The 72,089-nt window shown below is 33.6% G+C and overlaps 5 protein-coding genes and 3 long non-coding RNA genes across 8 annotated transcripts; 6 read left to right on the plus strand and 2 right to left on the minus strand.

Moving 5' to 3' along the window:
- The first annotated feature begins 1,692 nt into the window (after positions 1–1,692).
- Positions 1,693–2,416, plus strand: LOC115228513 (guanine nucleotide-binding protein G(s) subunit alpha-like). The gene is given in 5 exon segments (XM_029799086.1): positions 1,693–1,811; positions 1,842–2,013; positions 2,015–2,165; positions 2,206–2,246; positions 2,294–2,416. Coding segments are annotated over 5 exon segments (606 nt in total).
- A 14,633-nt stretch (positions 2,417–17,049) lies between these two features.
- LOC115228515 lies at positions 17,050–17,281 on the minus strand. Its single transcript, XR_003883221.1, has 3 exons — positions 17,208–17,281; positions 17,161–17,176; positions 17,050–17,127 (listed from the first exon to the last, which is right to left on the minus strand). It is a non-coding gene; the product is annotated as an uncharacterized LOC115228515 (long non-coding RNA).
- An 8,571-nt stretch (positions 17,282–25,852) lies between these two features.
- Positions 25,853–26,534, plus strand: LOC115228516. Its single transcript, XR_004997222.1, has 3 exons — positions 25,853–25,984; positions 26,121–26,225; positions 26,295–26,534. It is a non-coding gene; the product is annotated as an uncharacterized LOC115228516 (long non-coding RNA).
- Positions 26,535–29,929: 3,395 nt separating this feature from the next.
- LOC115228517 lies at positions 29,930–32,089 on the plus strand. Its single transcript, XM_029799088.1, has 2 exons — positions 29,930–30,325; positions 31,997–32,089. The coding sequence occupies exons 1-2, from the start codon at positions 29,930–29,932 to the stop codon at positions 32,087–32,089; spliced, it is 489 nt and encodes a 162-aa protein (XP_029654948.1).
- Positions 32,090–35,927: 3,838 nt separating this feature from the next.
- LOC115228518 (FERM domain-containing protein 5-like) lies at positions 35,928–36,668 on the plus strand. Its single transcript, XM_029799089.1, has 5 exons — positions 35,928–35,953; positions 35,985–36,075; positions 36,220–36,324; positions 36,391–36,512; positions 36,656–36,668. Exons 2-5 carry the CDS (start codon positions 35,995–35,997, stop codon positions 36,666–36,668), a joined length of 321 nt encoding a protein of 106 aa, XP_029654949.1. The 5' UTR covers positions 35,928–35,953; positions 35,985–35,994.
- A 6,200-nt stretch (positions 36,669–42,868) lies between these two features.
- On the plus strand, positions 42,869–43,917 carry LOC115228519 (tubulin delta chain-like). Its single transcript, XM_036498956.1, has 4 exons — positions 42,869–43,007; positions 43,042–43,320; positions 43,362–43,522; positions 43,555–43,917. The coding sequence occupies exons 1-4, from the start codon at positions 42,869–42,871 to the stop codon at positions 43,915–43,917; spliced, it is 942 nt and encodes a 313-aa protein (XP_036354849.1).
- Positions 43,918–50,844: 6,927 nt separating this feature from the next.
- LOC115228523 lies at positions 50,845–51,724 on the minus strand. Its single transcript, XR_003883222.2, has 3 exons — positions 51,655–51,724; positions 51,523–51,603; positions 50,845–51,455 (listed from the first exon to the last, which is right to left on the minus strand). It is a non-coding gene; the product is annotated as an uncharacterized LOC115228523 (long non-coding RNA).
- An 18,384-nt stretch (positions 51,725–70,108) lies between these two features.
- On the plus strand, positions 70,109–71,179 carry LOC115228520 (patanin-like phospholipase domain-containing protein atgl-1). Its single transcript, XM_029799092.1, has one exon. It carries the CDS (start codon positions 70,109–70,111, stop codon positions 71,177–71,179), a length of 1,071 nt encoding a protein of 356 aa, XP_029654952.1.
- Positions 71,180–72,089: the final 910 nt, after the last annotated feature.

Genomic DNA, 72,089 nt, shown 5'->3' on the forward strand with positions numbered 1-72,089 from the left:
CCAAAGAAACCATTCGAGTTCACATGAACGCTTCTTGTTATTTTTTGAAAGACATCAGATATGAACCAGAAAAAGGCAATAGTCAATTATATAAAGAAACAAATTTATTATTCCATTATTGGAATATCAATCGGAGGAAAATCCGATATTATTTATGAATGAAACAAATCTCAACATGCACATATCCCGTAAAGAGTCGTTTAGAAAAAGGAACAAGGTCTAATGTTATTTCAACAAATTTGCAAGGTGTCAATGTACATTTCATTGGTTGTATCGGGTCTTTTGAACTGTTAAATTATAATTTTAAACGTAGATCCTTTAAAACAGAATCTCCTCATGAATGGTTGAGAATTTGTCTACGAAAAGCCATGGAAGCTTACAATTTCCCAATAGTGCTAGTAGTAGACAATGCTCCATGCTATTCAGGAATTGAAGAATTTGTCAAAGAAAAGGAATTTATCGGAAATAAATTTCAAGATTGGGTCCTTATAGCCCTATGGTCAACCCAATTGTGAAAATTTGACACATTGCAACAGACACGAAAAATATTTTGAATTATGTGGGACAAGAAGCTTTGTCAACTACTGATTTTTGACTTCGAAAGTTAAAAGAGACTATGATTAACTCTGTATGTATAATCACTTCGTCTTTATGCATCACGGTATTTACTAAAATTCAGAGGTTGGTTCTATCGGTGTTAAATAAATAATTTTATTGTTCAATTTTGCTTTCGGTAAGACCCACTTTAAACCTGAAATGGTAGTTATTTTCTTTTTTCTTATGAATTGAGCTTATTTTAATAAAAAATACAATTATAATTGATATTGATGTTATAAATTTATAATATTTTTAGCCTTAAATGTTTTATTTTTACAAAGTATATTGATTTTAATAATATTTGTATCGTCACAAACTGACAATCAATTTATTGACGTACAAAATACATTAAATAGCTAATTTTCTGCATATAATTAGAAAAGTAACTTTTATGAATTTTCGTTGCAGCTGTTTCTCAAAATCCGAAGATGAATTTATTATGAGAAAGCAAAGTAAAAGCATAGACAAATTGATATACAAAGAGAAAAACCTAAACAGACAAACTCATAAACTTCTTTTATTAGGCAGATATTTTTGTGACGAATTAGAATTTGTAGGAACGGGAGAATCTGGCAAAAGCACTTTTATTAAACAAATTCGCATTATTCACATCAATGGATTTAAATATACGTATTATTTTTATGAATATTTATTAATCTATCTCAATTTTTATTGACGTATTAGAGAACGAATGAACTATTCTACTATTATTCGTTTAAATTTATTTGACTCCATAAAAGTAAGAGGAATCTATAAGCATCAATAGATTCTTTCCCGCCAATTTTCGTTTTTTGATCCTCCCATAAAAATCGACTACTTGGATTATATCAATCAGTTTGATCGTCGAAATATTAAAAATTGGTCAGAAAATACACCACAAGACATGATTGTAATTTTAACACATATATGCGTAGTTTTATTAGATTATGTATAAAAATGCAATCAGTTCTATTTGGAATGATAAAGTGATTAACGAAAATTACAGGAGGCTCGACAAATTTATAAATTTGAAATGGGCAGAATAGTTTAATTTTATTGGTTAATTCAATTAAAATAGTTTTATACGAGAATCTGAGAGAATATGTCAATTCGATTATGTGCCAACCGATCAGGTACTTTACTTATAGAATAGACTCAAAGGACATTCTTCGCTGCAGATTTTTGACAAGTGGGATAACTGAAACACAATTCGCAGTAGATGGAATCAATTTCCAGTAAATAATATTATAATAAATAAAAATCAGCATATTTGACGTTGGCGGGCAACAGAGTGAAAGGAAAAGATGGATTCAATGCTTTAGTGACGTAACATCTATCATATTCGTCTCTGCCTGCAGCGACTATTGCAGATACACAGAAGATTCAACAAAAAACCGACTGGTAGAGTCGGTGGAGTTATTTGAAAATATATGGAATAATCGGTTGTGCACAGACTTGAGTAGATAATAGATGGCTTGTGAATGTTTCTTTTATTTTATTTCTCAATAAGCAAGATTTGTTTGAAGAAAGAATACAATCGGGTTTTTATCCACTCGGATCTTATTTTCCAGAATACAACGATTATACTAGTTAGTTTATATTTTAAACTTATAGACTCTGGTGCAACAGAAATTGAGAAAGCAAGACATTTCATTAGAGATATGTTTATGGTAAAACAGGCTTAATAATTGCAAAGAAAATCGCTGTAGATACGAAGGGAAACAGATACTGCTATCCTCACTATACGTGCACAATTGACACCAATAAGACAAAACAAGTATTTCAAGACTGCAGGGAAATTATTCGCAACATTAACATTAGACTATATGATCTTATTTAGATATAACACTTATTTCTTGTGAAAATAAAATAACATGGCTAGATTAAAAACAGTAAAGCAATGAAACACCAACTCATATTGATTTGGTAGTTTATCGTTTGTCCCTGGATCTTCTTTCTTTTGTTCGAAATCATTTTTCAATAGAATTTAAAAGTTTTAAAAAGCAAGCAGGTATTAAAGGTAATCCGATAATATATTTTTACGAGGTAATTTGATATGAATAAAAAGAATGTATCTGGAATACTGATAAATCACTGAGACCGACAAATAATAAAAAGATTATATTTATTGAGATAGCAATTAAAAAGATGATTAATACCAGTTGTACATAAGAGTGTACGAATACTTTTTCGCCTGGTTAGAGGTTTTGAGAAGAAGCAATTTTTAAAAATATTGTATAAAAGAAGAATAGAATAGTTTGACAATCGGAGATTATTCAGAGAGGATCTTGTTTCTGATGCATTTGTAGAACCTGTTCTGAAATGGCTAGAATTGACCATTCTTCAAAAAATCTTTTTATATTTCTGTTATTACCAGATCACATTCCAACAGAATCAGTATAAACAAAGATTCTAAAATAAGAAATATTACAATTACTTCAGTGACAAGTAACGATGAACAGGCTTATGAGATGTAAAATTATCAACCAACAGTCATTTATGCAAGTCGGTTTCTTTTATAGTATATAAAAACTTAGCGTAAGAGTACCTAGAATAAAATTGTATATACATTACATTTTTAGAAATGAACATTTGATGCAAGTTAGTTCGACTATTTTTAATCAATTGGTTAAATATTAATTGATACGATAACAAAAATCAAACATTAAAACAAAAATTAAACATTTATAGGAAAAATTATATCATTTATTTCTATGTTGTATTGATCTCCTTATTGCAGTATTAAGCCCACCGCAAGCACTAGTAGATTTTTGAATTCCCTAAAAATAAAAAGCAACTATCCACCTCTTTCAACAGCAAAGGGGCAATATTTCCACTAGACATAATCGTTACAATCTTCTTAAACCCAACCATGCAGGCAATTGTCAGAGATCCTGTTATCTAAAATATAAATATTGTTACTCAACATCCATTAAATCATTCGTAGTGGGATCCACAATAATTTGTTTACCTTTAAAGGCCTAAAAATAATCAAATACGAGCATACCAGTGAAACAGCAGAAACCATATCGTACATCTCAACACCAGCGTCAATTAAAGCTGCAGAAATGCAGCAAATAGAAGGACCCAAACCTTTTAAATATATTTGTTTAAATTACAGTTTCCATCAAGTTGGAGAACAGACACATTAATGTCGATGACAGATTTGGGGTAGATTGAGGTTTTAATGACACTGTTAAAGGTAGACCGTACAATTGAAGATGACTCACGCTCGAGTGTCTCAATGTCTTCACGTTTAGTATATGTAGCAAAAGGAGATATATTGAAATTGCAGTTTAATTTGAATTCCGAACGATAGTCTCGAACATGAAGGAAATCATGGGGACCATAGCTATGTTATTGGTGTGGGTTAGAGTTACAAACATTGAACAGATCACCTTGCACCTTCCTTGTTCAAAATATGCAGAGCCCTGGGACTCGCTAACTATACCTAATTTTAGGCCTATTGGACGACACGTGCTACCACATTGTGCAAAAGCCATTGGAATGTAATTAAATGATATTAAAATAACTTTTCTTACAAATAAACTATTAATATTTAATTTTTCTGAACATTCCCCAACTGGAAGTTTCTACCATAATGGATACAAATACATGATGGTTCAGGAGCTTAAGTGTCTATTTTTTATTTCCTTTTTTACAATCGGTTCATTTTTGGCTTAACCTATCATGATCTCTGTGTATGAAATATCACTTCTGTACATTCTGTATTTCATATAATTTTCTTCTTTTTAGTTTCCATATCATTTATAATGATCTTATTATCTTTTTAAATAATAATTGCAATGAACCTATTAATCTACCTAAAGGATCACGCTGACAATTTGCAAAAAATCGCAGAGAATTTGTTAAAATGGCGGTAAATTTTTTGTCAATTCGAAAAATAAAGAAAAATTTTTTTACTAAAATTTTGTTTGAAACTCGCAAATAAAGTTAAATTTTTATTTTGGGTAATATTAATTTATTAATTATCTATTGTTGTTAAAGAATTAAGTTTGATTGCCATCCGTGTCAATTTTTCAAAGTTTTTTTGATTTAATTCGACTTGATTTTTTAGCTCTTTTGTAGATCCTTTGAATGACAATTTTTCAAGCAATGTATCATATTCATTTGTCGTTGATTGAATTTTATAAGAAATTGTGTTATATTGCAGGATATTTTCTTTAGTGCAATATTTTCTTTCAAAATTTTCATATTTTTCTCTGATTTCAAGACAACCAATATTTCCATTCTTGCAACCAAATACTACACATCCATCTTTAGTCACGTTCACAAATTCTATTTCCATATTCAATTTGATTTCTCCTGTTATTGTCAAGTCTGGAATAGAGACAGCGATAATTCGATCGGAGCAGCAGAAAATTGCTATTTGTCCGGTTTTTGAAAACCCGACAAATTTTTCAAACCCGCAAAAAAGAATGCTTCCATCAGAATAAAGAATATTTGAATTAATATCAACAAAAAGTGGATTTTCTGGTCGAATTAAACTTTGGCTGAAATTAATTTGACGTATATCATCAAATTTTGATACAACTGATTGATTGAGAATATTATAAAATATAATTTTTCCAGATATACTACCAACAAAATAAATTATAATGCAATCAGAAATTTCTTTAGATTCGCAAAATTCATAAAATACACTTGAAAAATTAATCTTGAGACTACGCAATTTTAAAGATGACCAATTTTCATTCTTAATATCAAGAAAGTTAAATAAAACGTCATTTTCTTTTAGATGATGTGGGATTATTAAATATTTATCGTCATGAGAAATTATAGGACATGAATATATCTCGTATATTTGAGTGTTGATTTCTGTACTTTTGATTTGATCAAAAGAATAATCATATGCTGAAATGGAATAAAAATCACTTGTAGATTTGCGATTAATAAAAAGAATCGAATTGCTCTTAGTCATCGAAATCGGAAATCCAGAAAGTCCTTCCAATTTTAACAAAACACGATCAATAGTCAGATTCCAAAGATATGATTGATTAGATTCTGTCATAACAAATAATAAATTTTCTTCCTTAGACAGTGCGTAATTTACTATAACTTTCGGATGGCTTACTATATTAGTATACTTTCCTGTCTCTTTAAAGAAAACTCCCAAAACTTGTTGATTATTCCAAATAGAAATTCCTCTAGTCTTATGTGTCTAAACTTAATATAAGAATCATACAGTTATGCTTCGGACGGGTTCATAAAGTTGTGGAATTATTTTTAAAGATTTTCCAAATGAGTTTAAATCAAAAAGAATTACGTATTTCTGGTTCTTCAGTGTGACTGCAATTTTACAATCATTAATTTTATAAATATTCGTTATTTGATTTAGGGGACATCTGAGATTGTGGAGAATCCGTCCAGAGTCAGTATGAACAACAAAAACATAGCAAAAATACGAGAAAGCAAATAATTCAGAGTTTGACAATAGAGTCAGATTATTCATGACGAGTGATACTTCATCGTTATTCGGAAAAGTAAATCTTTGTGGTAAATTATTTGGAACATCAATTTGATAAAAAATGTTTCCCTTTTTCGGACAAATGACATACACTTTTTTTGGAGTTGTCAACACCAAGTACTTATTTTCAACAGTTATAAATATTTCTGAAATGTACGACAACGTTTTTAGATTGATTCGGTTAATGAAAGTCAAAGAAAAGCCTGTCAATGAGACCAAATCAACAAATGATTCGTCTGATGATAGAATCACTAAAACAGTCCCATCTTCTGAAATGGATGAATATTTAATCATGTAATCTGTTTTTAGATAAACTGTATCAAAATTATTAAGCGAAATCTTGAGCAAATTGTTTTCTGAACACCCACAAATAAGCTTTTCGTCTATCAGAAAACATGAATTTAATTTTAAGGAAATGGGAATAATTCTCAGAAAATCACAGTTCTTTAAACTTGCAATAGCCAAATAATTATCTTTTCCAATGACTTGAATAACAACCAAATCAAAACCAACGCACATCTGTTAATAATAAAAATTTTAAGATACGATTTCCAAAAAATGCTTCTTCAAAGGTGGCTTAATATAGTCTGAGGGTATTAAAAAACCAAGGAAATTGCCATTTCTATTGAAAAGACTTATTGTATTGCCATTTTTCTTATCACAAATAAGTATAACTTGTCCATCTTTGTTTGAATAGAAATTTCCACAGATCGTCTTGATTTTATCGAATTTTCCGGACCCAATTTCGTGGAAATAAATATCCGATCTCTCCACATTTTTGAGAATTAAACTATAAATAATGCATTTAATTTCTACTTTGACGACGTGACTGACATTTTTTGAGGAAATATTTGTGTATTGATTATTTCATCTAAATAATTTTCATTTTCATGAGAATGGCTGAAAAGTGGGACAAGTCCACTATTTTTTTCTTTAGAGTCCATAAAATCGACCATTTTTCTAATTCGATTGGAGTCGAGATACAGTGGTAATAATTTGTTTGTTAAATCATTTCGGAAATACTTAAAATTGTTGTTACTCTCTTTGTGGCTTTTTAGTACTGCGCTACAAATCAATTCACATTCAACAAGCCCACAAAGTCTGATGTCATAAAGTAAATGTGAAGAAGGGGATGTCCGCAATTTACTTGTGAACCAATCAAAATTGAATGATATCATTTTTTCAATGTCGGTATATCTATTTGCCATTTTTAATGCATTGGGAAGTTCTTCATTTCTTCTCCAATTGATAAAAATTTTATCAGATAACTCAAAATTTTGCTGCATTATCAGACGCCCATGTTTTTTCGAGTTTTTTTTCTGATAGTCTTTTCCATCATAAGAATATAATCCAGAAAAATAGTCGCTGAGGCTGTTATACACTGACATAACTAATTTTTCACAACCTAAATATCTACAAAAATCAACAAAATAGTTCATACCTCTGTTTACAAATCAGATATATTATTTCATGTTTTATTCGATTGACTGTTATATTTAAACTATTTATTGATATTATGAGCTTATCAAGCGATAGTCGAATTGCACTCCATAAAATTGGCGGGAATCGGTTAACTGGAATATTAGACTTGCCATAAAGTTCTTCAAGGACCTAATTTATTAATAATACACAAAATGAAGAACCTCGTCAGTTAAAGATAGCAAATCTTCCATTTCGGCATTACTCACTCCGATAGTCACTGATGTCAAATATAAGATTATTGCTGATATTGTTGTCTCTCCGAAACGATTTTCCAACTTATCGAGATAATAGTTCACAATGTCTTCCAAAGACTTCGGTAGCACAATATCATCTTCATCCGATTTAATTGTCATTAAATATTCCCGAGCTATAAAACTAAATCATAGTTAAAAAGATTTCGTACTTTAACAAAAGAGGAGATCGGTATGTACAGGCTAGCTGATTTTCCACGGTCCTAAATTGATGCGATGACAAAGTCTTCCCAGAATTTTTCAGAATTTCAAAAATGAAATTGAAGGAATCAGTGATAGAAAAATTAGTCACATGCAGACCGTTCATTTTCTCAATTCCCATTATTTGTGTTAATTTAGAGATCCTTGATTCGTTAATTGAAATAATTGTTTTTATGTTTGAAGCAAGTTTAGCTTGAAACCACTTTTTATGTTATAAAATGAATTAAAACTTTTTTTTCGAGGAGTCTTTTATTTTCAAATATAAAATCAATTCCATCGAGAAATATTACATATTTCTTAGTCATTAAAACATTATCCTCAGGACAATCTCCAAAAAAGTTACAAATCATTTTATCTTTATTTTCAATTATTTCGATTTGTTGATTTATTCTGTTCAATAAAATTTCGGGATCCAATCCACTGCGAGTAACTCCGCAAAAAATTGGGATGATTATAAAGTTTTCAGTTTGGACAAGTTCAGCACACGCGGCTGCCAAAAGTGATGTTTTCCCACTACAATGGTTTCCATACACTATCAAAGGACTTTGCTCTTCACCATATATGTATTGAGTTAATATCGGCAGCTGTTGATTATAATCTACAAATATTTCGTGCTTATTAAAGCAGAAATTGAGTGTTTCTATAATATCGTTGATCAATATTTGGCGAGGGAATATTTCAGGAGGACTGTTAGAATCAATAATTTTATGCAATTTTTCAAAAAGTGCTTCCTTAAAATCTGATAAATAAGAGGAGTGCATCTGTTTAATTTAGATTTGCACATTACTTTAGTGTTTGGATCAATTCCTTCTGTTCCTCTCCATAAAGTTTCCAATTCAATTTTATTCTCATTGGATATATTGGATCCAATCCATTTTTCGTTAATTTGTTCAAGTAATTCCTCTCTTTCACTGTTGATGACAAATTTGTTGTTTTTTGTTTTACAGATCAAAAGATTATAATATTGTAATTACTTCAATGTGCTGTTTTGCTGATGGTTTGTTCACGTGATAAGAATAATCTTTTAATTTTCTGTAAAAAATTAAAATTTCCCCTTCTCGGCTTCGATTTCCTTTAGTGCTTGCGTAAACAGAAGCACAAATTTCTTTTCCAAATCCTAAAATTTGATATTTATTAAAGATGCCGGATAATATATTTTTCAATTTAAAATCATCGTTAATTTCAGTTTCATCCAGATGTTGTAATATTCGGTATAAAATATTCCACACCAAACTGATAGCATCTTCTTGGGCACAATCAGAAATATATACTGGCTCCTATTCATTTAATAAAAATGAATACTTTTTTTAATATTTCATCAAGCAAGTTCAGCTGATCTTCGCACAGCTGGTAACACAAAGGCAATGAAGTTGTAGTGAAAGCATAAACTGATTCAAGTAGAGGAAGCCATTTTGATGCAAAAATTGGCATTTTATTAATTCCGGTTCGAATTATTTCGAATTCTTCTTCGGAGAACGACGAAGGTAACGAAAATCGTCCATATCTATGACCAACCATGATCTATAAACTTTTATCTAGATAATATACCAAGACTTTAGGAATCGATTTAGAAGAAAGACATTGAGCCAATTCAAAGAGCCGTATTTTTTCAATTTCAGAAATTGATAGCATATTCTTATCAACAAACTCAGTCATAAGATGAAAATCCAAAATCTGAAATAATAACAAATGAGATCACTCGGAATTCTGTTCCAAATGTGTTCATACAAAAATTTCTCATTTTTGGAATAATATCATTGTGCAAAACCTCTGTTTCATGTGAAAATTCTATTAAAAAATATAAATATAAATAATACCATCAAAATTGTTGCATAAAAAAACATGCATGCATTTATTCTGATTTGATTTTATGCAGCCAGGATGGAGCCCTGAACATAACAGTATTTGATCTTCTAGTTCTTCCATACAAGGATTGAAAATTTATACTCAAACACTTTATAAAAAAATTTCTATGGATACTAAATTTTTTGTCAATCTATTTTCTGTAAAAGAAAAATGGAAACTTATAAAATTCATCCTAGTCTAAAAATTGCTTGAAAAACAATTTTTTAGAAATTAATGATTTTGGTAAATTTTTAGTAAAACCAACGATCATAATATGAACCATATCTTTAAATGAGAAGCACTCCAAATAAATTAATTGATTTCTAGCATACTTTGATGTGAATCAGTTAAACCCACTCAGACGAAGTCACTGTGAAACCAAAGCCTACCACTTCAGTTTGGACAAAAACCTCCAAATGGCTCTCCCCAGACCGATTCAACTCCTGTTACAGAAAGTCCAGTGATTCGTGTCAGGTCTCTAACTTAACATTGGGACACGTTTAAGACCCAAATATTAATAGTAAAAAATCTCAATCCTTGCCTCTTAGAATTGACAATAATTTTGAAAATATTGAATCTCAAGTAGACTTTTTCGCAGCTCTCAGAAAACTGGATGTTATTTTCACAAAGTTGCAGAATATCCTTTCAAAAGGAAACATCCCTTAAGTTAAATGGCGTCAACAATTGAATTAGAGAATATACCAATTCTTTAACTTACTAGGCTACCGATTCTTAAATATAAAATGGGACAATAAATACTTTTCTTGAACAGATAAATCTGCAACCTCGGATCTTAGAACAAGAAACATGTGAATTTACATTTTTGGAGGTAAAAGTAAGTTGGCTAAAAGTGAGATGGATGAATTAAAAAAATTTTCTTCATACAGAAAGTTACTGGAAGACTTTTCCAATTTTTCTCACTGCCTTAAAGACCTTAATTCGAAAAACATATAGTATGGCTGAGATCGACAAATAAAGACAGACAAAGTCTCCAAAACCTTGTGAGAAAATCGGCGTATCTGTTCATACGTTAGAGACCCCTAAGATCACTCTCCTTGTGACTAGAACAATCTTACCCACTCTTAAACTAGTAAACGGTCGTGGTATCACTGGAAAAGATTTCCAAGTTATTTGCCAATTATTTGCCCAGCAGGTAGGAATCCAATTCTGATTGCTCACTATGTCTCCATCGCCAATTCACTATCGGAAAATAACCAATATTCAATAAGGATCCCCATCAGTCTTGCCTTTATTCAGAAAGTCTTAGACTAAGTCACGTTCCGGACACTTGAAAGATCTCTAAAGTTAAAATAATCATAAAACCCTCAAAACCTATTAATCCACCCAGCAGCTTGTTGCCCATAATTTTGAGACTTATAGAAAAAATTATGACGAAACGTGTTGAATCGTTCATTAAGTGAGAAAAGGTGCACCAACAGTAAAGCTTTCGCGCAGGCCGAAGCCGCGATGACTGATTCCTTAACCCACATTCAGAAATCCAAAACTCTATCACTCGTATGCCTAGTAAGCATTCGCAATATTCAAACCAGGTAACAATGTCTTGAATTGATTAAAATACTACTGATTTAAATTAAAATAATAAATAATTTGAGTGTTTCTGGTTTGTGAGTACATATGGGTGTTCCTAAGTTATTTTGGTTTGTTCGTAACCGGTACAAAAATATAATGAAGGATGCAAGGAAACACGATGTATTTGCATGAATAATTATTTTACAAGTTCGGTCCTGTCGACAACTGCTACGTCGATATGAATTCGATAATACACAACTGTATTCCAAAAGTGGCCAAAGGAAATATTTATACATCAAAAACAGATCTTATCTGTTTGAGAGTGATCGCATATTTGGATGTTAGTCCTCTCTATATTTCATCATAAAGCATCTCGTTGAACTTGTCCAACCCCGCAGAGTTCTGTTCATTGCCATTGACGGAGTTGCTCCTCGTGCCAAAATGAGTCAGCAACGTAGTCGTAGACATTTGTTTTATTTTTTATTTACTTGATTAGACAACCACACGACGAAAACGAGCCTTTTAATTCAAATTGTATATCGCCCGGTAAAATGTTGCCGATCATCTATTTTTCAGGAACTGAGTTCATGTCAGAATTAGAGACGTATTTAAACGAATCCGTGGCACGGAAAATGGAGTCTGATCCACGTTGGAGCCATCTTAAAGTCTACATTTCTGGAAATTTAACTCCCGACGAAGGAGAACATAAAATAATGTCTTTTATTCGTCAGTCTCAACTCAGTGCGGACTACAATCCATCTTGGAGACATTGCATTTGTGGTCTCGATAGTGATTTGGTTATTCTTTGATATTAATTGAGTAGCTCTACCTTATGCTAACTTCCCACGAATTGAATTTCGTTTGGTTGAGAGAAGATGGAAGAATTATGTTTGTATATGTAATATCACGTTATAGAAACTGCGATGCTTCAAAAAATGAATTTAAAATCATTTATCTTTCCTTGTTTGTAGAATTTGTCGAGAATGAGTTCAAAGAGGCGATTGTAAGTATTATTTGATTATTGGCAGACTAAAATGACGTTTTCCTACGTCAAGAGTCGATTTCTTGATGATTTTGTGTTGCTGTCGTTTTTTGTGGGAAATGACTTTATTCCACATCTTCCATTTTTCAATATGGATCGAGAGTCGCTCTCTGAATATATATGGGAGGCATATAAACGAATACTTCCCGATTTAGACGGTGATTTCAGTTGTATTTATTTTATAGACTATATTGTGGCCATTGACGGTAAAATTAATCCAACACGACTTGAATCGTTGATTACGGTTCTTCGTCAGATGGATTTTGAACTCTATCTCAAAAGAGAAATGCCATATGTTCTCCCCAGAGACCCCGAGTTGTCACTGGAGCAAACCATGAGGGATCTTCAAATTGAAAATTTCGACTTTGATCCAAAAGAATTTGAGGAGTCTGACCTAGAATCTGAAAAAGTATGTAAAATGTCATCAATTCAACCAACACACGAGAGAACACACGAGAGAAAGGATTTTGATATAAATCAGAGTAAACATCATTCCTTTTTGATTAAAGTGAGTGAAGAGCAAATAAAGAAGTCTAAACAATTGTTTAAAAAAGAAAGAGTTGGTCACTACCTGCAAAAAATAGATCCTTCATTCGACGAGTTTGCAAAATTTTTTTTTATTATAGAAAAGACTGTGCTAATTTTTCAAAGATGTATTTGATCACTATTCAGTGGATAATGTATTATTATAGAAGTGGTTGTCCTTCCTATACTTGGTAGGGTTATACTTTTTAATATTTAAAGGGCCTATTTCTGTAATTATGCTCCATATGTAAGTGATATCGAACAACTTCCTGCTGTAATTGAATTTGATAATTATGTTCCTCCATTTTCCCCGTTTGAGCAGTTAGTAGGGATCGTCCCACTTAGTTGTCGTGATCTTGTTCCCAAACCATTTCAGGTTTAATTATAAAGTTTATTTTAGTGTCTGATATCGATGACTGATTCCCCACTTTCACAATATTTTGTGACGGAGTTTAAAACAGATTTGTTTCAAAAGATTTCTGAATGGGAGAAGATTGCACTTATTCCTTTTATTGACATGGTTTGTATTTCTGATTTATGTTTCTATTTTTAGAATGACGTCAAAGCTGCTATTGAGCCACTACGTCATCTTCTCTCTCCAGAAGAAGCAGAGCGAGATTGTATTAAGCCGTTTATTATTTATGTGAATAACGAGTTGACTGATTTTTGTCAATTTATTTAGGAAATATTATCTGGAGTGGGAACCCTTCTCAAAATCGAGATCTGATTATGTTATGTCAGAAAGACACCATCTCCGTAATTTTTCAATTCCTTTGCTACAAAGAGTCGATGTTACTGTTTATATATATTTCTCAATTACCATCAGATTAGCATTCAGTACTCTTCTTATTCTTCGTATATGATGGTGGAAGTGAGCGAGTCTTCTCACTCTATTGTGCATTTTGATTTTCTCTTATTTTCAGAATCCTAAATATTTGAAGAACAGGAATCTGTGTTACAACTGGCCACATTTGAAGGAAGGGAGAGTGGTGGAAGTGCATTCTCCTGAACTAAATATTGGCTGTATGTCCAAAGAGCAATTTGAAGTTGTCAGTCGAGATTTATTGTCGAGGTGAATTGAAATATCGTTATAAAAAAGATACGCCTTCGAACAAAACATTTTCCTCAATTCTGTTTCTGTGATACTGGATATTTGTCCATTTGTTGGATTTGGTTTTTGTTATTGCAAAAAATTAAAATTCTCAAAACGCTATGATATGAACAATATTACCCAACATCCTTCTCAGACAACATATATGGTATTACTTTAAACTAGTATGTTCTCAGAAATGTTTTGAGCATGTCCCTACGCTTAAGCTAAGTGAATTGTTTCCTCGGAATTCTACTGTTTATATACTTCGCGATGATTTTATTGGCTGCAGAGGAGTAATAAAGAATGCTCCCTCCAATGAATTTGTTTCTGTCAACATTCGTCAGGAATATTGCGAAGAATTGTCTTGTTTGGAAAATGAGAAAGATGTTTATTATCATATTTATTTTTGTAGTTTCTAGACAATGGGTATATTTCTCAGTCAAGAATGGCAGAATTGTTTGGTATCTCTGCGTCTTTTTTGGAGAAAGTGCTTGGGTACCAAAAATTAAAAATTGGGCCAAGAGTATTTATTAACATTGGTTTGGAAATAAAGAACACTGCAGAGAACTCTGTTAGTTTCACAAAGTATTTTTAGATTATTGGATATTCTCTGTTTTTGGATTCTGTATGGCATTTCTCTCCAAAGTCATTTGAACTCGTCAAAGAATATTGTATCAGGTTTGTGATTGTCCATATTTTTGTAGATTTCCCAACTTGTTTAGTAATTGGTCAAAACTTTTGAGTTATTGCATTTCCTCGAAAGATATTCTCAATGGCTGCCGGTTCTTTTCATGCTACTAATTTTTTCAGGGCTGAAGAAACACTGGAAAGTGTCTCAGACTTTCTCTATCAAGTCAAATCACAATTTGTGATCTGTAAGAATACATTGGATTACGTGGATCCTGAGCTTTATCCCCGAATTCAAGAAACAGTGAAGAAAACATACTTCAAAGAAGTTACTGGAAAATTTAACATTGAAGAACTCTTGCCAGTATGCTTGTGTAGTAATGCAGCTAGACATGTGAAAATCTGGATTATGTTATCTTTCCTAGCTACTACAAATTCCCATCTGTTTCATATCAATGCTTGCAAAGAGTTTTTTACATAAAGAAATCCTTGAATATTCCTTTTGGCTCTCGTGGGACAGTAGTTTGGATATTAATGGATGCAGATGGAACTATAGGAGTATTATTTGATCATTTGTCAGATAATCTAAATTGCATGAACCAGTAAACACTCGTATGATTTGGTTAGAGTTGTGCAAGTCAAATCGGCTGATGTTCTACCTCTGAAAGTAGTTTCAAAAACTGAGAAAGTATTTGTAAAATCAACAAAACCTTTTGAAAAATCAAAATCTGGTCCGAATAAGAAATTGAAAACGAAAGATTTATTAATGAAGATAGCAAAAGGTATTTCTTGTATTTCAATTTTGCTACTAGTTAATAATAATTTGAATGCTGCAAGTTCTCAGGTTATTGTTATAATAGTAACATTAGAAAGCGAGCTGGCCTTCTTCTCAAGATTTTAGGAGCGATGTTCGTGGTTGTGCCCAAAGTGATAGAAGTTGCACTGAAGCAACCCAAAAGATTTCTGATACTGAAACACTGTATGATCAAAGTCGACAAAAATTGGATACTATTACAAAATCATCACATATTGCTACAGATAATCCACAGTCTGGTCTTGGGTCATCAGATCCTTCTGATATACAGGATACTGAGTTAAGGAAACAGTCTCTTCAAATTAGTGATGCTGGGGCAGGGGTCCAAATTAATGATTGGAAAGAAGAATTGACGACTAAAAATGTTATTAATGATCCGGTAGTGCTGAGTGATGTTCATCAGTCAAAGGATCGAGATACAAAGCTTAAAATTGTTACCAGAAATCAATTCAAAAAGAGTGATGTTCTGCCTTTAGAGCTATCTGATGATCGAAGGTCAACACATAAAGATATCGACATGGATACAGTAGAACAAACTACTATCCAGCAAACAGAGCAAAGTCGTGACCCAAACTCAGCAGTTGGAGATACAGTTTTGGAAAATAGTCCTCGTCCATCAATTCAAGATCAAAAGCTAACGCCGAAAGATGCTATCAGGGATAAATTTATGAACAGTATTATTCGGGAATCAAAGCCGGCTGATGATCGAAATTTACCAAATAAGAAAGCTTTGAGTGTCACTCGTTCTCAGTTTGAGCCCAGGGGTGTTCATCAATCGCGTATATCTCAAAATCGAATGCGAATGTCTGGGAATCCTATTATTAATCCGCAATTACAGCCAATGTTTGGATATCCTTATTTTCCTGGCTATATGATGCCTTCTCCGTGTATCGAAAATGTTTTTGAATTGTTTATTTTTGTAGTATGCAAGCCGAAGTTCGTCAATTGACGTCGAAACTCCGTTTACTGACTATTCTCAATATCTTTTCAATGCATCCATGGCAGTAATGGGATTTCCCCCCGTGCATCGAACTATATTTGATGGAACGGTAGTCTGTTTATGAGTCACGATAGAATTACCAAACTATTATAATAATTGGATCAGTTTCTATTTCTGGGTTAAATGTGAACAATGTCATAAACGCTGTTAACTCAGCGTGTTCTGAGGCAATTAAATATTTAAGTCAAGTTATATTTGTGTTTAAATTTTAGTTCGACCAAAGTACGCAATTTTATCAACGTACCGAAACTAACCCTAATAACTACAGTTTGTCTCAATATCCACGACCGTACTTTTTTTATTATTTAAACGTAGGCCTAATCCGAATTCGATGCGTTTTGATAATTTCTTTAACAACCAAAACTTTCGTTTTTGATTTTAATTTCTTTTTTTAATTGGCATAATTATTACTCATCAAAATCTGTTAGTATATTTCCTCTATTTCAGACCATTGACTTGTGTCCTCGTCTTCTTTTGTTATTTTTTCCATTGCAGAAATTGGGGTGCTTGATAGTGGTTTATAACGATTCGGACTTGATTTCGGTCTCCTGTCATTATGACTATTTTTTCAACTACTTGTCTTTTCTAAGTTCCCCTTCTAGTAGTTCTGAAATAGGTTCATAGTCGCTGTTGTCTAAATCCTCCCTGCTTTTCTATTTTTATAAGTTCTATACGTCAAATCTAACTTGAATTGGTTTTTTTCTAAAGTTTTTAAATAATTAAACAGGCTTACGATTTCTGATGTTTTAATTCTTCCACCACGGGAATAAATTTTCGATGTTTTCCAGAGGTTAGCTCAGAATTGTGTAGAATTTTTTCTTTTAGAGAACTAAATCACATATTTTTAGTGTGATACAGTTTGTTTGTTGATGAAGAGCCAAAGTGTTGGTCTGCATATAAACTTAGTATGTGTATACTTGAAAAATTAATGCGCTTGTTAGCTTGTTCTTCTGCTGTTTTTCGATGCATCATGAATACCTTTTCATTCTTCTTATAAATAAATTAAGTGTACATGATTTCTTTTTGTTTCTTCTAAATGTTTCCGTGAAAGAATTTTGAGTTTTTGTTCATTAATTCCTTTCAAGGACTAAATCATGATTCAAATAAATTCTTCCTCAGAAATGTTGTTTTCAGACAAAATCTTAAATAAATTTTCTTGACATATTTTTCTCTGTTGTTGAAATGTCTTACTGCCAAATTTTAGTAATTTTATACTATTGTATAGGCGCTATAAAAGTAAGTATATCGATAATGTACGTTTATCGTCGATTTTCTTTACTGCCCGTTCTTTAGGTTCTATGATATGCTCCACATTCTATACTATATAAGATAATGATTTACTCGATCATGAATTTGTTTAAGACTTAATATTTCTTGTCTGAGTCGTTTTATTATTTCATTTGACTAAATACAATTATTTTATGACTACATCTGAAATCTTGTCTTCATATTCTTTGCAAGTTTCAATCAGTTGATTGTTAAATTCTTTCTCTTGCTCTTCCGAGAATTTTTTAAATTCTTTTTTAATTCTTTTAATCTAATTATCTAAAGCTTATTATAGTATACTTGAGCTTGATGCTGCTCTTTGATTTCTGTGATCATTTGAGTATTATCAACCAGTTTCTCAACCACTTTAACAGTTTCTATTTATTTTTAATATCAAATTTACCTTTTGGGGTATTCAATTGATTTAATTCATCTTCGACTTCCTTTTGTTGTTTTTTTATTTGATTCATGTCTGAAGCAAGTTCGTTTCTCATTAAATCAAGCATTTCCTGTGAAAATAAACTCATTTTAACTTTACCAGAATACTTGTTTTATCAATTTGTCCTTCCAGTTTCTAGAAAGTATTAACAAATTTAAAACTTGGACGAGCTCTTTTTCAAAAGCAACGATCATTTCTTTTATATGTAATAAATTTTGGTTTAAATTTTCTTTTTTGGTTTCTTCGTCTTGTTTCTATGCTAATTATTTGTCTTTAGCTAACTCTAAAAATGTCCATTTTCGTTTCATATTGGGATAATTGTTTTTTTAAAGCAATGATTTCGTTATTAATAGAAAGTTCTATTTGATCTTTATGTTTGACTTCTTTCCGACACATTGACTAAAATTGGAAAATTTAAATTGAATACTTCAAAATTGAATTCATTTTTCTGCTCTGGATGTCTCCTTTGGACATGAGCTATCACATAATAAGGGGCAATAAATATTTTTTGACAAAATGGGCACTAAATATGATCAATACCTCGATATATACAGAAGACGGTCCTCCATTTCCAGTAACTATCATTTGCTGTTGTGAGGCAAGTAGACTTTTCCTCATTAGACATTCTTTTTTTAATTTTTCGTATTCTCTTGTGCTATCTATAAGTTTCTTCTCTGATTCATGACAATTCTAATATTAAAATCTAACAAAAACCTGTTCTGAATTTTTAAGCTTGTCTCCTAGTGCAACTATCACTCCGCTCAAATATTCTTGACAGTCCTGAAATAGTTTTAATTATTCAAAACAATTTGATTCCTTATGGCAACTTGAGCCAACTCAAAAAGCTTAAGTAGATTTTTATCCACGTTGGTAACGTCCTAATATATTTTTTAACTTTAAAATACAAATTCCGAATATAAATTGCAGCATAGAATATTTTCTATGTTTTCTTGAATTGCAGGATGATTCGGATTATTTCTAACTGCATTCAAATCAAGCGATGCTTGAAAGATCTTTTTAAATAATTTTTACCAAGTTTTCTCCAATCAAAATTAAAATACCCTCGGGAACCCATACTGACAATAGGTTGTTGTCTAGTAAATGACATAGTAACATAATTTAATATTTTTCTAATAAATTAAGCTATTATTGTTACTTATATTTATAAGGCTATAAAATTCTCATCAGTAGTATGTTTTTTAGTTTATATAAAAATTCAGAGATACATTGACTAGATCAGTAAAACTCTCTAAATATACATTTATTTAATGTTTATAACCCCGCATGTGCAGCAAAATATATTAGAGAACTAATTAGATTGCTACAGGCTCTCATGTTCTTAGCTAGGCTCCTCAGAGAGTCCAGATCGTCACTAGATGCAAATGTTTTTTCACGATTTTCAGATCGTTTTGTTAAACAATTAGGAGGTTAGTTCTAAGTCTTTCACGAAAGCGTCCTACATTGGAGGAAGGGTAGTAATCATTTATTGCAATGTTCAGAAGAATGTCGGTTCTAAACTACGGACGTATTCAAAAAGTCTGCTACGAGAGCTAATAATTTCGCGACTTATTGGCGACAGTCACACTTATTGTACAGTCCACTCCGCGAGATCCTGGATGGCCAGGACATTCCAGTTATGTTTCCTAAATGATTCCTGCAAAACGAGACGAGCCCCTCTAATTCCTCTTTTGTTGTGCCCAGGTCCCAGAGTTGTATAGGAGGATTGGTTTTATAAATGTGTCATATAGCATTATTTTTTTATTCTCTTTTCGTTTTAGCCATAGGTTTTTCATCCTGTGTAATGCCGCGTTTGCCAAGGTTTTTCTTCGAATGATATCTTCACTGTCTCCTAATAGAGAACCAAGTTTCTTAGTTTTTCTCCATTTCTCTTCGAGTAGGTTATTCATTCGTCTTATTTCTATCAGTTCTGTTTTTTCCTTGTTCGCGGTGAGAAACTATTTCTTAATCTGGTGCTTTTTCTCGTACATTTTCCTGAAGTTCTTCCTGGAGATTAAGTCGACATCATTGGCATAAATCACTTCTTCTATTTTTCCTTGGTATAATCGTCTCAGTTTCCTCATAGTGGCCTACAAGTATATTGTGAATAGTAGCGGAGACAAGGAGTCTCCCTGAGGAGTGCCTGTGTTTGTTTCAAATTTCCTTGAGTAGGTTTTTCCAACCCTCACAGGGAGCTCTGTGTTAGATAGAAGGATTTGGGTATTCTTTGACTCGATTCGTCGATAATCCCTTCCTGCACTGTCATCAGTTTCTTCCTGTTGACCGAGTCGAAGGCTTTTGATAGATCTAATCTCAGAATGTGGATGACATTGTAATATCTTTGATGTGTCGCACATATCCATCCATCTGTGACTCCATTCTGCATCAGCTGTTGATCTTTCTTCTCTGAACCCACTTTGACTTTTGGGTAAGTAGGCTAGTCCTTTTAATCGTTCCAATACAATGTTGGCTAAGACTTTTTGTAAAGAATTTGATAATATAATTGGTCGTAGGTTTTTAACCGGTCTTGGGTTTATTTGGTTTTTGTAGTATTAGTAATCCCGTCCCCAGGGGCATAGTTGCGTTATTTTCAAACATTTCATTTAGTAGTGTAGCGATTTTTCCAAAAAAAGAGTCAGGGCCATATTTTAGTAATTCTGAGTTTATCGTACCTACTCCAGGGCTTTTGTTATTTTTTAGTTTTTGACATGCTCTTTTTACTTCAAGATTGTTATTGGTTACTTTAGGGGTATGGGCTTTCCATTATTATTATTATTATTAAAATAATAATAATGGAGGGATTGCTGTAGTCACATTGAAAAGTTTCTCAAAATGTGTAGAAATTACGTCCGCTTGCTCCTCAGTATTCAGTAATGTCTTGCCATTTTTATCCTTGATGAATATTCGTTCTTTCCGGTTTATGTGTCTTAGTAGACTTTTACTTTTAAGAATTATCTTTTAGTTTGAATATTTCATTGATTTTGCGAAGCAGATCTTCTGATTTTTCTACGGATTTGGTTCTCCTGCACCTGAAGGGCTTTTCTCTTGTTATAGTCTTTTTCATTTAGCTCCTTTGCTAGTTATGTATTTACCGTCCGATCTGTACTGGCCGTCTCCCTCGTTTCTAGGATTGCTGCTTCTTTTATTATGTGATTTATGCCATCCTACCAAATTCCTACTGTTTAGTCTTTGTAATTTTTGACTGTAATTAGTTTAGAGGTCAGTTTTCCCGTTGAGTATCCATTTCTTTTATTCTTAGTAAAATTGTTTGTAATGTTTTTTATGTTTCTTATGTTTGATGCCATTTGATGACTGAAGGTGATAATAACCATTCTGTGATCGCTGACAATTGTTGAACCTTTGTATAAGCCTGCGTTTATGATAAAGCGTTTATCATTAATCCGGCATAAAATATAATCAATCTGGTTGTATATAAGGAGCAGTTTTCCTTTCGGGTTTCTTTGTTCGCTGAAATTATTATAAAGATCATTATTTTCGTTACATGTGGCATGCATGATGGGAGAATGCAATATTGCACAAGAACAGTTTGTTTGTTTTGCTGAAATGCCAAAGTATGGTCCTAGGCATGTTTCTTTTCTCACTTTCGTGTCTTCCCATAAAGGTATCTGAGTTCTTTATTTTTCCGATTTTCTATCTATGCTAGCCACCTAAAATAATTTTCTAAACATTTCAGAGCATCTAAAAATCGTGATATAAAATATTTAAATTCAACATATTTATCTAAAAGTGGATTATCAGTCTTTATTTGAAGAAAACTTTTTGTATGGAACACACATCTCTAATAGCATTTGATCGCGATTTCACTATCATCTTATAAAGCCCATGATCATTAAAAAACAGACAATTATGACTAGTTGCTTTCAGTTTTCCGAAATACAAATATTAAATAAAGAATATAGTGGACCTCAATAGGAGAGAAAGAACTAAATGTTTAGTGTGTTAAAGTTAAGAAAAATAGAAGTCCGGTCAGACAAAGTTCAAGAAAGTATGTTCTTGATTTATTGAGATTCATACTGGAAAGTGAGCGAAATATACTAAACAAATAAATTGGTTAAACAAATGAATTGGTTTTTTTTGAATATTTTTGGTTTAAATAATCGGGGCCAAAATCTCTATGCGCACTCACGATCCTCGGAAGGTGGACTGGCTTTTTCAGCGGTTCTCGATCGCCGTTATCCGTGGGAACAGTTTGGCGATCTGCCCAGGCCGCTGGCCCTTTCATCGATTAATCTTTTAACACTTTTTACAAATATATAAAATTCTAAAATTAAAAAAAATAAATTATTATTTGACGATAATTAATTTTAATTTAATTAGACTGAAATATTTTAATCATTTATTGTTGGTGATCATTAATTATATTAATGAGTAACAAGTTGATTTGTATAAAGTATATTTTAGTAGGCGTTCAAAATCATTCAAAAATGAATCATTCATTCCCCAAATTTATACACCGCCTAATCTATCCCCAGAGTTTTCATGTTTTTTGCATGTATTAAATTTTTTTAATGTCAAAATATCAGGAAGATCACAAAAAGGGGCTATTAGGCCTATCTGTTAATTCATTTAGCAATGAAGGATTGTTTGCTACTGTCGGCCATAATCGAGTTATTTTAAATTATATAATTTACAGATATCTATATATAAAATGACTGAAAATAAAACCTTGAAATTGCTTAGCGTTTATCAAGACGAAGACGTATTTAAGTATTTTAAACTTTAGAGCGAAGAAAATTTTTATACGTGTGTTTGGAGCTACGATTTTGATGCTGGAGAACCAATCATAGTGGCAGCCGGTTTTAAAGGTCTTATTCGCATTATAAATTTAAATTTATTGGACAAAATAAAGGTTTTTTTATTTATAAGATTTTTAAGACTCTTATTGGACACGGAGGACCAGTAAATGATTTAAAAATATATAATAATGACCCAAGGTTGATAATATCTGCATCCAAGGGTGTTTTTATATTGTTTAAAACTAGATTATACAATTATGCTGTGGAATATATCAAGTTTAGTCTGTGTTATAAAGTTTGGAGGTATTGGTGGACACAGAGATGAAGTAATCACATGTGTATGTATGACTATTTAATATATTAAAGGATATTTGTTTGGATGACAGTAAAATTGTATCTGGTGGGTCTGATCACTCTATAAAAATATGGTTTGTTAAAAAACCAAAAATTATGGATGCCATCAAAGCATCGCATTCTTATAAGCTTAATAGCATCACGTCAGTTTTGAATATTTATCTGTTTTAGGTCATTTGAAACTTTTATTGTTCACTTTCCGGATTTTACAACCAGAAATATTCATCACAATTATATTGACTGTGTTCGTTGGTTTGGGAACATTATTTTGTCAAAAGTGTTTGCCAAATTCAATTTATTCTCTTAGTCTTGTGAAAATTGTATAAAATTGTGGAAACCGAACTACGATTCATGCAATCTTCTAGTTGGTACCCCCGAAATACCTCTTGGATCGGCGACTATTCTTTATACATTTGAATCAGAGGATAACTTTATTTGGTATGTCAGGTTTTCGATCGACAAAGAAGGTAAAAGACTTTGTGTTGGGAATAAACTCGGTAAATTGAAAATTTGGGACCTAACAGACGGTCAACAAATGAGGCAGGGGTGTATAATTTATAAACAGATCTTTGGAATTACCTAAACCGAGCAATTGCAATGCTGTGATTAGACAGACGGCATTCTCTAATGATGGAATGACAATCTTAGCCGTAGCAGATGATTCTTCTATTTGGAGGTGGGATTTTCCAAATTAGTTAAACATGATTAAAACTTTTATTAAATGAATATAATTATCGCCTTCCTTAATGAATAGAACATGTTTGAGACATATCAAAGAGAGGCACGTCACCACCTTAACCAATAAATTAATAATAGCATCAACAGGAGCAAACTACTTATCGTGTTAAAGAACATTGTAGATGAAGACAGTCTACGCATGATACATATGCTATTATCGGAAACTCAACTTCTTGTCAGAATTGGCCCTAAGGAATCTAGACTATTTCCTACAAATGTTGGAACCCCACAAGGAGACACACTATCGCCTATATTATTTATCGTCTATCTGGAGGCAGCTCTGAGAGATCTAAGAGTCGAAATTGGATGTGTGGACAACCAAGTTGTGGAACTCATATACGCGGATGATCTTGATTTATTACGGAGGATCGGAAATTAATAGAAATTATTATGGAGAAAGCAAGAACAATTTTCGATAAATGGTCACTCAAAGTCAATGAAGAGAAAACCGAAATAACCACTCGCATAGATGAAAAGTGGCGAAACGTCCGAAAACTCGGATCTCTTCTTGGCGATTCCGAAGATATTACCAGACGAAAAATATTATCAACAATTGCACTTAAAAAACTTCAATCTATCTGGGTGAGAAAAAACCAAATTTCGACTAAGATGCGCCTACGATTATATGATGCATTTGTCCGACCTGTCCTCATGTACAACGCAGGTACTTGGGGAACATCAAAGAAAAACATGGAGCAACTTGACTTTTTCCACAGGGGTCAACTGAGAAAACTCCTCGGCTATTCGCGGCCGAAGAAAATATCAAATGATAAATTATACAGGTTAGCTAACTGTGGGCCTATAAGTCTAAATGTACTTGAAACCCGCTGGCGCCTGTTTGGACATATTTTACGAATGAAGAAAGAAACACTTGCAATATGGCCATGGAAGAATTTTTCGGCCATACTGAATACTCTAAATATAGAGGAAGTCTAAGAGACTGTCTTCCGGGAATACTTACGAAGGAATATGGTATGATCGGAGGGCGATTGATGGATGCAGACGATCTGGACGAAATCGGAAAGAGGGCAAGACGACGGAAGGGATGGAAGGGACTAACGACAAGAAAAGTTAAAAACATGGCACAAGCGAAACCATAAACTTTGTTTACTGGCAAGGCGAACGTGCATTAACTAACTAACTTAATGAATCAAGTATACACATCTCAGAGATATTTAATCCTTAGAGAAAATTTTTTTTCTTGGGTTCTAATATTTTATTGAGTACTTTTGTTTTTTCTTTGAATATAAATACAAGATTTAAAAAGTTATTTTTTAATATTTGCCTTTGGTTACAATTTTTTTATCCTTTGTTAATATAATTTTAAAAATTGACTTATTTCTTAACAATAAAAATTTTCTTTTGCGGACTAATCACAATTTTGACATTAAATATGCCACATTTCAAGCACTAATGTATTATTCGAATTAGCTGAAATTATTATAAAGATCATTATTTTCGTCACCTCCAAAGGTGACAAATATGTTTAATAGGTAAAACTTTAGTAAAATCATTAAAATGTGTTTTGAATTAATATATTAATGCACTAATTACTCAGGTATAATCCATCTTCTGTGTGGTTAGAAACTATTGGAAAATGGTTAATAAACGCAATTGTATCTTTTAAAGGTGTAGTTTTTGATAAATGCAAAAACCATTCAGTATAATTAAAATTTAATTCAAAATATGTAAAATACGACTATATTTGTTTTTTTTAATTTTAACCGGAGTGAACCTAGATTGTACCTAAATTGCATTTAAATTGTGGTCGACCGCAGTCGAGAATCCCCAAATAAAATTATATACTTCGCATTTTTCCTGATTTAATTTTAGCCGGTGTGTTTATCCGCCTTATTAATTCAGTCGAAAGCATTATAAATGGTTTTTTCATTATCAAATCGTTTGTTTAACATCGATGTTTACTGCCTGGATGATAACAAATTATTTTTTCAAATGAAAGTAAGTTTGCATTTAAATGATTTCCTTTTATTGCTGCATTTCCAAAACATGTCATTTATTAAAAAATGCATAGTTTTCCTACCACGTGACTGTCAATCAATTCATATTTTTATTAATTACGTTTATCATATTCTAGACCAAGGCACTGGGAAGTGAACTTTTTGACTGCATTTGCGACATATTGGGACTCGAAGATAAAGATTACTTTGGTCTCCAGTTTTTTGACCGAAATGGAATTTTGGTTAATAGGCTACTAATTAGTCTGTCTGATGTCTATTCACAAAATATAATAAATTATTCTTATTTCTAGGTGTGGCTTGACAACGAGAAAACTTTAAAAAAACAGATTTGTCATTTGAAAAACCGAAAGCTACTTTTTAGAGTTAAATTTTATATCCCGGATCCTTCTTCTTTGGAAAATGAATTTACAAGGTCTATCTTAAGAATTCACTTTGAAGATATCTATTTGCCCTTCAAATAGCAATAGATTTAAAGGCTGGGTACATTACTGGCAGTGACGAGGAAGTGGCTTTGCTGCTTTCATATATTCTCCAAGGTTGGGTTTTACATTTCAGTGTTCGCAGCTGACTTTGGAGATTATTGTGATGATAATTTTGAGAAAATTGATTTCGGTTGTAGTCTCTCTTCTGTAAATGATCAAATTGTTGAGCAATGCCTTGAATTTTACAAAATGAACACGTAAGTTTGGATTACCTACCGGCAGAGGAATGACAAAGGCTGAGGCCGACACTCAACTGCTTATGGCTAGCAAAAAACTGCATTCCTATGGCAAAAGATTTTATTCTTGTGAGGTTTTGAAGTTTTTTTTGATTTTTTAAAGAATTGTCCACCGACAAATAATCCACTTTGTATTTGTACCAGTTTTGCGGGGATCGCAGTTTACGAGGATGATGTTCAACTAGTGGCCTATGAGTGGAAGTGTATTGACTCGGTAATCTTCAAAGGAAGGAGATTAGTGATTCTTTATCGTTTTTCTGACACTGATCAAGTGGTTGTCCAATTTCAATAGTGGCTAAAATAGACCAATCGAGTTGATTATTTGTTTGAAGATGTCAATAAATGTCGAGCATATTGGAAAATTGTGTGGGAAAATTTGTCTTTTTTTAAAGATATTGTACAAAAGAAGAATAGAAGGGTCGGTCGATCTGGGATTCTTAAGAGAGGATCCCGTTTCCGATACACAGGCAGGACCTTTTCTGACATGGCTCGAATTGACCAGTCTTTCTCAAAAAATAATTTTAAAAGGTCTTTTTGTATTTGCTTTAGTCGCACAGATCACATCCCAACAGAATCTGTATGTACGAGGCTTCTCAGATAGCAGTGGAAAGTAAAGATGAACAGGCTTCTGAGATGTCAAATTGTCAACCAAAAGTCATTGATGATTGTCAATTTCTGTCAGGCTCTTACTAATCGATTATTTCTCTGCAGTTGATGTTATATAAATTTAACCGTGATTCTCTCTAGTGTCTTAAATTTGAGACTGCCTTTCGAGTTAGAAACTCGACTTTTTATGTTGCGGAAAAATATTGAAATTAAAAAAATCTCGATTAGCTATGTCGTTTTATAAGTAATTTCTGAAAAAAGTATATTTTCAATCAACCGAAATACAAAGATTCGATATGACTTTTTAATGTCTAAAGAGTCATAAATGGAAGGAGATTCGAATTTTTGTGGCAGTTCGAATTTTCGTGGTTCATTTCAAAGATATCACCAAATTTGATATAGCCAGTTTTGAGAAAATCTCTCACAATATTTTTAAAGTGCTTCTTCTTAGGGTCAAACTACTAAGTAAAGTCAACAAACTAATAAATTCTCCCAGCGAGACGGAGGGAACAGCTGTTGCCACGCATGACAGCCAGCAGGATCCTCTGAATGAGGAAAGTAAATTCCCTAGGGTCCTTGGACCGCGAAGAACAAAGATGTCCCAATTTCTTTAGGGAAGTGAGGGTCCCGGAGCCAAAGACGCCGGAAGTCACAATTGTTTTTATATTTGTTCTAGTTAAATTTTTTTTTGTTTAATTTTATTTAATAATTATCAAAATTAATGTTGATTAATTAAGCGGACGGGAAGCCGACGCGATCGAGAAAGAGTTCTAGTTAAATTAAAACTTATTCTGATATGCTAAAATTTCACGTTAATATTTTAGTTGTTGTGTGGTGTGTGCATTACGTTTCCAAGCAGTTAAGGAAAACGAAACCTACGGGCCTTCCTGCAAATAAAAAGAACTTAAAAAAGACAGGACCGTCGCCTATGGGACCTCACAATGCCACAAGAGCTAATGGTGTTAAAGAAGATCTTGTTGGTGATGCTGCCAAACTAACTTGCATTCTCTTTCTGCGATCATCGGAAATGTCAATGGTGTCTCTGAAGGCGAATGGGTGTCTCAGATTGCCCTTGCCGCGAAGCAAAGACTTGGAAGGATGCCAAGAGGTGGTTGGAACCTTGTCCTGGAGAAGTTCAATGAGAAGTACTCGGCAAAGTGCTCCAGTTTATGCCAACTAAAGAGCATGGCTAGACGGAATAACAATGTGCAAGGGAGATGCGACTCTTCCAGAGTGCAAGATGATGTGGACGTAGAAATTTCCAGTTTTAGAAATTGCCTAGAGGAACTCAAATTCCAAATTGGGAAAGTTCAGTCTATTCAGAGAGACTCTCGAAAGCCACTCCAAAGGTGCAGCGAAGGATGGTAAAAACTGATATCCTGGCTGGATTAAATTCTGCAATTTATCATATTACAAAAGATGATCCGCCCCAAGATATTAATCAAATTACCGATATTCTATATGCTGCACAGTGTGCTTATTTGGCCTTAACTACGAGAGCCAGACCACAGAGCACATGGTTGGAAAACACGGAAAGAAAAATCTCTAAATTAGCAGATGAAATTGACACAGTTCGTTCCTTCTCCAACAAACCTTGCCTCAGGCAGAAAAGCAAAAGGCAATGGATGTTCTCTGCCGCTACGGATATAAGAAGTCTAGGAAGGGGAGCTAACCAGAATTGAGACTCTATTGAATGATCTAATTAGAATCAAAAAGAAACAGATATCTATCCATTCCTCGAGGAAAAATTTCCGGAAAGACAATGCGTGTTTTGAATTAAACCGCAGAAGATTTTATCGAAACTTATCTTCGAGCAACGAAGCCACCCTGTATGGGTTTGGTGATGGTGAGTGCTTCATTTTGGGAAGATGTCTGGAGCAAGAAAAATATGGGGCCCGTAGTTTATGATTTTGTGGGTGTGAGGTGTACTGGCGGTGAAACCATGCGACCTCAATTCACAAGTGATTTTATTATGGATATGCTCAAATATGCACCTGACTGGAAGGCATGCGGATGCGACGGAACGTATAACTTTTTCTTAAAGAAGATGGATTCTTTGCATGGGTTTCTGTGTAAAGAGATAGTCCGAATAATTAATGGAGAGTACACCCCCGATAGCTGGTTTTACACTGGCGTAACTTACTTGATCCCTAAAAAAAAGTGAGTGTGTGAGACCCCGAAGGACTTACGCCCTATAACGTGTATGCCAACTTTGTATAAACTTGTCACCAAATGTGTTAATGCCAAACTGGCCGATTTCATCGAGGCATTTGGCTTAATCTCAGATAATCAGCTTGGGACGAGGAAGCAATGTCAAGGTGCCAAAGAGCAAGCCCTCATTAACCAATGCTTAAATAAGGAGTATGGAAATGGCCTCTATTCTGCTTGGGTCGATGTGAAGAGGCATTTGACTCAGTTGATCACGAGTTCTTGTTCCACGTATTGGATTGCTCTGGAATACCACATTGGATTGTCAGCTTTGTAAAGAACATAGTCAAGAAGTGGACAGTAAACTTACATATCGATGGGAAAAGAATTGGGAAAGTAAAGTTAAGCCGGGGAATACTCCAAGGAGATTCATTGTCCCCGCTGCTATTCGTTATGGCGATGGATCCCCTAAGCAGGATGCTTAACTCCATGTTTCCCAAACTCGAAATTAGTCGGGAAGATCCCAATATGTTGACATACTCCACCAATCATTTCTTCTTTATTGACGATCTGAAAATAGTTGCCCTCAAAGAAGATGTGTTAGTCAAAATGATGGAGGCTGTTAATGGATTTTTTGAAAGTGTCGGCCTAGAGATGAATTCCGAAAAATCAGCATCTAATGTGGAATCTTTATCATGCTGTGAGACTGTCGATGGAATCAACGGATATCGCTACTTGGGTGTACTTGAAGATGGCGGAAGTAATGTTCTCAAGAATAAAGTTATGGACTCCATATTGGAGAATGTCAAGAAGAGGATAACTATGTTGTCAAAAACAAACCTGAATGCTGTAAATTTGTTTCGTGGAATCAATGAATATGCATTATCCCTATATAATTATTATATTGGGCTAATCAATATCGAACCTTACGATTTGATGAGATTGACCAACAAATACGCCGATTACTTACGACTCTCAAGTTACACCTCCAGCCTGCAAATAAGGAGAGGTTGTATTTGGACCGCAAGACCCTTGGAAGAGGACTTGCCTCAATTTCTTTCAAAAGCGAATTAATGCTCTTCCAGTTTCTTAAAAGTTTGAAAAAACAGTCGACTAACTGTCTGCGAAGGTCGGGTATTCTGCGAGTAATAAAAAAAAAAAAATGGCATTTAGCCACAATCGCAGAATTTCTTGCTTCCAAATATGCAGCTGTCGGCGGGTAAAATCTGACCATTGAGTTACTGAAGGACGCACAAAGAAAACTCTTGCTTAACCGAATCAACTGTAAATCACTACACTCGGTGATGTTCAAATGTATGGAGGAATCAGATGTCGACATATCTACTTCTTCGCAATGGCTATCGAAAGGGAACAATGGTCCACGAAGCGAAGCATTGTACTGTCTTTTGCAAGATAGGAATTTGTTCTTTGCATACACGGGATCACTATGCGTCCACTGCAAAAAAAGCAGGCAGACTGTTGACCATCTAGCCACGCGGTGTGGTAGGATGCTAAACAGTGATTATCTCCGAAGACAAACGAAGTGGTAAAGTGTATTCATCTCCACTTGTGTCGAATGTATGGAATAAAACGAAGCAGGAAATTGAAAGGACATTCAGTCGTGTCAACAATGTCGACCCAAAATGTCGAAATCAGAGTTGACACTTCAATTATGACTGAAACAAAGGTTCAATTCAATAAACCTGATATCTTCGTTTATGACAAGAGGAAAAGAGAAATTCATTTAATCGAAGTGGGAGTTACCTCGCAAGACCGTTTAAAGCAAGTTGAAGTGGAGAAATTTCACAAATATGACCTGCTTGCAAACGAACTGTCGGTTCTCTATGAAGCAAAAGTGAAGATTATTCCAATTGTCTTGACATGGGATGGAGTTGTCTCAAAGTTCTTAAAAAGTCATATGGACAAATTATCCATTGAAGAAGGAACGAGGACATACATCCAGTCGGTTGTGCTGAAGAGGACTCTAGAGAGTATGCTTATTGAACACAGACATGGGATGAAGGTAGACAACGAGGAGTACGCCTCTGCCGCCAATCAACTTGCGGAGCTGGCATGTCGTGAGGACACTCAGTTGAACAATTACTTTGACGCAGAAATGGAAAATGATGAGAATTTTGTTGCAAACTCTTCTTCCAAGCGAAGAAGAGAAATCACTGACGATCTGGATTCTTAAATAATTTAAGATAGAATTTACATAATTAATTTTTATTAAAAACATTGGTGTTTTAAAATGCTAAAATTTCATATTTATGGAGCTTTCCTAAATGACTTAATTTAGTCTTTTTTTGAATTTCAGGTTTTGAAAAAATTACAAATTTGTTATGAATAATAAAAATTTTGAATAATTTAGTTTTTTAATGGAAATCAAAAAGTGCTAATAAATATTTAATTAGCAGCAGAGGATAAGATGGAATGGCAATTCCCACGCAAGATGGCTATTGATATGCGTTAGAAAAGCCATATCCGTTCCCAATGATCGTTTCTCCTTATGCTTGCCAGGTCCCCCAGTTTAATAAGGAATTTTTTAGTTCTGGGACCGAGGACTTTCGACGTCTCCACTGTGATCGGTGCAAAGATATGACGGTGCGATAATGCACTGTATTTCTTGACTTTCAATGTTTCTGCCAGGTTAGCTGCGGTGTTTGGCTCTGCGGCTGACGTAAAGATGTTTCCGGTGGAAAAGGTGTCAGTGCAAATTGCGTCCCAGATGAGCGACTTGCCATTTTCGAAAGGGGAAAAGATATCATATTTGATATATTTTGATTGGGTTTATCAAATTAGTTATCACTAAGTTGGTTGCAAAATTAAAAGATTATAGTTTATTTTTTAGTATGAAAATCAAAGTTTGATGTAGAATGGCGCAAATATCGACAATGTTTTAGTAACTGAAAATCTTCTGGACTAAATGATCTTAGTCGACTTAAGTTGCTATTATTTTTAAACATTCCTTTTTTTGAAGTAGAAATGTCTGGCATAGTAAATGGAGGTGGGGCCAATAGTATTTCTTCTTTCGATCTCGGCTCAGGAGGAACAGATAACGAATATTGTTTAAATCGAGAAACAGGGTCTTTTTTCTCGTCTTCACACTGAAACATTGAATATTATAAAAATTCCTTATTATCAGAAAACAGTTCGACCGATCGACGAATAGCATCAGTCAGTTCGCTTCTGGTCTTGTCCAAAACATGTTTGTCTCTGTTAACTTCTTCTATTGGTGGCATATTGTCTACACATATTCTGATTAAAAAAATACAACACAGTTTTTCTTAATGAAATAATTAGATCTTAGTCTTGAGACCACCTGAAGTTTGTTTTTAAAGCTTTAAAAATGAAAAAATTACATTCACCTTTTATTGTGAAAATTCGTTGCGATAAAGAGTGTTTTAAACTTTAACTGATGACGACATTCAAATTGCGTTATTGTTTTTAATTGAGATATTTTAAAATGTACTGTACTCCAATTATTAAGGAGGCATAATAAAATGACCAAGTATTTGTATTTTTGCCATATAGATATGAGTTGCGACTATTCAGATTGGGTAGATTTTATTTAGTATTTGAAACACGAGGTATACAGGATAATTCATTTTTTGTTTGATAATATAAAAGTTAGTTGTCAATAAGTACTAGATAAGTTATTCAAACAATCTGGTTGTACTCCAGACAGTCAATTGTCCTTAGAAGAATTCTGGAAAGTCGCCAAAGTTGGTTGATCCAATGGCTTTTTGAAATTTAGTCTTGACAGCGCCATTCCGGGTTTATTTTAAAGGTCAAAAAAGAAATTTGTAAAATGGAGTATTTTGAGTGTCACCCTTTAATACTCTAAAAGGCTGAGTTTTAAATAAAATATTTTTTATTTTCATAATGGTGCTAAACTTTAGGATAAATGGAATTAAAATTTCCATAAAAACGAACTCAAAAATATATTTTTAGTAAATAGATTTCGGATGTTTACTTCTAACAGCCAGATTAGTTGACTTTCTAATTGTCTTAGCATTATCATATTTTAAGGCATACAGGTTAGCGAAATAAAATGCCTAGCAATCCAAAATTCAGAATCAAATACTTATTTATATTCGATAATGCCTAACAAGTATAAATGATCAATCAAACTTAAAAGTTTAAACACTAGTTTCATAAATTATAATTTCTTATCATAAAATTTTGATTTGGGCGTGGTTTTGATGAGTTTTGATTTTTTAATGCACCTGATGTTTTTAAAATAAAATTAAAACTAACTTAACCTGATTTAAAACTGTTTCCTTAGTTATATTGAACTATTGGATTAATCTTCTTAACAAACTTAAAGGAAAACTACAATTGCGATTAATTGTACACCCAATCGAATAAATAATGTTTGCTTACTTCCTGCAAATGACGTTTATATAAAAAGAAATACTAATTTCATATCAATGTCATTTCAAAACAATTTATTTGATTAATACAGTATAACCTCCATTTGGGGCATCAATTTTGAAAAATTGCCCCAAAAATAGAGGTTTCCCCAAAAATGGAGGTCTGAAATTTTCTTTATTTTTATAAAAATTTTAATAGTTTTAGCATATTTTTCATTAATTTATAAATAAATAAAGTATTTTTAAGAACATTTAAACATGTTTTCCACTAATTTTATTGATAATTAGAGTATTTTTCAAGTAGAAAAAAATTTTTATTCTATTATACACGAAAATAATCTGTTATTTTGTTTCCTGTTGCAGATTTCTTCATATGTATGCCCAATATTTTTCTGAAATTGTAATAGTCTTTTAACGCATCGGGAAACAAACGGTGAATATTCTCTTCAAGGTTATTCATTGCTGTTATCGTGTCCAAGTGTGAACAGTTGCATTCAGTTTGGTCATATATTGACTCATCATTATTTTCTTCTTCATTTTCAGCAATTACGTCTGCAATTATCGTGTCCAAATTTTCTTTCTCACTGTTAACTAAAAAATTTGAACTAGGAATCTGTTGCCGATAGTTATTAATTGTTTCCCAACAATTCGTTATTGTTTCAGGATTTAAATTTTGCCATGTTTTTCCAACAATTATTATGACATGACGAAGATTTATTTTTTTAAATTAACAATTTGTAACTCAACGTCCTCAAAATAAAGAGTAAAATCCAATAAAGCGTTAAGATAATTGGACTTGAAAGATTTAATAATACCCATGTCTAACGGTTGAATTAATGAGGTTGTATTTTTGGGAGAAAAAACAATTCAATGTTGGAAAGATGGATATATTTGTGACAGCTTGGGTTATCAAGTAACAAAACAATTTTTCTCTTTTGCGTAATCATTTGTTCATTTGTAATGGTGAGCCATGTAATAAATATTTCTGATGTCATCCAACTGTTTTTAGATGATGAATATGAAACTCCATGTTCTTCAGGGTTAAAGTTTTTCATACAACGTGGGGATTTATATTTTCCTACTAACATGGCTTGACCGGACACAGGAATAAATTCTTCCCTTGTCTTGGTGAAAGCCTCAAAAACAATTTTATCCAATTTTTGGGATAAAGTATGAGGAGAGCGTTGAATATTTCTGGGAAAATCTGTTTGAACAGCCCCAGTATTAAAAAAATTGAGATAATTTTTTTAATACGTGACACAGCGCCTAAAAACTTACATTAATAAAAAACCTTTACTAATTTTGTACTTATCTACAATATCTCGTTCAGTAAGATGTTTATTTTCACTTAATTCCTTGGCAATTTTGATCTTTAACTCAAGACTAAGCTTACGAGCCATAACAACAAGAATACAAAAATTACACGAGGCTTCCAAATGAAATTTTATATAATTAATTTTAATTTTAATAGCAAATATGTATATAAATTAAAAATCCTGTGCCCCACTTAGAGGTTCCGGTAATTTCTAAATTTGGAAATTACCGCATAAAAATTATATCCTTTTCAAACTACCCCAAAAATAGAGGTTTCCCCAAAAATAGAGGTTCCCCAAGCCAGAGGTCTGCCCCAAATGGAGGTTATACTGTAGTGGGTTAATTAATTGAGTTTTATTTTACAATTTGGAATACTTGGTTGAACACGTTTGCTGTAAAATTTCGATAATTTTAAAAATAAATTGAAATTTTATTTGCAATTAAAATCTCCTCGTTTTAATGTTTTATATAATTTATTAATCAATAAACAGCTGGCATTAATAAAACATCGAAATACTTTTAAAAATCGTGTTTCTTTTTTCGGTAGTATATTTTTGAGATAATCAAATTGTTTTTATTTTCATTTATTTAAACTTTACAAAACAAGTTTAATAATTTTTATTGAGTTTTTGAATCCAAGTCAATTTAATTAAACGCGTATAGAAATATGAATGCATATTATTAAATTAATATATATAAGTATTAAATTTTATATTATTAATATTATCAGTATTTAATAAGCATTAAAATTATATACTTCGCATTTTTCCTGGTTGGAATTTAGCCGGTTTATTATCACTATTATTAAATTAGTATAGAGCAAAATAAATGGTTTTTTCCTTGTCGAATCGTCTGTTTAACATCGGAGTTCACTACTTGGATGACAACAAATCATATTTCCAAATGAAAGTAAGTTTGCTTCTACGTCATTTCTATTCATTGGTGCATTTCCACAGCATGCCTTATTGATTATTAAAGAATGCATAGTTTGCCTACCACATGGCTGTCAATCAATTCATTTTATTATTATTCTTGATATTTTACATTTTTCAGGCCAGGGCACAGGGAAGTGAACTGTTTGACTGCATTTGCCACTTGTTGGGACTCGAGGATAAGGATTATTTTGGTCTCCAGTTCATCGACCGAAACGGAAATTTGGTAAATAGGCGACTAATTAGTCCCGCTGATGTCTATTCACTAATTATAATGCATTATTATTGTTAGGCTTGGCTTGACAACGAGAAAACTTTGAAGAAACAAATTTGGCATTTAAAGAACCGAGAGCTACTTTTTAGAGTCAAATTTTATATCCCCGATCCTTCTTCCCTCGTAAATGAATTCACAAGGTCTGTCTTATGGCCTCACTCTACAGATATCTATTTGCCCTTCAAATAGCAATAGATTTAAAGGCTGGGTACATTACTGGCAGTGACGATGAAGTGGCTCTACTGCTTTCATATATTCTCCAAGGTTGGGTTTTACATTTCAGTGTTCGCAGCTGACTTGGGAGATTATTGTGATGATAATTTTGAGAAAATTGATTTCGGTTGTAGTCTCCCTTCTGTAAATGATCAAATCGTTGAGCAATGCCTTGAATTTTACAAAATGAACACGTAAGTTTGGATTACCTACCAGCAGAGGAATGACAAAGGCTGAGGCCGACACTCAACTGCTTATGGCTAGCAAAAAACTGCATTCTTATGGCAAAAGATTTTATTCTTGTGAGGTTTCGAAGTTTTTTTTGATTTTTTAAAGAATTGTCCACCGACAAATAATCCACTCTGTATTTGTACCAGTTTTGCGGGGATCACAGTTTATGAGGATGATGTTCAACTAGTGGCCTATGAGTGGAAGTGTATTGACTCGGTAATCTTCAAAGGAAGGAGATTAGTGATTCTTTATCGTCTTTCTGACACTGATCAAGTGGTTGTCCAATTTCAATAGTGGCTAAAATAGAGCAATCGAGTTGATTATTTGTTTGAAGATGTCAATAAATGTCGAGCATATTGGAAAATTGTGTGGGAAAATTTATCTTTTTTTAAAGATATTGTACAAAAGAAGAATAGAAGGGTCGGTCGATCTGGGATTTTTAAGAGAGGATCTCGTTTCCGATACAGTGGAAGGACTTCTGCTGACATGGCTCGTATTGATCATTGTTTTTCACAAAATAATTTCGAAAGGTTTTTTTTACATTTGTGTTATTGCCAGATCACATTCCAACAGAATCAGTATGAACAAGACTCCTAAGATACCAAATATTACTATTCCCTCTGTTGAAAGCAACGGTGATAGAGTTGATTGGTCTACTCCTCTTGTGTCCCAACAAGAATTGGACCAAATTCCAGTGCTTAGCGAGCTTTTGTCCGCAGACCACGAGTTTATTTAATTTATTTTATTAAAGCGTTGTGAACTGCATAGCCTTTGAAAGTATTCCCTGTGGAATGGCTGATAGGTTTATTTTTGGTTATATCATCATTAGCGAGAATTTAAATCCAGCGCCTACCAGAAAAAGGATTCTTCCTCTGTCTGAGCCGTTGACTGATATCAGTACGAAACGCCCCTTCTTCCGATCTACGAATGCCCTGGCCAGCACTTCTGAATGTCCCCGCCCCATTGGACTAAACCGAACTGCATCACGTGGCTCAATATATAGTAAAAGACGGCTGATTAGAGCTGTGGGTCATGTTTTTCTATTTTCAGAACCAGTTGGAAGTTCCGCGAATTTATGAGATTTTGCAGGAGCTGTATGCTTCCGAATATGTCTACCACAAAGAGTTGGCGGTCATAGCTGTGGTTTGTATATGTTTCTATTGGCCATAGGATTTGATTGGTTTGATGGAGAAAGATACGGAAATTTTTACGTTGACTAGTCAGTTTATTCCGCTAATGACACAACACGAGATTCTCAGTTCTTTAATCTCCCAGAATCTCGATCAAATGTTTTAATTATGAATATAAATTGGTAGAAATATAAAAAATCTTGTCGAATGTGCCTCATCGTTTTTCTCAACAATCTTTGATTCTTTATATGTATTCATAACTTAACATTCTAGTTGTATTCTGATTATTTGTCATCACTGAATGTGCTGTTAAAGTTGTTCATGGAGACTTTGTCTGTTGATGATGCATTTGAGACTAATTGTGTCGCGTTGGGGCAACAGCTGTATATTCCTCTCGTCAGATTGTTTCTGCGGCCAATTCAGCAGCTCTTTTACTACCAGCTGATTATCGACGGTGAGATTTGTTTATTGATGGTGTTCAGGGATATGTAGTACTTCCATGTCAGACGAGGACCATGCTCTATTCCACTGTATATTGGCTATTTTATTAATTAGCGTTTTCTGGCCGTATTGATCATCTTTTGGTTGAGTTTGACAGCCAAATACAGAATACTGTAATTACTCCATTATATCTTAGATCGAAACATTTTATGTTATGGAATTCGTTTCGCAGATTGAAGGAATTGCTGAATTGTTGTCACCTCAACGAAGATTAGTCAGATTAGGTTTTATAACGCTTGATTCAACTCCCACCCTCTCAATCCTGGTTGTTTTGTTGTATTGGATCATAGTTTTCAAATTTGTTGATATTCTGCACTCCAATTGATGAGTCGGGAATTTTCAAGATTGCAGAAACAATTGAATTGGAGGATTTATTGGTTGTATTGTGTTATTTTATTCTGAAGGCGAGTCCTCAGAGTGGATGTTTGTTTACATTTGCATGTAATTCGAGGGAAATGAGAGTGGAGACAAGGTTATATGATTAGGCATTCAATAATAGAACAATCGAGGACAAACAAGCCTGGGTCGGGGATATCAATCATTTGATTAATTCAAAACCCCAAAATTCTCCAGAGCTACCAAATTCTGAATATGCCCGGTTGTTTTGGCATTTATTTATGAAAAGTGTGAATCCTGTCCATTTCGAAGTTCGTCTGCTTCCCACTATGTGGAAAAATATGATGAGTTCCGTAACTCTTTCAGATTTGTTCAACTCCTTTAAAGTGCTTGTATTTTGATTGATTCAGGTCTCATTCGTTGGCTCCGTCTACCGGCAAACTAAACTTTCTAAGCAGAGATTTACTCTATTATTAAACAACTCTGTTCTTTACTTTTTTACAGACTATTTTTCGTCAAATTGCCAGGTCTGATGATTGGTTGCATATTTATAGTCTGGCTTGCCTGAATGTAAGCATAAACTGTCTATTCTCCGCGGGGAAGTGTCAATGCGTTCAGTTCAAAGTGAGACTGGGGAGAAATACCAGTTTTCAATCAAGGCGGAGGGGACGACCGTTGATTTGTATACGGAGACGAGATATTCTCAGAACAGGTTAGAATGAAGCATCATTTCTCTCAGGTGGGCCCTGTCCGTCGAGACGGCGGCGATTTAGTTGGTAAGTTTAACGAAACATTATTTTCATTTTTAATTTTTAAAATTTAATGATTAATTTTCCGAATTTAACTAATTTCGTTATCTTTTGAATTATTGGTTTCTTTTATACTTTTTTATGTATCACGACTGACTTATAAATTACTTTATTTGAAGAATTTAATTACGCTCAACTATTTTTTGGAGCCTTATCAATCCGATGACATTAACAGACAAATATGCCAACTTCCTATGACGTTTACATCTTAAAGCTGCAAATAAAGAAAGGTTATATTTAAACCGGAAGACTTTTGGAAAGGGATTTTTTTCAGTGCGTTGATACTAGATTTGGGTAAGCAGTTGGCTATATGCTTACGGAGATCGAGGGTTCTGCGTGGCATTAAACCAACCAAATGGAATTTGAACACAAACGTAGAATTTATTTCCTCAAATATGTACTCGTTCACAAAGAGAAGATAAATATTGAATGTCTTGAGAACATTCAAAGGGACTATCTGCTGAATAAGATTAATGTTAACCGCTACATTCCATACTTTTCAAATGTAGAAATGACCAAAATGTCGATTTATTTTCTTTGTTAGAGTAGCCACTTAAAGTAAATAATTGCCCATAAAACGAAGCATTATGATTTATTTGAAAGATAGAAATTTATTTTTCGTATCACGGGATGATTATTTATTTGGCCAGTCAATGTGATCAAATGTTAAATAGCGTCTACCTCCGAAGACATAACAAAGTTCTACAGTGTATTCATTTTCATCTGTGCCGAATCCATGTAACTAAAAAATCAAGAAAGTTGAAGGGGTATTTTTTTCAGTCAATACTGTTAACACAAAATGTTAAAAACGGAGTTAATGCGTCAATTCTGACTTAACTGATTGCTAGTTTTTGAGAACCTTAAGTTTTTTCCATTTAAAAAGTATCATGTTTAAACATGGCATATTTCAAACTACAATAAAGCCTCTCAAATCCGCCAATTTCGGGAATCGGCAAAATCTGGCGGATTCGAGAGACTTATCGATTTTTTAATCCATTAAAAATTTAAATTATTAGGCCAAAAAATTAATTAAAACAAAAATAATCAGTAAGTTTCGACTTGTTTCTTTTTCGAGTTTGGATTATTGAAGATCCAATGTTTTCAATATACTCAAGATTTTCTATATTAAAGAATTCTTGATTACTGAACTCTTTTAATTTGTTTAAAGCGATAAAAGCCTGACTTATAAGAGAGCCTGATAGTAACAACTTTCTGACTTTGTTCACACGGTTCTTCGCTAATTTCTTGATATATTTTTTCTGAATTATTTAATTCAAGTTCTTCACTTTCGTTATATTCAATCTCAATATAAAGACTCTCTTCTAATGGATCAATAATATCCATTTTTTCCAGAATATGGTCATAATTTTATTAATATTTTCATTGTTTTGAGTCCATTTTGCATGAGTGAAACAATTTAAAATTAAGGAACTTTCTATTTTGTTCCAAGCATAATATGTGAATAATATTGAATCTTTTATGCTTAGTTGCTTGTGTGCAACATAGGGGTTTGTTCAATTTTTTGAATTATATTAGACAATTTTAGAGAATTGAAGTTACATTTATATGATTTAATTATACCCTGATTCATGGGATGTAAAAAAGATGTTGTATTAGGTGGTAGAAATAACATCTCAATTTGTTTTAATTCAATCAATACCTAATGTAAATTTAATGAAATTCACCTTATGTGCAGGAGATTGATCTACAACAAGTAAAATTTTTCTATCTTGTTTTCGCAATTCTATTAACTATTTTAATAGAAATTGATTAAAAATTCTGCTATCCATCCATGCTCTCTTTGAATTTGAATATATAACATATTTTTAATATCAAAATTCTTGAAACATCTTGGATTTTTAAACAACCCAATTAGTAAGGGTGTTCGCTTATCTGTACCGTCCACATTTGTACATAACATGACTGAAACTCTGTCTTTCAGGACTTTATAGCCAGATTTAATGGTTTTACAAACACTCTTAGACGGTATCATTTTTTAAAATAAGCCAATTTCATCGGCATTATAAACATTTTGAGTCAGTAATAATCCTATCATTTAAAATGGCTCGAAGGTTAGCGTGTGTGCGGGACTGAAAAGGCAGGAATGCCGAAGGTCTTTGTCTATCTTCTACTAACAGGCTGTTTTTTAAATTTTTCCTTGTATGGCGGATTCAAGAGACTTTACTGTATATTTTTTCATTTAAATCCTGTATGCAATTTAACTACTTAAACACTTATTTATTCAATACTAATTTACAAAATCGGCACTTGTCTTTGGTTATCAATTCGGATTTATTCTCTTATTCACTTTGTTTATTTCAAAAAAAGTGAATAATAAGTAATCAATTTTAGTTAATTAATCAATAAATATTTAATGTATCGACTAGAAGTTAACAAAGCCATCCATCCGAAGTAGATTAGACTGCGATATTTTAGACTTACTGCAAACTTCTAATTTTTCTTAAGTATGATTAAATGTTGTTCAAATGATCAAATAGTGACAGTTTTGTTATATAAGAGGTGGAATAAGGTAATTTCATGAGCATATATGCAACCATTTATTCACTATTTCTACCCATCTCTTATTTTCGCGTATAATCAAAAATCCTACTAATTTCATTTCTGAATCAATTAAGTCAATTATGAATAATATTTCTAAACAGTAGATAAAGAATATAAAATGGAAATTTCTAACCTAAGATTTCACCAATAGTTAAAACCAAGTAAGAAATTTTGTAAAAACCAATTTTTGTATACTAGTATAATTCATTTATGAAATCTGACCACGTAATAAACAAAATCAAATTTAAATCAATATTAAATAAATTGTTGCCAATCAACGAGTATGGCTAGTCGGGAAATTTAATTAAATGTCTATAATATCACTACAGATTGGGCAATGTGGGAACCAGATTGGGGATGCCTTTTTTTCCACTTTGGTTGATGATTTAAGCGAGAGAAAAACTGGATGTAGAAAACAAGACAATCTTAAATTTGCCACAAAAGTATGTTCTCAGTTTTTTCGCGAATCTGCGGACGGGAAAAAACTTATAGCAAATGCAATCCAAATAGACATGGAAAGAAAGGCATGTCTTTTCTACTAAAAATTAGGTAATAAAAAGAATAAAATCTTCAAAAAATCGAATTTGGGCTTATTCTAATTTAAATTGTTTTTACGGAGATTTTGGGTGCGGAAATAATTGGGCAAATGGATTTTACGGATATGGACGAGAACACTCCCTTCAAGTATTTATATTTAGTAATAGATTGTAGATTATGGATATAGTCCAGAAAGAAGTGGAAAGATTTGATAAAATTGAAGGATTTTTAGTCAATATGAGTGTCGCCGGTGGAACGGGTTCTGGACTTGGTTCTCTAATAACCCAACAGCTTTGCGACAGTTATAAACACAGTCCAATAATAAATCAAGTCTATTTATATAAAAATGATAAAACAGATTGTTTGGCCGTTCAGTAGTGGAGAAGTGAGTGTACAGGCATACAACACATTGCTTACACTTTCTTCTCTCTACGATAATTCTGACGCACTTTTAGTAGTCGAAAACGATGGGATCAGAAAATTATCATCTCGATATGCTGGATATCAAAGAATTTCTAGCAAAAATCCAATTGGATTCCAAATGATTAATAAAGTAATATCGAGACAATTTGCCTCCGTCATTCTCCCAGCGGGTCACATTGACTTGGAACAAGGTCCTACAAAACTGAGTCATTCCTTAAGTTTTTATTTTGATTTGTAAGTCTCATAGACAGAATTCTAGAATGCGTTGCTCCAAACCCTCAATTCAAACTATTAAACATTCGCAGTGTTCCTCACACAAGTTATTCTTCTGCCGAATACGAATTCCATCAATGGGATGGACTGGTGCGTTACCTCCGTCAAATGCTCGCCTCGAATTCCCACATAGACCAGGGTAAAGAACATAATAAATTTTAGAAACTAATTGGTCTGCGTTATCATCCAGGGCACTAAGTTCAATGTTATTCCTACGAGGAAACGAAATCCATCGCTTTAATACAAATATTCTCAATTCGTCACATGGATGTCGATACGGGGCATTTGGGGACTCTTTAACAGTGTGGGCCAGCCCAAGAAGTTTGGGAGAAAGTGACAAGTTTGCAAGTGTTTTAACAAATGGACAATCCCTTCTGCCCTCTTTAAAGAGTATTGTAGAGAAGGCATGGCTTATGTTCTCCTTCCGAGCATTTGTCCATCAATATGAAAGGCAGGGAATGGAGACAGAAGAATTTGACCGAGCCTTCGATCATTTGGAGCTTATTTTGAAAAATTATAGCAAATTGTGACATTTTTTAATGTATGATATTTATTTAGAACAAAATGCGATTAGTGAAGTTGGTTAGATTCGAAATCCTAATTTGCGTAGGCATTCCAAATGTTGTTGAATCACTTCTTGGCAATTTTCTTGGCCATGTTCGGCAATACTGGAAACTAATAATTCATTATTGGGACCAGTTGTCTCGCAGTGTCTTGGTTTCTGGACAAGCACAGCACATGCTTAGTTTTTCCCCATTTTCTAGTATTATTTCGTTGCAGTTTTTTTTCTTTCCAGAATTTTGTTCTACAGGAAATCAAAACGTGAGAAAACCCATTTAATTAGTAACTAGCGATGAATAAATTTATTTAAAAATTAACAAGTTTTTTTCTAGCTTTAATCCAAAATAAAATAAATCAGATAACATATTACTTTGCTCTCTTGTGGGTCATCGATTATCCAATGTCACGAAGACGGTTTTTACAATAATAGTATATTAAAAAATTAAGGAATGATTTATTACATTGCCAAAAACACCCAAACGCTATATTAGTCGAAAACTATACAGCTGGGGACATGGTTTGCCCAAAATGTGGTCTGGTTGTTGGAGACAGGTATTTGCCAACCACAAATCAGAATAATTGACGTCGGTTCTGAATGGAGATCATTCAATACGGAGTCGGGGAGTAAGAATGCCTCGCGAGTTGGGGAGGAAGAAGTAGCCAAAATATATGCCCAATAGTGCGAAGGAAGTGGGGAACGTGCATGATTTGTCGACAATGATAACATACGCGGCCAACACAACGGCCTACAACGCAGATGGGTCATATACCTACAAGAACAGGCCAAATGTAAGTGCATGTGGCAATGGATAGCAATCGTCGGAAAGTCGTGCGATGGCTCGGGAAATAAAGCAAATAAAGCAGATTTGTGATTATCTCCACTTGCCTGAGTCGATAGCAGTATTAGTCAGTGTGTAGTGGGAGAATAGGGGGAATATTGTGTTCAGACAAGTACAGCAGTCCAGAATGATGAAAGGACGCAATTCGAATGTGATGGCAGCTGCCTGTACATACATTGGGTGTAGACAGGAAGAAGTCCCCCGTTCACTCAAAGGTCACTTGTGTGTTTATATGGCAGAAATAAGTTCTGTGACTGGCATCCCCACAAAGGACATTTCCAAGATGTACAGAATGATTGTCCGAATTGTGGATACTTCCACCATCAACAGAGTGGCGGCTGCTGATTTGACTGTCTGATTGTTTAGTTGTATGTGACAGATGCGGTATTGCTGTACTCTTGATTTGGATATGAAAGTGCAGCAGACGGCCTTCAGTATTGCCAACAAGGCAGAACTTATAAATATTGTCACTGGGAGGTCTCCTATTTCGATTGCTGCGGCCTCCATATACATGTCCTGTTTGGTCCATTCTGTCCGAAAGACACCGAAAGGTTGGGTTATGTGATTTGTGGTAGAAGTGAGCGAGGCTTGTGGGGTTGCTGAGGGGACTGTCCGCATTATTTTCAAGATTATGGTCTCCAAGGAACGGGAGTTGCTGCCTAAGGGGACTGTCATCTCTAATCTTGGTTCTGAGTAGTCTTTATTTAAATGTTGTCTTATTTTTAATGTTAATTAAACTAAGTTATTTATTTGAATTTTGGGTTCATTTTGTGCTCATGTGCGAATATCTTGCATGGCCTCATCAAGTTGCAGTGCTCAAGCATGTCAGTTTTTCAAATCTGATAAAATTCCGTGTTGTCTGTCGGCGATGGAAAAAATATATTGATAACATATTAAGTGTCCGGAGAAATAGATTTTTGAAGATTTTAAGGACCCCTGAATTACTTTGCCACGAGTGTATCTCTCTCGACCACTTCAAGACAGTGATGGTCCACGAACATCAGGTTTGTGTCATAAACGACATTATTTATCGTTTCGGAGGACGTTATCAGAACAGATATTCCAATATTTTCGATTGCCTTTCTCTAAAAAATCCCGAAAAGTGGATTAATGTAGAAGTATGTGGCACAGTTCGACCACCGCCGACGTCTAATGGCCAAATTAAGGCATTTGGGGAGGACGGAGAGGATCCTTTTATTGTGCTCACGTGCAGCAAGGTGTTTAGAGAATCTCGTTTTTCTCCAGAAATAAACCATTCTTTGCATGCGACTGTCTATTTGTTTAAAATACGAGATAAATGCTGGACTAAATTCGAATTGCCCTTGTTGAAGGACGCCTCGAAATATTCCGCCATTTTTATTGGCAAACGAATTGTTTTCCATGGGCATATTTACTCCCCGGAAATTCCCACCTCGTATATAATCTGTGTGTTTGATATTGAAACAAATTCTTTTACTTCCTACCGTACAAATGGACTGCCTTCTCAGGAGGCGCCTTGTTTTGTTGCTCATAATGACAGAATTTTCACATTCCCGGCTTACACTGGCTTTGATAGAGATCCCAATGGTCTGTTTGTTGATATATTGACTTTTGATTGGTCAAATTATTCCGTTTGTTTAGAAACGGTGTCGATTTCTGTCAGTTTGTATTCGAGTTTGCCTCGTATATGTTTTGAACAGTTGGGTGAGGCATGTTTGTCACTTTATCCGGATAATGAGTCCTCAATCAATGTGAGATATCCCATTTATAGAAGAGAAGAGGGAAGTTGTTTTGTCAGTCCAGTAATGGGGATCGGAATGGATGTTACTTTGTTTAATCCTTCATTTTGTACTACGATGGATTCATCTTGTGTACAAAACAAGAAAATGTTTTTTAAAACTGAACTATTTTGTAAGAGTGTTGCATTCGTCCCGTATTTTGACTGTCTTTATGCAGTCTGCTGTGTGAGTGATGTAAACTGCTTAAAACGTGCTGTTTATTATATTTATTAATTTTTTCATGTTGAAATTATGTTGATATTTGTTTTTAAACAGTTGATTGGAATGTAATTTTCATTATGTTTTTTTAATCCAGGAAGGCGGAGGGATTTGTAAGTATGATAAAATGTTGAGCAGCGACTATATTCTAAGCCATAACTATTAAAAAGTGATCCAAACTTAAATAAGTGTTTCTCCCTTTGTCTGCCACATAAAGTTGGAATTTGTTATTTTGGATATATTTATACATGGAATGTGTAGCATCACATTTATCGTTATATAACCATTGATGACATGAACAGAGTAAGTTTTCATTCTTTTTGACAATTAAAAAAAGTAAAAATTGCACTTATTTCCATCGATACCATCACTTTTCATGCATTAGGCTTCGTGGTTTCACATCCCTGTAGTTTTCTTTACCCAAATGGTCTTTTTGCTTTTCTGACATGAAACATCAATCTACTCTACTGGACCTCGTTATAATAAAATCATCATGTCGAGAAGTTCAAGGGATCTCACTGCTTTTTGCTTGTTTGGTTTCATTGTAACTGAACTATATCCCGAGTCACAACTTTTATAAATTTTTTTTCCTAAATTGCCAAGACACGACTGTTTTGAAGTCTTTCGTAAAATACAGCAAATTTGTTCGATGAAAATTGTTCGTTAACTAGACAATTTTTGCGCAATGCCATTTCGGAATTTTTGAGGAAGCTTTTCTTCTGTAAAATTCTTTTTTACAAAAATAAAGATGGCGGAACCAGCACTATTGACTGTTTTTGGAGTATTTAGAAAAGCATTAAATTTGCTCAAAAAAATTTATTAAACAGCGGCAAATTTTGGATCTGAGTGCGACAAACAATTAAGACAATGTTTAAAAAGGAGACTCCCCTGACTCAACCTAGATGACGCAATGATTGATACTCCCACAAAACGGTTTTTTAAGATATCTGCTTGAGAATCCCCGCAGTTAATTATCATTAGATACTACTTTGTTGTCACTATTTACCATTTTCCCACATTTTTTGTAAGATCTGAGTGCCTTTCTCTAAAAAAATTGCCTTCATTGCAACAATTATCCACTTTGTTTTAATAATCAGACAAAATGAAACAGAACATGTACGATATTATGTCTATTCTTTTAAGAATGATAATATTTGTGAATGAATGGTTAGTATTAGTTAGATTATGGTTATTTAAATTTTTTCGATTTCGTAGATTGCAATTTGGTTTTCCTGGTTTAATGTAGCGGCATAAATGATCGATTCCGATACCGCAATGTCATGAATGATGGGTAATTCCTTTTAAATAGAAACACAAAGTCGTACAATATTACCAATATCCACTTTAAACATTACAGAAATGTCAAAAAAGTAAATAAATATATCAGATTTCTTTTCCACAAAACTTGTATTAGTTATATATAATGCTGAAGCAATCAATTTGGTAAAAGGGGCCTAACCATTGGCAGAATCATCAAAGTGAATGGACATTATAGAATTTTCAAAATGAGGACCTTCGATATACAAATTCAAATCAAAGTCATAACAGCGAAAGAATCCGAGTTCCCTCAAGGCTACACATATTAGTTCCCGCTTGTTAGTAATTGCTAAACTGTGAGGGACTAACGATATTGAAATATTTAAAAAACTTGAATTTATGGTTTCCGAAAGTTTAATTTCTTTTATAAAATTTCCGGAATAGTCATATTTTATTAAGTGATTGTCGCAGTATCTATTTCAGTTAATAGTTAAATTAACCCAGAAATGACGAACACATGGAGATGATTGGAAACCACGACATCAGTAGGCATACATAACAATCTTCCGTTTTTACCAGATTTGATGATTAAATCAATATTAAGGACATTTTCTTTGAGTGTAATTTTTATTACCTTAATAATTTATGGTCAAAAATTATCACTTGTTGGAGGACAACATCGGTAACCCAAATATTGTCGTTCTCATCGACAAAAATTCCATGAGGCATGTAAAATCTATTTTTACTTAATCAAAAAACATGTTTTTTCCGATAGAAAGACTTTCATTTTTTAGGATTAAAATCACATTGTCTTCGATTTGATTTTGTTTTAGCAGAGATTCGCTTTGGTTTATTTATTTGTAATTACTTGTTTTTCCACTTTTTACGTCCTCTATGAAGAATATACAAAGTGTGATTTTTGTCAAATGACAGTCCTGAAATATCTCCAACATATAATTTCTTATCTTGAAGAATATTTTCCCTCAACAACACATTTTTGATTATATAGTCTTTTTTTATTATAAGTTAAAAACTAATTTGTGTGCTTTCTTTTTTGAAAATCGGTAGACCACTTATAAAACCAACTGGCGGTTGTTCGGCTTTGTAGTCAGGCTTAATAGGCTCGATTTTTGTAAATAAATCTTCGTGAAAATTTCTTGTGCAGCTAAAAGAATCATTTCCGTTTTTGGAGTAGAAAACAAAATAAAAGTTGCACATTTCATCATTATGATTCCATCTTAAAGTATAATTTTTAAATATTTTTTACCCTGCATTGATTGACGATTTTTCAGAAGTCGTGTCGAACTGGCACAAAGATAACTTTAAATTTATTTAAAAAAATAACTATAATATCGCCAGGGTAAATGATTGCCTTCTCGTTGGCAGGATAAAAGCTCTAAAATAACATACTTTTATTGACTTGATTCCACATCGGACTGGCTTTCCCAATTATACTGAATTTACCATTATTGGACGAATAGACATATCCGACAACCATTTTCCCTGATCTAATAATTTTTCGAATAATCACCATGTTTGTGAGTATGAACTCTAAATAAAACAGGATGCAAGATTTCCTTTCCTGTGTAAAAACATGACGTTTTGACCGAATAATCTGATTTTAAATTGTCTTTTTGTACTTTTTTTGTGGGGAGGGATTTCAAAATATGATTTTGCTAGAATAGAAATTCCTGATTTTTTGAAAGAATTTTTACTAAAAATGACTTGTATTATATCACAATGAATTTTTAAGATATATTCTGATCGTAAACTTTTTAGGGGACAAATCTAATAAATCAGAAAAATAATTTTTTGAACAAAATAACAAAATAAACCTTCACTTTCTTTAAGAATACCATAATGTGTCTGAAAAACAAAATGATCTTTTTTGTCGACTTTAAAACCCATACCTCAAAAATTAAAATAATAAAGTCACTTTTTGGTAAATGAAAAGATGAACCTTTCGATCCCCAGGAAAAAAGTATTTTCAAATCAGTTCGACAGAGCTTCTGAATATCTCTGCAATCTTTCCTAAAAAATTAAAGAAATACCAAGTTCTAACCATAATCCATTACGAACTGTAATCTCACTGCATAAAAATAATATTGCGTGGTGTGGAATGTCACCTCCGTTTTCAGCTTCGAAACCACCTGATTAGATTAACTAGTTTTTACTTATATAATAAGAAGACGTGTTGTAGTAATATATTGCTGGATTTATTAAACAAATGTATTCATTCGACTAAAATATCGAGAAAAAAGCACTTTGTTATGTTTAACCGAGTCCATAGAAATCGTGACATAATTTTGGAGTGAAGATACCAATCTTAGCATTATAAAAACGTGGAGTTTATTCATATTGCCTTCTCTAATTGCCTTCACTCAGTACAAATATATACCATCGTGAAATTAAGTATTAATACGACAGTTGTTGTGTCATCTATTTGATTTATCAGTAAAATAGTAACAGGTGCGTGCAATGTTCTTATTTAGAATTTTAATAATATGTACTTTGATCAAGTGACACGACTCAGCAATTTCGTATTTCTACAACACATAAACAAATAGTGAAATTCTCGTGACCGAATAGTCTTGTATAGATAATAACTTTTTAAACAAATTTCAGGAGAAAAATAAGTTTAAAGTTTTTATTTAACTCAAAAAATGTCAACAAAAGTAAAATTTACTTATAACTTACATCTAATCTAGCAATAGTCTTTTTTAAGAATTATATTTGGCAAACTGATCAATTAACACAAAAGATCAAAATAAAAAAAATAAAAGTATAAACACGATAAGAGTCAAAAATTCCGTATAAAATATTAAAAAAGCAGCAGCACATCACAAAAATAAGTTCTGAGATAAAAAAGGAGCTTTCAAGCATACTCGACAGTATCATCATCCACTTGAGATAATTCACAACTCCCAGCTGTAGCCAACAAATTGGCAGCACTGTATTTGCCATCCAAAGTCCGTGGAATATCCAACAAACTATCGACAGTCTCACAGAGAAGGGATTGAACTCCGTCAGCAGAAAAAGAATTGAAAATCTGACTGGATGACTCATCATTGAGAGGACGCTTAAATCGAGAAGACTGACACACTATTTTTTTCTCAGGAGAAACAATTTGGAAATGACGCTAAAATGGAGGACAACAAAAATACAAGGGGAATGGAGTAACGACATCCACGACGACGTTGGAATGTGTACTCAGCATCCAGACTATCCTTCGGTGGGAGAGGACGCACTTCACGGAACACGGTCTTGGTGACTACCCGAGGATGGAGCAATCCGTCGTAGTCATCCCGAGTACCCTCCTCCGAAAAATCCCCGAAATGGAAATCCCGTTTTGAAGCAGAAACCGGAGAACTCGATAGGCGACAAATAGACAGATCATACCCATTTATAACATGTCCATAATTTCTTGTACGAAACCTAAATTAATTAATATTATAAATAGGATAATAAAAGAAATATATAATATCGACAAGTAAACAATTACATTGTTCGTACTGTTTGCACCAGGTTGGTTATCATTTGGTGCTTCAAAATCTCCCTGTTCTTCAACATGTGCAGCAATCCCCTACAAAATGCCATTAAGTCCCATAACAAGGCGCATAAGGAAATGACATACAATGCCCTGTCGAACTCCCTTCTCAGTCTGAACATTCTCTGGTAGTGAAACTCATCAATTTTCCTATTCTAGACACTACAACCACTGGAATGACCTTCCTAGTCTGCATCTTCTCCAACCTCTTCCGAAATGCAATATAAGGGTTGTTTTGTGAAGTCCCCGTGGACTGGAAATCCTTGAGAGTGGCCACCTGCAGCAACAAAGGCACCCCCTACAGTAGGTATAACCACAAATACCAATTTCTCTCTCTTATAGAGCCAGTAGTGGTAGACCAAGTGAATGACATCCCGGGGCATCCTCAGGGATATAAATGCAGCCTCCAGGGATATCGGCTATCATATTGGCACGTCTACTACATTTCGATGCCCCGAGTTCTCCTCCAATTTGGTGATCATGGACTCAAAGTCGTCCCTCGAGAAGTCGGGGAATCGTTTGAGTTTGTCAGCATAGAATGTCTCGTCGTCTAAATCCATGTCATAGAGGGGGGAGTCGTGCACTTCCTGGGTGATGACTGATATATATATAGTGAATAATGAGAACGTTGGGATTGAATGAGGGTCGGAGGGAGGGTGAACTGCCGAGGGTAGAACTTGTCGTATTTGAAGCCAATCTCCGTGATTTGAGGGATGGGGATTTTGAGTGATTTTGTACTGCCGTACTGCTGTTGTGCGCTCAGAGCCTGGATGAGGTGGTGCTCCTTGGCGAGGAAGAGGATTAAGGAAACTGAGTCTTACAGTTTCCTCGTCCTTCTCCATTCCCGATGGGAGAGAGGGAGCACAGGAACCGAGATGGAGGAGCTCGTTTTCCGAAGGCTCCTCATCCTGTCGATAAACATAGACAGCTCTGTTGCTGTCCAAGTTTCGGGTTCTGAAAGATGGGGTGCTCATTAAGCATTATATTCTAAGTGGCACTATATGGGGTATTAAAGAACAGAAAATAAAATATATTTATCAATTATATAATATATATATTGGCTAAGTCAAATATCGTTTATAGTTACAACACGGTGTGTCAACAAGAAATATAAGCATGCTTTATCGATTATAATTCGTGTCCGTAAAATTATTCATACAATAGATTCTGTGAAAATTTATTTAAAAATATATAAGAAATTGTTTTGTTTAAAACATTTAATTATTAAAAAAATATTTTTAGGATTATTGTTTTGTCTATATAAACCAACGACTATTACGTTTATTAATGTTGGGTAACCTAATTGTGCAACAAATAAGTAATTTTAGAAATTTATCCACAAAAAGCTTTAATTTTATACTTTTATAATTATAGATGTGATTATTATTGAGCTTAAATAGAAAATTTACAGTGTATCGGTATCGAAATATAAAATAATATTTTTTGTATTTTAACTTTTCGCCTTTGTTCAGAATTTGTTTATAGCAGTTTAAAAGCAGCAATTAAAAAACCACCTCATAATTTTTTACTAAATATCTTACACAAAAACAATAAAAATGATTATTTTCTCAGTTTGGTTCTTGATTCTAACAAAAGATTCAGCTTTAATCCAAACTTCTTATTTATAAATCTTTCTGAACTGGGAACATCAACTTCTTTAAAGATCTTTTTATCTGCCTCAACCCTCTCTTTCCACTGTATTTTGACAGTTGTGGGAATGTCCTTGAGTAACTCACTATACTCAAGTAATGCCGGCTTCTACATGCTGTCCATATTAAAGTTTCTGTAATCAAAACAATTGTGTAAGCAAGTTTGAAATGAGTTGTTGATCCCGAAACAACAGCGCCTTTTCAGGTTGCTTCCATAGTACCTCAGGGGAGTAAACATCAATTTTTTGCCGAGTAAAAAAAGACCAGGACAGCGGAAAAGATGTGCAGTGAGTGTTTTTCAACACAACAAATGTTACAGAAGGGGAGATCGAGATGTCCATTTTGTGTGCATAGTCATTTAGTGAGTGCCGATGGCCAGAGCGGAAACGAGCAAGGTTTATTTGAGCGGAGGGCGAACATCCGATGAGAGTTTATTGAGGACCAAGTTAGGCATCAGCTTCGAAATGGACGTCGAGATGAAATAGTTTATTCTTTACATTGGATGTGAACATTTTAGCAAGCGTCTGGGAATATAGATTTGCCGGCGTATTCTTCAGAAAACAATCATTTCCGTTTAGCACATTTAGAACAAGAATGATAGGAATTTTGCAATGCAAATAGGAATTGTGCTTCTCTCATATTTAGATGTTATTATATCGGAAAAAGGTTTATTTCACAGTGGAGATGATCGATTGTGGTTGATTTCAGACATCCAGATACAGTGCGAATGTTTTGTGCTGATTAAAATGTCATTGTCGAGCTTGTAGATAGGCAGGGCGCCTAGCTTGGACTCACGTAACTTAATACAAGTCGTATGTATTCTTTCCAAACTCGTTTGAGGAGTGGCTTCTGGGTACCTGTAATGTGGCCACTTTTAGGATGTTTATACGCCTGTTTGGTTTTTAAATAACAAAAGGCCAGAAACATAGAGAGATAACTTTGGATATAGGTTTGATTGTCTTCTTTCGGAAGATAAAGCAACGAACCTGTTCCCAATGAGCCAATTCTCAACGGAGTATAATTGTTGCTGGATGTTGAAAGAAGCTGATATGTAATCTGTGTGTTTAGAAGCAATAATAATGTCATCAGCGTAAAACAATATATTTGGGTCATTAGACGGAAAGTCATGAAAATATAAATTGAACAGGGACGGAGACAACACAGAACATTACCCCATTTGAGCATTGTTTTGAACTGTGGTCCATGAAAGAGACGTCTCCCATTCGACCCATCCATGAGGACAAAGTTCAGCAGTCTTATGACCAATCCCTACCGCGAGGTGACAAACAACAGGTTTGAAATCCAGTAATATAAGTAATTGGATGTTTTTTTATAAAAGGCTTGGTTCTAGAGTTTAACATTTATTAGAGTATTATTTAATATATAATTTTTATTATAAATAAATTTTTAAAACACGTTCTTGTTGTTGTGGAATGGAACTTGACGTCGAAAAAGAATTTGACACTTTGGTTACAAATTCTCAAAAAAACACAACTTCAAATATTAAAAAACGAAACTACGGAACATTTAATTCGTTCGATCTCTCACAGGCACTGTTAAAGGCAATTAAAAAGAAAGGTTTCAAAACCCCAACCCCCATCCAAAGAAAAGTGCCTACCCTTAATTTCCAATCCCCCAGGTCATTCCACTGATGATGTCTGGAGCCGATGTCCTCGGAATGGCACGTACAGGCAGTGGCAAGTCCGGAGCCTTCCTAATCCCAATTCTCAATAAATTACACCTCTCTAACGACGTTGGGCAAATTCAGTGCATTATTGTTGCTCCAACCAGAGAATTATGTCTCCAATTGATGAAATTCACCAAAGAAGTACAATCCAATTCCCCAAGCTTATAGTTTGGTCATTTCACATCCCTAAAAGTGGCAATCGTCGTCGGAGGAGACAAAATGGAAGACCAATTTAGTGCTATCCACGAAAAGCCAAACATGTTTATATATTGCCCATTATTTTAGAATAATTGCAACCCCGGGAAGACTCCTTCATTTGGTTGTAGAAATGAACCTGAAACTGAGCAATGTCTCCTATTTTGTGATGGACGAGGCCGACATGTGGACTTGTTGTTCATTTTTGTTAGAATTATGGAATCTGGACTGATTACACAACTAAAGGATATTTTACGGAGATTGCCAAAGACCAGACAGTCAGCCTTCTTTTCGGCCACTCTTCCATCCTCACTTGTCGAGTTTTCCAAGGCGGGTCTGCGAGATCCCACTCTGCTCAGACTGGATACGGACAACAAGATAAGTCCGACAGTCACTGTTTGATTGAGTTGTGTAATTCAGAATACGTTTCTGTATGCACGAGAGGAGCAAAGAGTGGCTCTTTTGGTGTATTTACTGACTAAGAAAATAGAAGGAAATACTGTCGTGTTTGCACAAACAAGACATCATGTCGATTATTTGTACCAAGTTGGGGTTTATTGGTTATTTTAGGTTCTCCAAATTTATAAAATTAATGCCTCATTTGCCTACGGTTCGTTAGATCAGGCAAACCGACGGATGCAGTTGGAGAATTTTAGAAGGTGTAAAACACGTGTGATGATTGTGACCGATTTGGCTGCTCGTGGATTGGACTTGCCATTCCTCGACAATGCAATCAATTTCTATTTCCCGACCAGTGGCAAGTTATATGTTCATCGTGTGGGTAGGATTGTGTTTATATATTTGAAGGACGTGTCGGGAGGTGTGGAAGAGTGGGGAGTGCTTATTCCATTGTGACCCCCCTCGACATGCCCTATTTGTTTGATTTGATGTTGTTCCTTGGATGTTCTCTTTCTGATGACGGAGGGGATTATTTATTGGGCACAGTTCCACAATCGGTCATCGATGAATGTTCTGAAGGGTTGGAAACAGCTGTCGATTCTTGTCCTGATTTAGTTTGTATAAAAATGTTTATTTTTAAGCTTAAATTGCAAAAATGTGCGGCTAATTCGAATATCAAACTCACTTCACATCGAGCATTGCCGTCCCCTGCCAGTGTAAGGAGGTCAAAAGAGTTTGATAAATCGCAATTGAAATGCCATCCTATTTTTGGTATAGAAATGGAACTATTTTAGTCGATCACATTTCCTTCTCGCAATTCAAGGCTGATGAGGATAAGAGAGAAATATTGGACGGAATTCGAAATTTTAAGCCAAAAAATGTATTTTTGGTTCAAAATTCTAGTCAATGTTGGAGTTGATTAATAAACAGAAAAAAGAGCATTCCAAGTCTTTCTCCCAGGCCATAACTTCATTTAGTCGACATAAAATGGTTTTATTTTGTTTAATGTTCTTCTAGGCTTGTCTCGTCCCTACGGTTTTCGATTCATGTCGAGAAGTGAATGTCCCAAAGGACTTTCACAGTGAGAAAGGGTTGGTCGTGTTTTTATTAACTCAGACTTGAATTGGACATGAAGTTCCATAAGGATGCAGGGGAGGCTGCGTTTGATTTAGCAGTAAAGGAAGAACCCCGGCATCCGACGTCGAAAATGAAATGGGACAGAAAGAAGGCCAAATTCGTCTCTGCCAACAAGCAACACGTGGCTAAGATTAAGACCGAGTCGGGGACATATATTGACGCTTCTTACAAGACCGATTTGTTTTTAATGTGTGATATTTTGGCTAGATATAAAAATTGGCTGAAAACTCAAAGCGACAGTGGGAGTAAGTTAGATGTGGCGGGAAGTGTCCAAATATATGGTCATCGGAAGTTTCGAAATGTCAAAAAGGTGTTATAATTTGTATTATTTGTAGAAAGCTGATTCAGTTGTTCAATCGGAGCTAAAAGATGCGCAAAGAATCATGAAAGAGAGGAGAATGAAGGAGAAGAAGCAAAAGAAGACGAAACGATTCAAGTCAGTAAAGAAATCTAAAGGGAGACGTTGATGTGTATTGATATTCATAAGTTTTAAAAATACAATTTTTTATTCTTAACTATTTTCTTGGGTCAATTGAACTGACTGAGTTTAAATTGATGCGTGTACCAAAAAGCAGTTTATACGAAAACTGTTAATTCAAACTAGCTAGTCATTTCGAATTTTGATTTGTACATGTTTTGGCTGTTGTTTATAAAATTCCATTCATTGCTGGCTTTTCCAATTTTTTCCAAACCAACAGCAAAAATCGCAAACAATATCTTAAGTACTTTTAAGTACTTGAAATAAGGTCATCAAGAAAGCGAAACTGGTTTATAGAGAAGAATAGACATTTTTTGCCATTGAGACCTTAGAATACTTCGATGGTAAGCTTTCTTTATGTTAATCCAAACCTCAAAAGAGTTCGAATTCTTTGAATTTATTAAATTTTTTATTTACTAAGGCTTATTTGTAGCGCCTTGGCAGATTCTTGTAGTTTTGATTTGACTATCTTTGATGAATCCGAAAGCTTCCACAAATTCCCCAAGTTTTATATTTACATATTTCTTACTTAGTTTATATAGTGCCAACAAGAAATTATGCACTCCATTGGACACCATAACTTTTTAACGTGTTTTTTGACTTTTCCAGTCAAAATGCCGAAAACTACAACCTGAAGTGGGTAGATGAAGTTAAACTGAAATAATTAATATATATTATATTTTTATAATTTTGTTTGCTATATTTATAAACCATAAACCTCAGAATTTTCTCTTAATTTAGTAGGTGGTATAAACCTCAATGTCAAAATCTTCGTCAATTGGAAATATTCTTAAAAAAGTAATCAAAAAAACTGGAATTGTCACACTTAACCGTCCTTCGGCCCTCAATGCACTTAATTATTCAATGTGCGAAGAATTACTAAACATTCTTCAGGTATTAATAACTAATATATCAACTAGGAATGGGAAAACGATCCTTCAATCAACAAAGTATTACTTAATGCAAATGGAAAAGCATTTTGTGCCGGGGGAGATGTAAAATGTAATTTTTTATTAAAATAATTCAGATGTACGTGAACAGTCGATAAATAAAAATTATGACCAAGTCGAAATGTTTTTCAACCGAGAATATAGTTTGAATAATTTAACTGGGACTATGAAAAAGCCTTTAATTCCCATAATTGACGGAATTGTGATGGGAGGAGTATAATTTCACATTTTCTATCAATTAGGGCGGAGGAATATCCGTCCATTGCCCAATTCGTGTAGTCACTGAAAATTCTTTGTTTGCAATGCCAGAGACAGCTATTGGTATTTTCTGACCTGGATATTTTCTATAGGATTGTATCCTGACGTCGGGTGGTCTTATTTCGCATCAAAGCTTCCAAATAACCTTGGCCTCTTCCTTGGATTGTCTGGATTCCGTCTTTCGGGAAAAGACATAAAAACAGCTGGTATTGCTACCCATTATGTCTCATCACAAAATGTTTAAACAAACATCTTGATTTATTTAGTTATCGTCTTTGGTGGATTTGTTGGTGGACTTTGATGGAGATGTAACTCCTCCAAATATAAATAATTTGTCAATTCTCATTAACAGATTTGAATCAGTTGGTTCAATATCATCATTATTAGGAAATATATCCCACAAAATTATTATTAACTCCAGAAATATTACAAGAAATCGAAATAGCATTCTCTTTCTCGACAGTGGAGGAGATAATTAGTCATTTGGAAACTAGCAATACTCCCTTTGCTTCCAAATTAGTATCTACTCTCTATAAAATGGTTTTTGTGAACTGGTCACTTTATATTAGTCCCCTATGTCACTTAAAGTAACGTTGCATCAATTTTTATTGGGGAAAACTTTCTCTTCCCTTTCAGAATGCCTGAATGTCGAATATATTTTATCAAATAATATGACTCGCTCTCATGATTTTCACGAGGGAGTTCGTTCTGGTGTGTGAATAGTTTAAATATAATAGTGCTTGTCGATAAAACAAACTCACCTTCATGGGACCCAAAAACTCTCGAGGAAGTGACTAATGACGTTGTCATGTCATTATATGAATCTCATTTGTTTCAAAAAATTAACATTTAATTTGTTTCCTATTAATAATTTCAATTAACTTTTCAACTTTCGTATATTGAATTAAATGTTTACTTTTAGAAAAAATAGTTAAATAATTGAAGGTTCGGAACCCTTTTTTTTCATCATAATCGCCTGGCGAATTGGAAGTACTTTCTCTTCATAAAGATTATTAATTTTTTTTATTTCTTGCACCATTTTTTCCTCTAGCATTAATATCGAATCCTTAGTAACTTCTCCAATCTATCAAAATAATTAAACTAAAATACCCCAAAATCGTCCAAACTGTTTTCTTCACTTTCTGCGAATCTTAAAGCTATTTTATAAACATAATATTAAACAAACTTCCAAAACTCACACTTTTTGATGTATTTTCTCTACAAACTAATGTAGCTGGCTCGCAAGTTTCTTCTGTAAATATATTAGACATCGCGAAACCTTCTTCGACATGTTCGACATGATTTATTTCGCTTATATTTTCCACTTCATTTTCACAGCTTTGAATCAATTCGATCAGCACATGGCGACTACTTTGTTCGAGAAAAGGGTGCTATTAAAAAATTATTTTACGTAGAAAATACCGCAAGCAAAGATTTTAAAGCGGCACGATTTTCTGGATTTTTGATAAGACATGAAGAAACAAAATCTGTTACTTTTTCCGAACGGGGAGTCGAAAAAGTCGGCGGTTCTTCATTGACAATAATCATTGTAACCTATACCCATAATAAACTAAAATACTCTCATTGGATGAATCTCGGAATGTGGAGGGTATCCATCCAACATTTCGATTATAGATATCCCTGAATTAATAGAATATACTATTTGTACCTAAACTCCATATATCGGCTGAATAAGTGTATCCTACTCCATCCATTATTTCTGGAGCCATCCAATAAGGGGTACCGATCACGGTGTTTCGTTTGGTTAAAAACTCCTTTTAAAATATCAGTCAAATATAAAACTGAAATTCGACTAGCTACTCCAAAATCTGCTAATTTTGCAATTCCATCTTTAGTAAGGAGTATATTTCCAGCTTTAATATCTCGATGTATAAGTCGCTGACTGTGGACATAATGGATGCCCTTCAAAGTATCTGATAGCACAGATGCAGTTTCCACCTCAGTTAACTACTAATTTTTATAATCAATTGTGCCACTGTTTTCTTTCGCCTTGCCATAATGTTTGCAATTGAGCCTCCAGTACAAAATTCCATTACAATCTCATAAATGAAACTATTTTTATACCCATAAATAGTCATCTGCAATAAAACTCCCGTAATACTTTGTGACATGCTTAGAATCGCAGTGCCTTAAAAATTCGACTTCTTTGAGGATATTTCGAATATCTTTGATAAGACAAATTTTTTTTACTGCCAAAATGTGTTTAGTATTAATATGAAAGGCTTTAAATACAGAACCATATGAACTGCACAATGTATTGAAATAAAAGAATACCCTTCTCCTATACATTCGCCAATTTGAAACAAATTTTCAGGCGACTCAGACAACTCTTCTTTGGTCAGAGAAAAGGAAGAATCTGAGTTCGGCATATGCGGACGTAAAAGTTGAATTACGAATATATTCGGCTTTAATTGTGTGCGTTCTACATAATCGCATTAATTGGAATATTAGATTTGGCGCGATTAAAATTAATATTTCAAATTTTACGAAAAGTTATCAACGCAAAATTGTTATTTATTATCAGAAAATTGTCAGGGAATCAGACATTGTAGAAAAACAGGATAGTTTATGAAAACGTCTCAAAATGAATATTTGTTTTCTTTATCCCACAACTGTTAAAAATCAAATTTTGGGTACTTGTAGATTTCATGCTGCACGAAATAAGGCTCTAACTTAATTTTGGAAAATTTTTTTGATTAAAAATATGATATTTTAAAAGAAATGACAATGCCGAATTTATAAATATTATTATAAATTTTTTTAAAAAAATTACTATATTTGATTGTATAGGTGGAATTGGAAAAAGTGTTGAAGTAGACGAATGCATGTTTTTAAAAAGAAAGAATAATGCAGTTTTGGTCATACTATTTGGAGTTATCGGTTAGTTAAATTGACTTAAAATGAATACGCAAAAAACTCGTGCTCGATTATATGCTCAATTGAGTCTCATCACTAAGGGTTTATTTGAACCTCTTTCTTCTCAAAAAGTATCTTTTTATTCCAAACATACTTTTCTGTTGCGATTTTGTTTTTTCGATGCCCTTGAGGGTTTTTCCAATATTGATGGTCTAATTTCTTTCGGTTTTAGTTATCTGCTAAATATCCAATTATATTGCGATGCCCTGTTATGGGAAAAATTTACTAATTGGTTCGGGGGAGTTGGAATCCGATCCTGTAAAGACTTTTTTCTTTTGTCCTTACAGTTCTCGCAATTCAGTCAACTTTGTTATTTTCTTGACTAATGTGACCTAAACCTCGAAATTTTAAAGATCAAATTTATTGTACATGAAGTCTGTGAATTCTTTTCTTTTGCGGGCTTTTCAATGTGTTTAAATAGGAAAGAAATACCACGTTTTAGATAAAAACTCTTTTGAAATTTTTATCCCAGGTGCATTAATAATAGTGATTTTTATTTTAAATATAATAAAAAATAGTTTAATTGAAAAATTATATAATTTCAGTGAATCGATTGCAAATTTTTTCATCTTTGGTGGTCTTTGTTATGTTACTTTATTTTTAGTTACTTTTTCTGGAATGATCCTGTAAGATGTACAAAGTGGAGGATTCCCTGTTTTACGGCTCTACAAGCTTCATCATTTGCTTCTTAAATTATAAATATGCTGGACCATATTTATCCACACAATTCTTCCCCATATACAATAAATTGTCCAACTACGAAAAAGTCGAATGGAATAAAAGGTTCCATTAAACTCTAAACATCCTGAGATATATATCTACACTCCATGCCAGCATAGTGACGTGTTTGGCAATTTACGTTCTTATGAGTGACGATAATCTCATCTCTGAACCACTATGGTTTCTAAATAGTTTTAAATAGTTCAGGCATCGATCCGATTCGGCCGTGTCTCTTTGCGGTGTTGTTGTCGGCTATCTCGTTTTTGGTGCTTTTTGTACTGTTAATATTAAAAGATTTTATTATTTTATTCAAGTCGGTCAAATATTTTGGTGTCGACATTATTTCATTTTTTCACCACATAATTTCCATAAATGCATATTTTTATGCGATGGTTTGATGATTGTTTTTAAACTTTATAGAGATATAAAACATGTCTTTATTTCTCAATGTTTCGCCTACTTTCCGAGGCATCGACGCCCTGTATAAACTTCAGGTGAATTTCCCTTATTATTGAAAGATGGGGCTTCACTGTGATTGGATCTAAAAAAACAAGTAAATATATTTTGGTGAACGGAGTGATGATGACGATTCTTTTTTTTGCTTGTCGTGTGGCCGTGATCCCCTTTTTTTGGATGAAAGTGAATTCTGTTTATGACACTCGTGGCTGGAGAGAGTTGGGACAACTCAGTGTGGTTTTGTTGTATTCCTGTATTGGACTGGATTTAATTAATTTGATTTGGTTCTTTAAAATCTTCCGCGGATGTCGTGCAATATGTCATCGTTTCTTCTCTTGCAATAATAAACTTGGATCAGATCAAGAATTTTGATATTTTCAATTCCGGCTCAGAACTATTAATATTTGTTTCCATTAAGTATATTTTAATGGGAACGTATAATTTGTTAAAATAATGTATTTTTCATTTCCAGTTATTTCAATAATCTTGTTAATTAAAACAAACAGGAAATTTAAGACCCGATCGTGTTAGTGATAAAATTTAATATCAAATTGCAAAGTATAAGAAACTTTCAATTAAGTACAAAATATGTATTTAAGTACTTTGCAATAAAACTGTCACAACAATTACTTCATTTATTTTTTCATTAATCAAATATGTAGTATCATAGTGAATCTTTATACTAAAAACCACATAATGTTTGCAAAAAATTATTTTACTGGGAGAAATTAAAATTTTCAATGTATTAATGGTCAGAAATAACAAAACAAACTATTATCAAATGATACCGTCTGGGAGATATTTTCATATTCCTTACTGAACGCAATAACGGCGATGTTTCTGATGCAGTTAATTTGGTTGAAACAGAAGGTAAATTTTTTATTTCTAAATATAATAGGTCTATTGCGGTAAAATTTTTATACCACAGATCCACCCTCAATGCTTAGATGTAGCGGTGGTTTCCGAGTTAGGATACAATCTCTTAATGTGAAAGAGAAACACCTTCACAGGATGTTGAAACCTTATGGCCCTGCTGCAGAGACACTAACTCTTCTACGTAAAAATGTTTTTGATGGTGTTATTAAAATTGTCAAACATGTCAATATTTATAAATGTTTAGAAATGTATTTTTTGCGTCCATAGGGTCGTCTTTATCCAATCATTGCAAAAAAGCATATGGCTACTAAGCGTGGTAAAATGTTAAACAATGATTATCTACGAAGACACAGTGAGATTGTAAAGTGTATCCATCTTTATTTGTGTATAGTCTATGGCAGAGTTTTCCAGCTTTTTTTACGCGCCTCCCTTGAGAAAAAGTACAATCTTGCGCCTCCTTTATATTCCATATATAATACAATTATTATTTTATCAAAAACAATTTTTTAAAACAAAAAGGTAATTGAGATAATTTTTTCCATCTTGGCGCAAGTTTTTAAATCTGGGTGTCATCGCAGAGAGTGCTACTCTTAGCTCATTAGTCACTACTAAACGAGTTCGATATTTAGATTTAATTGCAGCTAGTGCAGAAATCCAGTTCGCATAAATATGAAGTAGCAAATGGCAACAAAACTTCATGCATTGCTTTATTCGAAAAAATTTCATATTCCGTTCTTACATTCAACCAAAAAGAAATTAGCGGTTCTCTCTCAAATTTTTGTTTCAATAATGTATCGCATGACAATTCTATCAATTTTCTTTTTCAAAGTTGTCAATGCAAATTGATTATCTTCTTCATCAATAAATGGATTCTGTATCCATTCGAACATTTTACAGTCGAGATCTTTAAATAATAGGAGCAAAATGCTTCAACAAACAATCCAAATGTTCAGCAAATATGTCTTTGTTTGCTTCAATGTTCACTATGGCGCAAAAGGTGTTTAAAAGTGGAAACATGTCATAGATATTTTTTTGTATATTTGATTCCATAATACCAATTTTTTTATAAATGCTTTTATTTTGTCCTTTGAGAGAATAAATGTAGTTGTGGTCCCCTGCATGATTTATTCTAGCGACTGTGTTATCAGCAAGCGGTATTTGCTGTAATTGTTTTGCATAGGATTCGCCAAACATTGCTTCAACCATATCGATAGCTGCTGGCAAACTAGAGTTTCTCCGATATTGTGCGGTTTCTTGCATTTTGCAATCCTGTAAGAAACTTTGTACGATGCTAGTAAAGCATTTGAAGAGACAGAAACAAGTTTTTTTTAACGATTTCGTTTGGTTATCAAACTCTTCTAATTTTCTTTTAAAAAATTCTTCAGACTTATGGACATGTTCAGAATGCATCGTTCAAAATGTCTTCTTAATTTGCATGGCCTCATACTATCTGCTGCAAGTGTTTTGAGGCAAAGCAAACAGAGGGGTTTTCCATAGAATCAACAAAGATACGTGTGAATCCTAACAATAAGTAAGATGGAAAGTATTTTCTTGTCTTTGGAGTGGTATTGATTATTCCAATCATTTTGATTTTTGAACCATCGTCAAAATCTTTATTATTCGTGAATTTTCTTTTGCAACCACTCAAGAATTTATTCATGTGTTAAAATTATTTAATTGTCTAATAAATTAAATAAATTTTGAAAAAATATAATTTTTAAAATAACTCTTATTATCGGAATATAGTCACGTTTTTTACATAGATATAATTTTCTAAAAATGTTTCTGAAATACTTTTCGCGCCTCCCTTGACACGAGTCAACGCCTCCCTAGGGAGGCGCGCCTCCCCATTTGGAAACCTCTGGTCTATGGTATTAGAAAAGGAAGGAAGATAAAGGCTCTTTAAAATTAAAAAAGCAACTTCCTTTTTGCTTGAATTAGAAAAAATTGCTTGTTCCAATTAGCACCATTGATTAAATTTTGTTGTAAAATGATATCAAAACATTGGATTATTTGATTTTTTGTTTTTTTCCAATAACTATCAGTGCGAATTTAAAATCAGTTCATGATTTAAGAATATGTGCTGAGAAGGATATTAGGATGTATCTTTTACAACAGATCCGAAAATAGAAAACAAAACAGACAACTCAATAATCAAATATTTTTTTCCTTAATTTTTTAAAAATCAATAAGGGGGAGAAATATTATTTATATGCCAAAGGGTGCGTAAAAAAAGCTCAAGAATCATTAGATATAAATTTTATGTTTCATCATATCTATTTGAAGTAAGATAAGTATTATGAGGACGGGAGAAAAATAATTGTTTTGTGGTGTACGGATGGTTGGTTTTTCGCAGTCTGAAAAAGTCATTCCCATGGACGGATCCACAGAAATTTTAACAAATGGAACTCAAGAAAGTGTGGACCTGACAGTTCATGGTCATCCTGATGCATCGGGCAATTGCAATTACGGACCCCCACAGACCCCTTCAACTTTGATTCCCATGAAAGCTATTTGTGAGTCAATCGAATCTTCCAACCCTGGAGAATGGATGTCATCTCTATTGATTTGTGTCAAAGACCGTCTTAAACGAGTCCCCAGAGGAGGTTGGCCCCTCATTGCTACATATTTTAATTCTACATTCGGAAAAAAGAAATCAATATATGAATTAAAAAAAACTTGCTTCTTGAGGAATTATAATTCAAATTGATGCAAATAATTCTAAAACAATCGATGCGAGGCAACAGACATGGAAGATACCGTCTCAATATGTAATCACGAGTTAATCGAAATAATAAATAAATCATTGATCGAATATACAAAAACAACCTACCTACAAGTATTGAAGATATTTCAACTCTGATATATTCGCGCAATGTGTGTATCAACAAATTACAATGAGAGATCCATTAAAACGAATTGGAGCAGAGAATACAAAATAAAATTGAGTCTTTGACTGAAAAAAATATATTAATATCAAATACTTTATGTCTACTATCAAAGACGAAGAAAAGAAGAAAGTCGTTGATATTTTATGTTCTTACAATTACAAAAAATCCAAAAGGGGAGAATTTGAAAGAATCTCGACAACAATCACAGACCAGATTCGAATTCTAAACAAAAAGGTGTCTATTGCAGATTCAAGGCGACAATACGGAATTGATAATCGGAAGTTTGAGTTGAATCGAAGGTCGTTCTACAGAAACCTCCATTCTAACTCTGATAATCCTTTGATTGATTGTTTCGACACATCTGATTGTCTCAAATTTTGGATGGACGTCTGGAAGAAAAAGGACAAAAATGAGTTAAGTTTTGGAGTGAATAAGAGAGTTACTGGTGCTGAGCACCATGACTCCGACATCAATGACGAGTTCATTTTAAACTTAATTGAATCTCTTCCTAACTGGAGAGCTCCGGGATGTGATTGTGTATACAATTTTTTCATCAAAAAATTGGATTCTCTTCACAAATTCCTATTTCAAGAAATCAGAAATATTATTAACGGAACTAGTCACCCGCAAAGTTGGTTTTATACTGGAATCACTTACCTGATCCCAAAGAAAGCAACCTCTATTTACCCCAAGGACCTCAGACCGATCACATGTATGCCATGTTTGTACAAACTGGTTACAAAGTGTGTGAATGAAAAAATTGCAATATATGCCGACACTTACAACTTGATAACTGAGTACCAGCTTGGAACTAAACGACATTGTCAAGGAGCAAAAGAACTTGCATTTTTAAACAGATGCGTCAACAAAGCGCACGATAATAAATTATTTTGTGCATGGATCGACGTCAAGAAAGCATTTGACTCAGTTAGTCATGACTTTCTTGTTGAAATCCTCGAAAACTCTGGACTGCCTAATTGGATAACTAGTTTTATTATGTCAATTATTCCAAACTGGAAAGTCTCTTTGAGATTGGGAAAAAAACAGCTGGGGACTGTTAATATAGAACGTGGTATACTCCAAGGCGACTCTCTGTCGCCCCAATTATTTGTACTTGTTTTGGATCCGTTAAGTAGACTTTTATCTTCAAAATATCCAAATATATCGATAAATTCTGGTGACATTAATTCCTTAACCTTTTCTACAAATCACTTCCTATTCATTGACGACTTGAAGCTATTGTCCAAAGAAGAGGAGACATTGGCGTGGATGATGGAAGATGTGAACTATTACTTTGAATCATCTGGTCTGGAGAGGAATTTCGATAAATCAGCAACAAATAGTTACCTATTAAGAAATGATGGTAAATTGATGGATGGTCTGGACAGCTACAGATATTTGGGAGTTTTAGAAAACAGATGTAGTGAAGTACTCAAAGAAGACGTACTCAAAAATATTAAAGAAGAAATGCAAAACCGTATTGAAAAGTTATCGGAAACTAAATTAAACTCAGTCAATTTATTTAAAGCAATCAATGAACATGCTCTATCACTGTGCAATTACTATATTGGACTCATTGACTTAGAACCCTGTGAATTTGAAGAAATTGATAAATTAATCAGAAAAATACTTATGAATTTGAATGTGCACATGAAACCAGCTTGCAAAGAGAGACTTTACTTACCGAGGAATATGTTTGGAAGGGGATTGATATCTATCACTTTCAAAGCTGAGAAAATGTTGTTTGATTTCAAAACAAGTCTGGAAAGGCGAAAATTTACTTCTCTGAGGAGTGCAGGAATTCTGTGGGCTGAACAACAAAGAAAGTCACATATGGCCACAATCACAGAATTCTTGCAAATAAAATATGAATCAACCCAGCACATTGAACAGACACTAAAGAGTCTGCAGATTGAGTGTCTGTTATCAGCTATTAAAAAGAAAACTCTCCATTCAAAATTATTTGAATCACTTGATAATGAGACTTTCGATATACAGACATCCTCAAAATGGATTGTAAAAGGAAATATTTCCCTAAATCTGAAGCCATGTTCTTCCTTCTGCAGGACAGGAATATTTTCTTCCGCGAGCTTGGTTCGAAATGCCCACATTGCAAATCTTCTAATAAGACAGTCGACCATTTGGCAACTCGATGCAATAGAATGCTTAATTCCGATTATACAAGGCGACACAACGAAATTGTTAAATGCATACACATGCACCTATGCAGAAAATTTGGATTCAAAAAATCAAAAAGGTTAAAGACTCACTCTATCCAAAGCGTAATTACCAATGATCGTGCTGAATTGCGAGTTGACACTACTATCCCTACCGAGTCAAAAATTCAATATAACAAGCCGGACATTTTCCTATACGACAAAAAATTAAACCACATATGGCTAATAGAGATTGGAGTTACGTGTGTGGATAATTTAAAAGCAGTTGAAGTTGAAAAACTTCATAAATATGATATCCTGGCAAGTGAATTAGAAATCATTTACAAAGCCAAAGTCAAAATACTTCCGATTGTCATTACCTGGGATGCGATCACCTCCAAGTATTTTAAAATATACATGGATTTGATTGGCATTAAAGACAGTGTTCTGGCATACATCCAAACGATTGCATTAAAGAAGACGTTGGAAGGAATGTTCGTAGAATATAAACATGGTTTCGAAGACGTAATGACTAAAGCATTGATTCTCAACAAAGATTATGCAGTGTGGAACACTCACCAAAGGGGAGCTAACTCGATGAAGAGGAGACATGATGAGGTGACAGAAAACGAATACTCTGAGGAAGGACAAATTAATAGCAAGAGGATCACGAAAGATGATGGTGCTGTTCAGGGAGGCCCAAGACAGTAAATGAAAAATTTAGTTAATCTAACTTTTAATTTATCATTAATTGTATTTTATGAGGACGGGTTTTATCATTAATTTCTGATCTTTAATAGGGTTTTATCATGTTGATTTATTGTAAAAAAGTAATATCGCAAAAGTGTTGATTTATTGTAAAAAGTGATATGATTAAACTAAAGAACTTTTATAAATGCTGTCACAAATTTTTTCTTAGTTCAGGCAAAAGTGATAAAAGATTAATCGAAGGGAGTGCCAGCAGCCTGGCGGATCGCCAAACTGTTCCCCCGGATAACGGCAATCGAGAACCGCTGAAAAAGCCAGTCCACCTCCCGAGGATCGTGACTGCGCATGGAGATTTTGGCCCCGAGCTTGCGGAGAAACTTTTCCGTCTTTTGACCAAAAGCACCCGACGTCTAAAACATATAACTTTTATCAAGGTCAAACTACAAGACAAACCCAACTATTACGCATTCCTTGGCAGACGTTTACTATGCTGCAAATTTTTATCAAAAATGTAAAAATTAATATTTATCAGGTAATTCATTGAGGTCTAAATGAGATAATTTTATGTGTTGAACAATTAAAAATGTGATAAATTTTCCAAAAGTTAAATTTACAATCATAATTTATTGAATAAAAACAACTTGCCGCCCAACATTCCTTTGTCCCTCTGACATTCGAGACCTCAGAGCCTTTGCCTCACAAACATTCGAATTTCTGAATGACGTCGGCCTTTATTTGCATGCGAATCCTCTTGGCTAAGACAGAGGATCTCGTTTAAAAAGCTATCCGCTTGACAGGGATCTAACCGTCCTCTGTAAATGCTCGCAGATTTAACATGTTTCTCTTTTCGGACTTTTTTCGTTTAATGTTATTTAATTGAATTAATTAAAACTTAATACTTCCGGGAAGCAACTGACACCATTTAACGCTTCAGCGTTTATTTTTTTATTGATAATCGATATTAATCGTAATTGGTCATAAATAAGTTGAGTGTGCACGAACATTTGTTATGTATGAATATATTTATTTTAAATAGATTATTAAATGGCTGACAGTCAAGTTAGTGTATCGTTCGCAGGATGTGGATTCCTTGGAATATATCATGTGGGTGTGGCTCGTTGTATGCAAGAACACGCCCCTCATTTGTTTACTGGTCGATTTTTGGGCAGTTCTGTTGGTGGTCTTATTGCGGCCTCATTAATATTGGGGCATCCTCTTTCAGTGATTTCTGATCTCATGATTGATCTGAGCACACAAGCTCGTTGTCGTTTTTTAGGCCCTTTTCATCCTTCGTTTAACTTGTCTAAAATACTCAAACGAATAATAAAGAATTCATTTCCTCCTAATGCATATCAACTTTGTTCTGGAAGATTACACCTCTCTCTTACTCGTCTTTCCGATGGCAGTAACGTTATTGTAAATCAATTTGATTCAAATTGCGAATTAATTGACGCTTTAATGTGTTCATGCCATATTCCTATATTTTCTGGGCTGGTTCCCCCTAAATATCGCAGGGTTTTTTATGTTGATGGATTTTTATCTGATAATTTGTTGGAATTTGACGAAAATACAATCACTGTGTCTCCGTTTTGTGGGTCTGTTGATATTTGTCCTCGTGATTTTTGTGAAATGCCATTTGGTTCGTTTATTGGGAATACTCCAATGCAGTTCACTCTTTTTAATTTTTCTCGACTCATTAATGTCGTTTATCCACCCTCTAGGAGAGATCTTGCCTCCATTGCTCGTCAGGGATATCATGACGCTCATCGTTTTATTCTGTTCTATTCTTCCCCGTCATCTCCATCTTTTCTATGCCACTATGCCCCTCAGTCCAGCTGTTCGTGCTGTGTGAATGCTTACTATAATCCTACACAGGATAGAAAATCTATGATCTTTAATTACTCAAGAATTATATCAAGTTTCATTTTATTGCCACTGGAAATGATAATTTCGTTTGTTTTTCGCTTTATTGCATATTTTCCTGAATTTTTTGGAGATTTGAGGCTATTTTTTCGAATTATTTACAGACAGTCTAAAAATGGATTGAAAAGATCTCCTAAAATGATTTTATATTCAAATGGGGATATACTTGCCACGTTTAAACTTTTTATTTAATTTAGATATTAATTTTTTATCTTTATTTTTATATTGGTGGACCTTTTTTAAATAAAATAGTAGCTAAGTGATTTATGTACAACTTATTTTTACAGTAGCTATATTATTAATGCTGCCTATTTTTCTAATAATAATTAAATTATTCAAATTATTGGATTTATAACTACCTTATATCAAAAATAACTAAAACTGATAATTTAAATTTATTTCAGTCCAAAATGTCAAAAAATTCATCGACATTGGAGTCTTTTAGTCGAAGAGATTTGGTCACGTGGGTCAACGTCTGTTTAGAGTCAAACTTGGAAAAGGTTGAAGATATGTGTACAGGTACATTTATTGTGATTATAATCAATTAAACACTTTTGATTAATTAATTTAGGTGCTGGGTATTGTCAACTAATGGATATGCTTTTTCCTGGTTTTAAGTCATTTATCAATATTAGGCTCAATTCCACTGAGGAAAGTAAAATTTCAAGCAAAAACCGAAGCAGATTTTATTCAAAATTTTAAACTTATACAAGACGCTTTCAAAAAAATGAACATTGACAAGGTTGAAATAATTAAAAAAATCATGTTTAGAACATTCTTGTTGAAAAACTAATTCCAGGACGTTTACAAGACAATCTTGAGTTTCTACGATGGTTCTATAAATTTTTTCAATCGAAATATGAAGAGAAAAGTAAATATGAGGCATCTATTGCTCGAATGGGACAAATAATTTCTCCTTTTTTAAATTCTGTCAAAAATAGATCAACTGAAAAGCAGATTCAAAAATGTTCGAATACAAACGATCGAACAATTCAATCCAAAATGAAATCTGCTTCTCAGAAACGTTTATTCTGCATGATTTACCTTAATAGCTTCAAATACAATTGTTAAAAGTCAGTCTGATGGATCGCAGCGGAAAGAA

Source organism: Octopus sinensis, unplaced genomic scaffold (assembly GCF_006345805.1).
Source record: "Octopus sinensis unplaced genomic scaffold, ASM634580v1 Contig10782, whole genome shotgun sequence".
Taxonomy (NCBI): domain Eukaryota; kingdom Metazoa; phylum Mollusca; class Cephalopoda; order Octopoda; family Octopodidae; genus Octopus; species Octopus sinensis.

What these genes read in the sequence shown, in the direction of transcription:
- LOC115228517 (XM_029799088.1), top strand. Translation starts at nt 29,930, where the DNA reads ATGGCGATGGATCCCCTAAGCAGGATGCTTAACTCCATGTTTCCCAAA. An exon ending in CAAAAACAAACCTGAATGCT is followed by an intron (nt 30,326 to 31,996) that starts GTAAATTTGTTT and finishes TATGCTTGCCAG; the next exon opens with GTCCCCCAGTTTAATAAGGA.
- LOC115228518 (XM_029799089.1), top strand. Translation starts at nt 35,995, where the DNA reads ATGGTTTTTTCCTTGTCGAATCGTCTGTTTAACATCGGAGTTCACTAC. An exon ending in AATCATATTTCCAAATGAAA is followed by an intron (nt 36,076 to 36,219) that starts GTAAGTTTGCTT and finishes TACATTTTTCAG; the next exon opens with GCCAGGGCACAGGGAAGTGA. An exon ending in TCGACCGAAACGGAAATTTG is followed by an intron (nt 36,325 to 36,390) that starts GTAAATAGGCGA and finishes TATTATTGTTAG; the next exon opens with GCTTGGCTTGACAACGAGAA.
- LOC115228519 (XM_036498956.1), top strand. Translation starts at nt 42,869, where the DNA reads ATGGATATAGTCCAGAAAGAAGTGGAAAGATTTGATAAAATTGAAGGA. An exon ending in CGACAGTTATAAACACAGTC is followed by an intron (nt 43,008 to 43,041) that starts CAATAATAAATC and finishes ATATAAAAATGA; the next exon opens with TAAAACAGATTGTTTGGCCG. An exon ending in CCTCGAATTCCCACATAGAC is followed by an intron (nt 43,523 to 43,554) that starts CAGGGTAAAGAA and finishes ATTTTAGAAACT; the next exon opens with AATTGGTCTGCGTTATCATC.
- LOC115228520 (XM_029799092.1), top strand. Translation starts at nt 70,109, where the DNA reads ATGGCTGACAGTCAAGTTAGTGTATCGTTCGCAGGATGTGGATTCCTT.